The sequence below is a fragment of the Zonotrichia leucophrys genome, chromosome 1A, assembly GCF_028769735.1.
Source record: "Zonotrichia leucophrys gambelii isolate GWCS_2022_RI chromosome 1A, RI_Zleu_2.0, whole genome shotgun sequence".
Classification (NCBI taxonomy): Eukaryota; Metazoa; Chordata; class Aves; order Passeriformes; family Passerellidae; genus Zonotrichia; species Zonotrichia leucophrys.
In genome coordinates this window covers 24,262,099-24,334,187 of record NC_088170.1, presented here as the reverse complement: position 1 = coordinate 24,334,187, position 72,089 = coordinate 24,262,099, and the positions used below count along the sequence as shown (strand labels likewise).

The window sequence follows — 72,089 nt, the reverse complement described above, 5'->3', positions numbered from 1 at the left end:
AACATCTACAATAAAAATAATCACTTCTGGCTGCCTTTGTAGTCAATGGAGGGAAACAAACATTTATAAAGTATGATTCATCTCATTCTGAGGTAGGTGTCTATGCTGGTTTTGGCTGGCGTAGAGTTAATTTTCTTCACAGTGCCTGGTGTGGGGCTGTGTTTTGGATTTGTGCTGAACACAGGGTTGATAATATAGAGAAGTTTTGCTATTGCTGAGCAGGGCTTACACAGAACCAATGGCTTTTCCTTCTCCTTTTGAACTGCTGCACAGGTGAGGAGAGTGGAGGTGTGTGGAAGGATGGGAGGAGACAGAGCCAGGACAGGTGATGGCAGTCAACCAAAGGGATATTCCAGACCATATGACATAAAGTGGATGGAAGAAGAAGGAGGAGATCTTTGGAGTGATGGTGTGGGGCTGGCTTCTGGCTGGGGTTAAACCATGACAGTGTCTAAACTAGTTTGCATGAATCATGTCCTAAAAATGCTCCATTCTCAACATAATAGGAGCTTCTGATGACAGCTTCAGGTGTAGGTTTCTTCGCTTTAGAAATCCTTATCCAAAGGAAGATGAAGTGAATCTCACATAAGGAGATGCTAAAAAGAGGTAAACTACCACATGAGGCCAGACCATCTAGCTTAGTGCCACCAGAGCTTGATGCCTGAGAAAAGATACTTAAAGAATAATGCAAGACCAAGGCAAGTATTATCTTTCTTTATTGTGCTCTCCCAAGTTCTGGTAGTCAGCAGATCACAGCCTCCATGTGCCAGAGGTTTCCCTCTGAATAATTTCTTATTATGATGTCTTCTATGCATTTATTTAGACCAGTGAATTAATGTATCCTACTGGCCTTCCCCATCAAACTGTCCTCTGAGGCTTCAGGATTCTTGTCCAGGATTAAAAATGTTTTACTACTCCTAATCTGCCCACATACGGAAGCTGTTTCAGTCTAATTCCTCTGCACTTTCTCTATTTCTATTATTGTATTCAGTACATATGTGCAGCATGGATCATATTGATGTATTTTATTCTTATTTTTTTCCTGATATTTCCTAAAGTCCTAGCTGTCTTTTTGACCACTACAGTGTATTACAGTATTTTTGTAGGTAATTATTCGCCATTACTACAGAACTGGGTTCCTTAATAGTGGCAATTAATAAATAAATGAACAATAAAGTATTTTTTGCCTGTGTGCATTGTTTTATACTTGTCAAATCAACTCCAAATTCTATTTTGTCCCTTAGCCTTAGATGATTCTTCTTCAATTCTCTGCATTTATCTTGATTATGGCTACTCTGGTCCATTTTATATGGTCTGCAAATACTGCTGCCTTCTTGTTCATCCAGTTCCTGTATAAATATGTTAAACAGGACAGATTCCAGAGCAGTTTGACATAGGACAACAGAGATATACTTCTATGAAAAGTGACCTCTTAGCCTCAATCTTTGCTTTGTGTATTTGAAGCAGTTTTTTATAGTACAACAGCTGAGGTTTTTTAGAAATTCTTTAGTAGAGGACCTCACCATAGTCTGTTAAATTGTATGGTGAGAATTTGCAAGTTAGGGATTGAAAGAAGTTTTACTAAAGAGGGATAAAGTGAATTGTAAAACATACATTGTATTAGAGAACTGGGACTTTAGGTAGTGGAGGAAAAGCACAGAAGATCATCTTCTAATAAGTAACAGAGGAACTGTGTGAAAAGAGAGAAGACTGGGAAAAAAAAGAGAATTGCTTTCATTATAAAATAAATTAGTTTCAATAAGTTACAATACTAGTACTCGGAAGGGCAAGGTTCGAAGGAGGAATCTTTCCTCTCCCTGCTTCAAGCCTGCTTCTTTAGAGCCTGCCTGCCTGCTTCTAATGTGAAGCTGTAGCACACCCTGTGAAGTATAAATATGGATTCCTTTAGAGGTTTGATGACATTTTGTTGGAAGACACAAACATGTTTCTTGCAGATTTGTGATCTGCAAGAATTCAGCATGTGCCAGTACATTGGGGACTGTGCCATAGATCACAGTCCAAAATTGCCAGTTCACTCTATTTATTTACCTGGGTTAATAGAAACAAAAGAATATTGAATTGCAATTAAGCTGAACTTGGAAAAGGATTTATGAAACCTTGTCAGCTGTGTTATCCAACACAATACCATTTGTGGGAGAACAAAGATTGTTCATTTAGAATATGTTGAAACCGTAAGTGAAATCACCTTACAAATATTTTTTCTCCTTGAACGGATAACATCTGACGGAGGGGAAAGCAATGCCTAACCCACTATTAAACATTACCAGGTTACCATTATAGTTAATTAGTAAGGCATTACCCATAATCCTCAGAAGACAATCATTTTCTGGCTGTCACCCAGGCCTGCTGCAGTATAGGCTCGCTGACTCCAGAAAACTGACAAAAGTTGTTTTTCTGCAAGAAGCATGTTGTGAAAGAAGTCTGGTGAAGGTGAAACACGTGTTGTTACTTTGTCTATGAGAGACCAGTTTGATCACAGCATTTCTGATGTTCATTTCAATGTCAGGGAAATTTTTGCATCAATTTTTAAAGTATAACTCTATGTATTAATTGCTTTTTCTCTTTGGCAGATACCTAACTTTAACTAGAAACTTATTTTAAGCTTATGCCATAGTTGATAATTCATGAATAGAATATGAAAATCAGATCACAGTTTGAATAATTGCAAGGTTTTTTCACCCTATGAAGTGAAGAACTTTTCTGGAGGTCTGGGTGTATCCAGAGTGTATCCTCAAGTTCATTCATGGTGTAAAACCAGGAAGAGTGGCTGATAGACCAGGCTTATTGGACTTCTCTACAAGGATGGCCTGAGGGTAATGCTGAACATGTTTGTGTGGGACATGTGTGTTAGCTCTTTGGATTGTGCCATTATGGCCCACTTCCTGACCAGGAAAATGCCACCATGACTGTGGCTACAGCCCGTTCAGCTGCTAAAATTAATGGAATGCCATGCTTTAATCCATAATGAACATCCTGGCATTTAAGTCCCCACATTTTCAAGGTGAATTTTCAATGACCTTTGAAAAGATCTCTTGCCTTTCCATTTCTTTAATACTTTTATTTTAATGTTATTCTAGCTGGTGATGCTAAAAGATGTCAAGATCAGGAAAAACCCCATAAATCATTACTCAGCAATCTTGTTGCTCAGCTGTGGCCTGCGTTCTCCACGAAGTGCATTCAGTACTTTGCTCATTGAAGCACCAGTGTGCTGGTTGCATAGCCCAGAGCACATGTTGCATCATAGCATCTCTGCCAGGGGGATATTGAATAAGACCTCATGTAACAGGCATGGTGGCTTAGCATGTTCCTTTTGTGGAGCACAATTTATAGAAGAGAGGGCATGTAAATAGGCTAATTCACCAAGGCTTCATGGCTTTGTACTGGTGACAAAGGACTCCTGTGTGAATCTTCTTGTTCAGCTGCTGATGGTCATTTGGCACTCCACATTGCTACATGGGTCAGGGGTGGTAAGGGACAGAAATGGAGTATGTATGAGAGAAGTATGAGAGAAGACTACCTCAGTAAAGTAAGTAGCCTTGGCCAGATGTTGTGCAAAAGCTTGCCTGGGGTTCAGAACTTTGCCACCTCCTCACCCAAAGAGCACTGAGACACTTCATCTGGAAAGCAGGATCTACTCAAAATGTATGAACAAAGGCATTCCTCGCAGAATTATTTTGTGAGTGGCACCCTCATCATCAAGCTAGAGCATGAAGTCACCCTTCCCATCCTCCTCTACATAGCAATGCAATAGTGTGAGCCTTCAGCTTTGAGGCATAGGAAATCTGGATTCAGACCCTCTTCATCTTAAAGACATGAAGATTCAGATCTCCCACTTGAGTGCCTTAAACCCTGGCTATGGGGAAGCAAAGGAAAGAGAACTTAGTTCATTTTGTCAAAGTAAATGCAAAAACAGAGAGCTAAGACCTATAGGCAATTTCCTGAAGGAGAGAGTCCTGGACTTTTGATCTGTACTTTCAGATAACTATTCATGTTTATTATATCAAGAAGTCACTGCATAAAAAGAACTGAATTAAAAAAAAACCCAAACCAAATCCTTTTCAGGGGCCTAAGTATTTTTGAATCTAACTATAGGTCCTTTCATTGCTAGCTTTCATGGTGCTGTATGTCTTTGGTGCCACTGCAGTGAATTCCCTTGGTTTTACTGCAGCAAGCACGGTGGCCTATTACTGTAACTTTCTGAGAACACGACTGTAAGCTGTGTGTGTACATACAGAAATGTGGTGCGTGCTTTAGCCGCACTTCCCAGAGCAGAGGTATTATTCTTACTTTGGCTCACTAAGTAATTTCACTAATGGCTGGGAGAAGAATAATGGAAACCTGGAGATTTGGCTCATGAGATACAGCTGCTGTGCCGTAAAGCCCCCTTTGGAGATATCGTTTGGGGCCAATTTCCTTATTCTGTAGTCAGGCAAAACTCCCATTGACGTCAATAGGAATTTTCCTTCCATAAAAAATGGGGGCTCAGGTTTGGCCCTGATTGTTTTGTCAGCTTGGACCACTTTGGATAATGCCATTATTCTAAACACCCATTGATGGGCAGAATGCCTCTGTAATGTATTTAAGATATCCTCAGGTTGCATAAAGAGGTAAAATAAGGAAAAACTAGTCATCAGCAGCCTTTTTTTCAGTCTTCCCTAATACATCTTATATGAATTGTTGGACCTTCTCGTATGCATAAAGATAGCAGGAATTTTGAATTTAATCTTTCAAAATACATTTTAAATCAGACATATGGTAATAGCTTGTAAGTAGAAATGTTAATAAAAATGCATCACATTCAGGGAAATTCATAAATGTGAACTGCTTACTCCACCCCAAGCTGAGGAAAAGTAAATGTTATCCATTTTCACATAGGTTTTTAGCCAAAGTCTTTTAAGCATATAACTTTACAGCTTTCATAAAAAGGGCATAAAAATGAAAAATGTGTTTTGCAATGAATCTGCCACTGATATGAGTGTTCAATTAAATGGACCATGCAAGAAAAGAGGAAAGATTTGCTACTGGGGTATTGCCAGCGATATCCTTTGACACTTCTATGGTCTCATGTGTTCCCGATCAAGCAGTACAGAGCACGGGAAAATCCCAAACCAATTAGCTTGAAACTAGAGCAGTCTGTATACATTTGATATGCAGTCAGAGGACTCTGGCCTGAAATGATTGGCACTGAACTATGGCCTTTCTATTAACTTACCTTAAACCATTTTTGCCCTTTTGTTGACACAGAAATTCACCAACTCTATTTATACCCTGGAAAATTGCATGTTTCTGCTTAGACAACAGATTCAAACTATGTTTTTACTAGTGGCAGCCATTTGGAATTCTTTCCTACCACACTGTATCCCATTTCACTTTAAATCTTCTCTTCTGGACACGCACAAGATTCATACTTCTGTAAAATCTAGTTACTGAATCTGGTAATTTATCATTGACATTACCCAGCGAAATAAGTAGCTGGTTCTAGTCCAGCTCTTAAATTTGTTGTATTTTTTGTTCCCATCACATAAATTTCAGTTTTCCTGGTGCAGTTTGGTACAGTTCCCGGTGTAAGATACAGGCTGCCACACGTGTTGTACTGCGTGTGCAGAGACAAGGTTGTCAGCTGTGCTGACCTGTCCTTTGTCTTCAGCCTCAGCCCTCCCTCCTGTCCGTCTGTGCCGCTGGTTTGAGGACAGATGACTATGAAATAAGGACTGTTAGCTGATCCATTTGGGCCACTGTCTAAACCCTTGGAGCTGGTGGAGGCTGAGATTGCCATGGCTCATAAAGTTGCCTTTCACCTTTGTGGCGCAGGTTCCCAGGAAGAATCAGGAAGGGAAGTTCCAGGGAAGAATAGACAGACTCTCCTGGTGGCAAAAAAGCTGCCTGCAATCCGACCTGGGAACCAATGTTGCATTCCCATGGTTTCTCTACCTGTAATCTTTTGATTTTGGTGCAACCCCCCAAATACCAGATAGCGAGAGAGCTGTTGGTTTGGGGAGACACTCCTCTGCTGTCCAAGCACTCATTCTGACTGAAGAAAGAGAAGGAAACACTAAGGAAAGGATACGTAAATATTTCCATCCTCTACGCTGTCCCATGCTTATACACATAGAAAGGTGAATTTAGAGCATAGTAGAAGCTTTTCATGAAGTGTGAAAAACAGAATGCCCCAGAGACTACTTTTCCTTGTGAAGTGAAAAAGTGGAAATGCATCATGAATATATTTGCATTTTTGCTACCCACTGGCTTACCTTCCATGAAGCTGAAATCTTCCTTTTCCAGTGCTACAAATCTGGAACCACTCATAATTATTATAAATTCCCTTAAAGAAAAATAAGAAAAAAAGAACTATTTATTGTGGCCAAGGAATGCACAAACTACTGGAAGAAGAATTTTATAGCTGTTTAACACAATATAACAGAGACATTATGCCAGTCTTCAGAGTAAAAAATATAGTCCCATGAGGAATTCAACTTCTTGCTGTCTTATGTAATTTCATTCTCCTCTATATAGATGCTCCTTAGTTTTCCGTACAAAAGGATTTTCAGATTTGTTTTTCATATGCAAGAAATTCCATTTCCATCAGTTCAAGTTTAATCTGCTATGACTGAATTTGTGTTCTTGGGCATAAGTAAAGATACTTAGATAATTTTTCAAATAACTGACATGTAAAGGACCTGCCACTGCTCTTCCAGACATGTCCAATTCAGACGCACCTTGGTCTTTGCTGGTAGAGAATGCAGTTCAAATTCTCTTTGTGGCACCTCACTTAAGTTTCCTCTTTGGCTGCACTGACCACTGCATGCTGAGCAGGCACATGGACTCCCTGCCCTGCATATGGACAGCAGACCCCTACAGCAGAGAAAATGTCACAGATGGCAAACTCAGGGACAAGTGCCACGGCAGACTTTGCGATTGCTAAAAATGCTTTTTTCTCAGAACAGGGCGACCTTGTCTATACTCCTCCTGGGGAAAGTTTTTGCCCAGTGCTAACCTCTTTGCACTCTTTGTGAGAGTATTCATTGTCTCATGTCAAAACTGGGAAGTATTCTAACAATTACATTTAACAGACCACCTTGGGAAAATGTTCAAACTGATGTCCCAACTGTAATTGTTTTGCTTGCATAAACGTAGTCCAAAATATCTCCAGTCCACCCGGTTAAACTAGGGAGTACACTTGAACTGGTTTGCATGGCAAGCACAAACCCTAGTGTGGTATGAGTTCTCATTGGTCTTTCTGACTTCAAGTGAAGCCTCACTCAATATTGCCTGTTAGTGGTAATTTGGGAACAGAGGAAAAATGGTGAGGACAAGTAAGAACAGCATTAAGAAATAAACTGAAGCCTTTGAAAATGTTTAATAAATGTATCTATGTAGCTTTTAAAACAACTGATGGACATCTCTCAAGACTGCTGAAATAATATTATCCCTTCATTTTTTCCCATAACTTTATTCCTTTGTCTAACCAGGAATAATTCAGTACAGCTGAAATTTGGGAGCTGAATTGAAATGCAATGGGGACTAATCCCAGTAAAGTTACTTGCCTCATGCCAGCTATTGACTTCAGTACAATGAGTAATTTTAATTACATCATGAGTGTCTGAAACACCTTCTATTCAACAGACCACTTGGAAAAGTGAAGGCTTCTTATTGGGATAAATCCTTTTTATTTCTTTCTTTTTTACAGTGTGTGAGGACTTAAAATGAACTTAATAATCAAACTCCAGACTAAATGGACAGTAATGTTCAGAACAAAGCAAGAGGACTGGAAAATATGCAACTCTCTTTATAATTAATTTTCAGACCCTGTGGGAAAATGAACAAATTCCATTAAAACCTAAAAGAAAAGTAACTATATTTTGCATATCGCAACATAAATGCCTTCAGAAGTGCAAGTTTGGCATTCTCACACTTGTTGAAACAAAGATAAAATCCAAATTTATACTTGCAACTGTATTATTTTTTTCTTATTATTTCAGACCTTTCATCTATTGTATCATGAACTTTTTTACAGAGAAAAACAAACAATCCAAGAATAAAATTGGTGTAATTTCATAGTTTTAACTTCCTTTCTTGTGAAGTGGTCAAAAAGGGCATGTTTATTCTATTTTCACTGCTGAACATTTTGGCAAAAACTTAATTTTGGAATAATTTCCTTGACATTCCACTTATGAGTGTAAAGAAGAATGAAGAGGGGCAAAGAAGAATTCCCACCTGGAAGCATTTTCTTTGATGCTGCCATTATTCTGTGACAACCAGCAGCTATTCAAAATCTTCCTCAGTTACAAGAGAAAATTATATTTGCATGTTAATAATATATGTTATGTTATGTTATGTTATGTTTTATGTTAGGTTATGTTATGTTATGTAATTTTTTACAGTATGGTTTATTTGCATGCTTTGAGGTAACAGCTCACAGTCATCCTAAGATATTTTGTTTGATGAATCATCTAAAACTGCTCCTAATCTGTGTGAGATATAGGCCTTAGAAACTAAAAAGAACTTCAGGAACTCACCAGTTCTGAAGAAGGTCTTTGCAGTATCAGGATCAAAGCAAAAGTATTCCTGGAACTCCTTCTCAGCAGAAGATAGTGTTTCAGGAAATCATCACTGGGTCAAAAACATGTATGGTACATTGATGTACAACATCCCTGAACACTGTGTCTGTATCACATTAAATTCCGCATTAGCCCAGTATAATGTGTGTGATGTATAGGCTTGACTATGCCTCTGCACAGTTAAAATAGATTTATAGATCAGTGTTTTCCTTATGTGTCAGGAGACTTGTTGAAAAAAAGTACCTCATAATATCAGGAAGTGGGAAAAAACTGGGAATGAGGTTGCATGTAAGGAGAGAAACTCCTAGTAAACACTGTACTCTGAAACTGAAAGACCATGGAGCAGTTATTAAGCCCATTAAAGCTGACAGGAGCAGTTCTGACCATGAGAATTAATACAATTCACACACAGACTTGGGTTCTCTGAAGAGGTTTGCATAAAACAAGAGCAAACCTGAAACCTTGTAAAAAAAAGAAAAAAAAACCCAAACCAAACTTGAACTGAACCAAGCCTTTTCCTGAGGGTTGGAAAAAATTTGATTAATTGTTTAATTTTCACATTCCTCATCTTTTCCATTTTCGGCTAGGAGAAAAAGGGGACGAGAGAGCATTTTGTGGTATTTTTACTGGCCTGACTGAAGCTGAAGAGGTATTAGAGGTAATCTCATGAGAAAGTTTGACCTTGCAAGATTTCCGATTGATTTCCAAAGCCAAAGGATTCAGATACATTTGGATAGGCTTTGAACAAACATCCAAACTTCAGCATGCCTGCCTGAAATGAATAACCAAATGTTTTTATAGACCTTCCTTCCCCTCCTTGATGAGCACACATTTATATTGTGTGCACATTTGGATGTGTTATTTGTGATACTTGGGAAAAAACATGTATATTCAAGTTCTTGTCAGAGGGATTTCGGGGTTGAAGTGCTAATTCATTACTTAAAATAAAAGCTGATATGAAACATAAGTGCTAAGTACTCCAGAAAGTACATTATGAAAAAATGGTTGAGCTATATGCAGTCTTCAGTCTCATTAGGAAGTGAGAAAGAGATGGAATGGAAAAAATTAACTTGTCAACATAGCCATATATAATTTTCAAAGAGCTCAATGTGAGCACAAGATGTTGCACTGACCATTGAAATAAATCAAAAAGCTGTGAATTGTTTCAGAGATTTATTGATTTAATTACCAATCGTAACAAAATGTGTTTGTTCTAAAGTAATCTTACAAAAAAAAAAAAAAAGAAAAACGTTTTTATACAGCTCTTGAACTGAGAAGCAGATCCTTTGAAATGGGTGAGTTACAGACAATGTGTAGATCTCTCATTTACTAGGCAAAGCTTTAAAAAGCTTTCTATAGACAAGTGTAGCATCAGCAGAGCATTCTAAATATTAGAGATTCCAAATGAGATCTTTTGGCCTCAGAGTAGCTGAAGATTTCTCTATGATCTTAGTCACCACTGAAACCTGGAAAAGGAAGGGAGCCCACTGACCAAGAAGATGATTTAGCATGGAAAATCACTGGCACTTTTCAGTTTTATATGCAGACAGCACCTAAAAATAACTACCTTGAAACACTTGCACCAAGGGAGCAGGAGCCTGAAGAAAATTACTTGATACTTCTGTCTGGATATTTTCCAGCATTTCAGTGTTTGGATATCCTGATTCATTACAGTTAAGCACAAGCTGAAGTCTGCTGGGGCAGTTCACAGGCTGAAGGTTAGTGTGAAAGCGCTGTCCTGGGACAGGTCTGCATAGATGTGGAAGCCAGTATACCACAGGAGAATGGGAAACAGGAGCAAACAAACTGACATAATTATGGATAGGGAGAAAAATGGACATATATACACAGTGTAATGCAAGAGAAGTCAAAATGATTAATTTCACTGTCTTATGATGGATCCCTTTGTTGAGGTCAGAATTTCCTCATCAGAACATTCTGCTGAAAAACCTTTGTTGGACTGAAGAATCTTGTTGGGATTGTCCCAAGAACCCACAAGGCATGGGACAGACCTTTTTTCCATAACAGCACAACACAGTTTATACATTTATTTGAAAAATATTTGTAATCCAGTAATTTCAAAGGTTTTAATTTTCAGGGACTTAGTTCTTCCAAAATGGGACCAGAGTAAACTTGTGTGTGTTCAAAGTGAGCAATCAGGGCACAAAGCCCTATGAAATGGAAAGTGAAGTAAGTGAATTCAACTTAGTGTTTTAGACTAAAAAGCATCTCATCCTATAAGGAACTGAGAACAACACAAGGATTCCCTTCTATTTCACTTTTGGTCCATTTTTGCATTCAAGGGGATGAAATTAAACATAAATTAATATTATTTCTTTGGGACAAAGTTTTATTTTCCAGGCTATCCTCTGGCAAAATTGACCTCTAAACTTAATATCTGAGTTTTAATTTGGGCCTGATTTTTGTTGGTCATTAAGTAACATCAAAAGTTAGTAGCATCTAAAATAGTATAACCTATATCTCCCTCAGAGCTGGAAAAAACAAAAAATTTAACCATCTATTAAGTTTTATGAGTGGCTGAACTTTAGTCAACAGTGTTTCAGTGGGATTTCTAGAAACATCAAAAGAATAAAATGTCCAAATGTAACACCATTCCACTTTGGTGGCTAAGAGTTAATAAAGTTAAATCCTCTTCCAAAGCCAGTCATGTAACTCCATATCATAATTCTTGTTACACTAAGGTTCATTGCCAAGAATTCATAGTAGTAGAAGCAGCAAATGAAAAATGGCCAGAAAAAGCTCAGTTTTGTTAGGCAACACAGTCCAGGTACAAGATTTTGGCTTCTGTGAAAGAAGGGGAGGTGGCCAAAACTACTTGAGTGTAACAGCCTCCTGATATTATGCAATTATGTAACAATGAGTCTAGTCATTAATATCCATTTTAGCTGTCTCAAAGTCCTGAGCACTCCAATGCCATAACCTCTCCCAAAGTGCATCAAGTCAATAGCCCAAAGAGGTTCCCAAGACCTAAGCATGCAGAATAATAATGATAGCTGAGAATAAACACCTTTGTTCAGTAAAATTAATCGTTGCAATGCTAGAGTCTGTGACCAGGTCACTACCTTAAAGGCAGGTCTCGATGTGGCAGCTGAGCAACCATGATGAAAAAGCTCAGATGCAGAGGGCATGAAACTGTTCTTTCCTAGCTCATAACTAGGCCAAGGGAGGAAGGCCTTATGAGTGAAAATATGAGCTAGATCTGGCCAGCGTGTCAGTGGTGCAGGCAGGAAAACTGGTATGGCTTATAAGATACTGCCATTATCTAGAGCTTGTGTTCACTAACTGGTAGGGGAAGAGATGAGAAGGCAAAGACAATACATGGAGGCAGACAAAATGGATGAAGCAGCAGAGGCTAACTCAGCAGTGACCCAGAAACTGAGCTTCCCTTGCTGGGAAAAAGGGCAGTTATAGGGAACCCCTTGCACTGCAGTTCAGTGTAGGCAGAGCTGACCACCCACACTCTCTGCGGCAGCCATTTGAGGCTTGAGGCCTCAAAGACATATCTGCAGAACTGGAGGGAGGAGACTGTCTAATTTCTATGAAGTTCCTATAAAATTTGTTACTGATTTCCACCGGTTAGGCATCTAAGCATTAGGTTAGGTACCTAATACCTTTCATGGACATGGCCCCTTATCCTTACAAAAATAAGATGACTTGTACTCCTTATTAGCAATTCCAAAGAGAGATTCCTCACAGTCGCTGATAACACTTTAAAAGTAGCAAGGGCTCCCATGTGATGTGCAGGTCAGAGGCAGGTGGCAAAAGCTACAACTCTTCTGAACATCAGTTGTGGTGAATGAGCTCGGTGTGAGTTAGATGAAAGTATACAAGAAGTACAAATTGAACAGGATTTAGCAGGCAGGCTGAAATCCCAGCCTTGCCTCTGCTGGACCAGTGCAGGAAGGGAGTTACAGAGTTTATTTGTCTGTCCCCAGATAAAGAAGCTTGCAGGGGAGGTGAAATTAAGTATTTTCTTTAGTACTTCTGTAAGCATTCCTTTTGCAGGGGATGGGCAGATGAAAGCATATAGGGGACTAAGAAAGAAGCAGAAATGGTGATCAAGGCTGTCATCCTTGCCAGATCACAGGCAGAAGCCGACAGTTTGATAGGCCAATATATTTGACAATTAGGGTGAGGCTAAATGTGAAGGAGCTTAAAGGCAAAGGTAAGTTGCTTGTGTTCAAAAATGCGAAACCACTGCAAGGACAAGGAAAGTGGTGATGCAGCCAAAGCCATGAGACGGGAACAAGGTTCTAATCCTGCTATTTTAGGTTGAAATGAAGGCAGAAATAGTGCTGGAACATGGCTGGAGACCAGATTATTACAGACAAAAGACAAAAAAGATGCAATGCTGCTACAAGCCTTAGCTGGCTGCTGTAAGAAAGGATGAATCTGTGAGCTATTATGTTAGAGGCGGCAAATTGACATGGCTCATACAGTGACTGAAAGAGGGAGGAGAATCTAAGATTTTCCCTGATCACGGGCTAGAGGAAGTACAAGGTTTAGAACAGTGAAAAAATTGGGAAAATTTACCATGGATTTAGTTTTAGACATTAATGATTGTCAGAGATGTGGAAGTGAACTGTTAGAATGAGGATTACATAGAGGAAGGGAGAGAGGTTTGCAGACGTACATTTTTAGGAGACAGGCAGCTACAAATGGGATAGAGCTAAGATCTTTAAAGAATTCTTTCTGCCTCCTCAACTTCTTCTGCTGTCTAGGCAGCTGGAAAAGTCATGGGCATCACCAAGTATTTGCTTACTAAATTTTGTTAAGTTTTTCTCAGTTCTACAACAGGCTGTGCATTGGTTACATGGCAAATTGACTCCAGCTTTTAACTCCACCAAAGAGTTTCAACAACATTCTCACAGATTTTTTCTGAGAAACCTCACAGAAACTATTTGAAGAGATAGTGGTAATTATTTCTTCCCACAAAAAAATTATTGACAATGTCTAAAAATCAGAGGGATGGCTGGAGTGCTGAGACTGACAAACAGAACATCTTACCAACCTTTTTGGCTTGAGAGAAAAGGAAAAGAGGCAAGTCTTTGTATATCTGAAATAATTATTAAGAGTTTTTATTAGGAAGAGACCAAACTTGTTCAGCTTCTTTTATAGCAAACACGACTGGTGGGTTGAGGTAGGGGAGGAAAAATCATGCATACTTTTCATTCAGTCTGGTTGGATAGCTGGCAAGTGCACCTGTAGGGCATATGTGAATGTATAAACCCACACATGTTCACTTAAAAGGACACCGTCAGCTTGCTTCAGAGTTTTTGTTTGCTCTTTAATCTGCATTAATACCCTCTTAGAAGCTTAAAACCTATTATTTATTTCCCTATTGATTTCCTTCTCTTTTCCCTTGTCAAACCCTTTCTGTGGGTGTTTGTTTTGCTTTGATTTGAGTGGAGATAAAATTAACACAGATGGTCTTATTTAACAACCCAAACAACTGCAGTTTGTGCCACACTTTATCAGGGCAGCGAGAGCAAGGACAAGAGCGTCAGCAGGCAGAATGCTGGGTGGGCACACCAGGGGAGTGCTGCTTCGTGGTGCTGTACTTAGGCTGGCCTTGGACAGGGCACCCAGGCAATGCAGCTCCTGTTTTAGTCACCTGGACCTGCGAGGGAGGACAGACACATTAAAGAGGTTTAGTGCCTCTAAAAATATGAGTAGCCTCTTGCTGCTCCTTCTTGAACAAAATGAATTAAAAACCAGCAGTGGCCTTTGTCTTAGTCTGTGCAGTCGGGTTAACACCAATCCCATTGTGTGAGGGGGTGTGGTGTCAGTGCTGCTAAGTTTGAGCACTTCTGTTTTCAATTCTTGGCGCTGTTATGAGCCTGGGTCTGTTTGCAGGGATGCAGCTCCATGAAGAGCCCTGGGGGCAGAGGCTGCCTGTACTTGCCATCACCTCGGGGTGCTGCGGAAGCAGCAGCACACCGTAAGAGGCAGCCAGTAAAAGTCCCGTGCTCCTTGTCCTCTCCATATGTGGGGCAAAAAGGGTGCAAAGAAGAGCTTGCCTGAAAAGCAGTGATGGCAGTGAGTCATTCAGAGTACTGGGCTTTCCAGGTGGATTGAAGTAGGGAGAAAGAAAAGAGCAGAGAAGCAGGTAAAGGAGAGTTTCCTAGTCAATCCACTCTGAAATAGGTCAGTGCTGCGACCTACAGCTACCTTTGCAGATTTATCTGTGGTCATTGCTCACTTGGACATCGCTGTAGGATCTGTTCCAGAACAGATTAGTATAGCTGCTGACTCTCATTGTAAAGTATTTGATCAAGTGACAAGACTGGAGAGAGAGCAGCCGATGGATCAAGGATCAAATAATATTTCTGTCTTCATCTTTGCAGCATTGTCAAAATCCAGTAACTCCCCTTTAAAGTTCCTTGTGGATGAAAGGGTTTTGTGGTTTCAGTAAATTTTCACTCTAAAGGCAGGAGCATTGCCTTTGACAGGTTGCTTAACACTGAATAAAGGCCAGCAGGACTGGCACTAGCCCTGTGCAGGTGCTCTCTCTGATGCTGTGTTTGGACCAGTTCGCCAATGAACCCTTGCAAGCAAAGAGTGCATGAAGATCTATTGAACAAAGTACTTGGCTATAACATATAAAATAAGCCATGCAAGAGATCCAAATCTGGTGTTTCTTCTCTTTTTGAGATTTCAGAGGACTATTGTCCTTTGGAACATGACTCTCCAAAGGTTGCCATAAAAGACCAAATTCGGATCTCAGCAATTGCTACAAAAGCAGAGCAAAATAACCGGTGAAAAGAGAAATTCACACTCAGTCTATTACTGGATTAAGTGTTTTATCTTCCTACTCAGTTGTCAGCTTGTCCTGTGATCAGAAAACCCAAAAATCCCACTGATTGCTCCAGCCCTTAAGCCATTAATTGATAACACGGGTTTTCCTGTTCCTTTCACCTGCTACTGAGGGGTAATACACAAAGGCAAAGAAAACACTCTAAACATGCCAAGATGAAAAGCCATCCTCACAAGGAGGTCAGAAGCGGCTGTTTTGTCCTCTGCTGAGTCGCTCCCGGCAGGGCTTTCCCACCTGGGCTGGTGTGGGATGCCAGTTCAGGGCTTCCTTCTGCCATCTCCTGCCCCTCGGCAGTACTGCGAGCTGGGAACAGATAGCCCAGCCTCATGCTCAGCTCTTTGGTCTGTGGCAGCAGGGCCTGGGCTTTTGCTCAAGGTTAGGTGATCTGATCATAGTCACACATCAGGAAATAGTCAGAAATAACCTGTTTGCAGTAGTAATTATGCTTTATGAGAGTGATACTCTGAAGTGCCTTTAGGCAACCCAGTCTGAACATTTGCATTAAGAGAATAGCCTGCATATATAAGAAAATGTTTTTTTCCCTGAGGTTTTTTCACCTAGACCTTACAGTGCTAGCTGTCCCCACTCCTGTAGAGGAAGGAGGTTCATCCATCCCAATGAGGTTAGATACCCAGCATTTTTGCAAGACAACCAAGAGGGCATTCAAAGAAGAAAACAAGTAACCACCTGCTTTCACATAGTTTGTAAAAGGCTGCAGACTCCTGTAGATGCTCAGATGGTTTACTTCCTCATAAAAAATGAGCTTCTTTTGCCCCACTTTCTTTTAAACTTTCAGACTGAAGGATAACATTCAGAAAGGACTAAGGCTACTAAATAGATACCTCCCAAGACTGCTCCCACCTCAGCACAATTATTCCCTGTGGTAGCTGGGTGGGTTATGAATATTTGAAAATATTTTGCATAAACAAACAAGGCATTATTTAGTTTCTGCTGTATCCACCCACCATACTGCCAGTTGTCTCACAGCATCCAAGTTTTCCATTGACATTCTGCTGCATTTCTTTTCCTACCAATTAGTAAGTAATGTTTTCACCTTTTGAGAAAACCTCAGCTACAATCTATATTTACACATATATTTTGTAAGGCATTTGCTGCTGGCATTTAAACAAAGATAACTGTGACAGCTACCAATTTATGTTCCTGCTATTTGGGTCTAAGGTACAGCACAGCCTGAGAAGGAGTTGTTCAGTTATTTTCTGTTTTTTCCTAAGAAGCCGATTTATATTTTCTCATATGTTTTTCTTCATCCCATTTTGGCCCTGGATGTGTCTCTTCCTAGTCTCTTTACAAATATTTTCTCAGAAGTATAAGGTTAAAACACCATTCGCCTCTGACTTGGAGTTATGGACATGGAAATCCCTTCCCTGCCAATTTCTATGAACAACGCCTTCTAAAAGCTCAAATGACGGCTTTCCTGGCAAAATGCTGCTTCTCATTTCCCTTCTTTTGTTACATTGTCCTTCACAAAATAATTATGCTTTCTTTTCTGCTTTTTCTTACCTTCCACCACTCTTTGTTTAATTTTTGACTTTGTAAATTTGCTTTGGAATAGATAGATCTTTCTCTTAGCTCTTTCTAGCAACCTTGTGTACTGCATTTTATGAATGGTTGTGACTTTTACAGACTACAGCTTATTTGTGTGTGTGCTTTTACAGTGCTAAGGTTTCCAGTAAAATTATTCTCACCACAGATGTTTAGCTAAGTAAAAAGCTGACCTTTTTTTCCAGTTCTGCTTGGGGTTACTTTCATGTGTTGTTAAGCCCAACCAATTAACATGGGCATATTAATTTTGTCGTAAGAGTGGAGACAATAAAAGCTAAGTAAACCTTGATTAAGATCTCAAAATACAGAGAGGTCTTGGTTGGTTTTTTTTGTTGTTGTTGTTTTGAGGTTTTTTGCTTGTTTGTTTGATGATTTTTTTTTTGTCCTCTTAGTGCAGTTTATTTTAACAGAAAATAATTTACTTGACCAAATCTTTTGGGGCATTCTTAAACTGTAAGGTTTATTTCCTTGCTTATGAATTGAATACAAATACTTACTATATCAGTTATTTGCCTTTTTTTTTTTTTTTTTTTTTTGTGGTTCAGGGCATTCTCTGCAGTTCTGAGAAAGATGTAGGGTTTATTGTACCTGACTATCCAAACTGCCCAGGTGTCAATGAACCTTTCCAAGTAAAGATCTGCCTACAGAACTGGGAGTTAAGCAGGGCTCTGACACAGCACAAGTCCAAGACATTTTCAGGGCCAAAATCTGAAGTCATGAAAAAACACAAGTAAAATGATGCTACTTATACACTGAAGAATAAGATGTATTCAACAGACAAAACCCTCCAAGAAACCAATGAAAAGGTGTAAAACATTATTAAAAAATTATGTTTAGTTTACAATTTCTGGAACAATACTATCTTTCCAAAATTTGCTAAAAGATGCAGTATCAATTTCACCTTAGTAAAGAAGCTGAGCGTACCCAGGAAAATAAGAGTTTAGTAAAAGAATTTTTTTGCTGCATTGTACCTTTTCCTTCCTGTTTCTTCAGTTTCTTCAGCAACTGTGTATATTACAATACACACCATATTTTAATTAGCTATATTAGTAATTTAGTAATTAGCAATATTAGTCATTTTAGTAATTAGTAATATGCCAGGCACCAACAGTTACAAGTCTTTACACACAAGTTCTTATCATCCCTTAAGGTGTGTTAGTACATAATGTGCAACGTATATGTGAGCAAAGTCTCCAACAGTACATGAGTGTCACATACCAGTTATTGTTATCTACAAAAATTATTTATTAACAGAATACGGAGGAAAAAGGCTGGGTGCAGTTTTAAGTTAGGGTTTCATTCACTTCACTTCCGGTTACATGATTCACAAACGGAGGGTGTGAATGTGTATCTAAAGCTGTGTTTAATTTGTCTGTCTCTGTTCTCTGCTCATGGTTTACTGTGTAACACAGCCCTTGTATAGCCTCCATCTCTCTTTATTTCCCCTGCCCTAAGTAGCCCACAATATTCTTCCTTCCCCTGATTTCCCCAGTATTTCCCTGTCATTGACTCTGCCCGGTTCTCCCCTTATTCCCGGTGCTGGAGCCGAGCATTTGGTCTGGAGAAGTGTCGGGATTGCAAAGCCTGCTTTGAGTGCAGCACTCAGGGTCGGTGTTGCTTGGCCTTGCCCCAAAAGACTTTCTGTAACCAGAGCTGGAGCCAAAGTAGTTATACCAATTTGGCAAATGTAGAGGATTCCTCTGTGCACCGAGTACACTGGGATTGCTCTTTAACTGCCTTTAAGTTTTCTCATGAAATCTGCAGTGACGCCCAAACAAGCCTAATGTGGTTAAGAACTCAGTCCAATGATCTCACATCCTCCACTGCAGTTGAAGGCTCATAAACACATTTTGTCTGTATTGGTATGTTGTCAAAATTTGGGAGACACATTGCCTGGAAACACAATAGTTGGTTATGAAAGTCTAGTTTGATGCTGAGAGATCACAGCCAGATGTTACATTCCGGTAATCAAAAATGAGTTATTGCAGGAACAAATAAAAAGTAGTGAAATGCTAATTTTATATAGCTCTTTTTTTTTTTTCTTAAAAACATTATTTATTTTTGTCTTTAAAAGGAGGGACTACTCAGAGGAGACAATGGTGACTAGGAAATTACTAGAAGAAGAAATCCGAAGAACTATAGAATAAGTAGAGCTAGTTAGGGGAGACATTTCATATTATTCATTAATTTAGGATGTATCTGATCACAGAAGGTATATCTGATTACATGCATTAAGCATAACAGAGGTCCAAGAAATGACCAATAGACTACAATCAACTGGTGCAGAAATAAAGATGTGTATTTGAAGATACAGTAGATAAAATATTTCACAGAAAATTCAGAATTTGCAGGTACCTGCTGCACAAGGCAATCTCAAGGCCATTCTTTCAGATAAATTGAAGAATAAATGAAGAAATGCAAGAGCTCTTTTCTATCCCATCTCTATAAAGCATGTGATGGGATACTTGGGGAATATCTGTTAAACCGGTGAAAATCGAGATCTACAGAAGTATTTTGTGGTGGGTAAGGAGATGCTTAAAATAGACATGTAATCAGATAGTGCTGAAAGGGAAGATGCTGTCACTAAGGGAAATTAGTTTACAGAGGAACAGAGCAGAAACAGCAAAGGAGCAGACTTGGGAGCTTTATTTTTTAATATTTTTTCTGTAGTGTGGAGAATGGGACAACCCGATTGGAAATGATAGTGACGCAAAGGGTTGAGAGATGATCAAGACATGAACAGTCAAGATATAGAGAAAAAGCTGAATGGCTTGAGGCCTTGAGAATTAGAATGGGATTAATTTCTGAAAAATATAACGTCAAGTATTTATCTTGGACAATGATAAGAAAAAAATCTTGTGTAATAAAACATAAACTAATCTGGTAAAATATGGTTATGGGGACCTTGGACATACTATAAGAGGGATGGCTATTGTAGTTTTTCAGACCTCATCTGGAATTCCATGTCCTTCACGGGGCTCCCTTATTCAGGAAAGATGAACTCAAATGTAAGTGATGCAGAGTGACAGCATAAGGCTCGGCATCTTGTGAGGAGAAACTAGGAGAATGTGGCATTTTTTGGACAAAGCAGTTTTTCAGTTCATAGAGTTGTTACAGAAAGAAAATAACTATTTAGGCTAAAAGACATAGTTGTAAGAAAAGACAGAAATCAAGCGTAAATGTAAACTGGCCACACGCAAGTTTTAGAATGGAAATTAGAAGAACGTTCCTACTGAGAATACGAACAGGAGCAGAGGAAGTGAAAAAAACAAACAGCTAAAATGGAAGATAATAAAAAAGGATTTAATATGATATCTGCACTAACAAGAGAACACAAGAGTACTCCCTGAGCACAAAGACCAATTTCTTAAATTAAAAATTATATTTTTATAGTTCATGAAATCATTGTAGTGGTGGCAGTGAAGTACAGTCTAGCTAAATGAGACTGGATTCTTGTGTTCAGGTGAGGAGAGAGCATTAAGGTCATCCATCCTGAAATTTAATGTAATACAGCCCATAGAAACCTACTCATTCATTTTTTGTTCCAGGCTCAATGCCTCTCTTTGATCTAAAGCACATCTTTTCAGAAAGGTATTCAGATTTAATTTAAGTGCCTCAAGTGAAGTAGAATCCACCACATTTACAGCAACTCCTATTGAAACTGCAATGCAGATGGTTTAAGAGAAGAGCTTTTGACCTTCAAGATTTTTTTGCCATCGTTGACAGGCTTTATGAGGAAATACATCCGACAGATCGTTGTGGAGGACATTAAACTTCCTACATCTATTCTGATCTGATGATCTTCTTTTCAATATTTTCAGGAGTTAATGGCCTGTGGTATGTTTCTTCTGCTACTAAGACCAACTTTAAAATCAGTGAAGTTATTCCCATTTACACCAGGCAAAAATATGATTGTTTAAGTATATAAATGTATATATGATTATGTATATATGATTAACAGACTTCCTGGGATGAGTAAATGTTTTCTAAGTAATCCAACAGAGTGGAAAATAGCTTATCTATAAACCATGTATCTTATATATTTTATATAGCTATTGTTATATAGCTATCCATCTTATCTCTGAGTAAAGCCAGCCAACTTTGGTTTATGGCATGATTTGTGTAATGCACAGCATTTAAATTCTTGCGCAGAAAGAAAGATTTTAGTGTAATACCTATTTCCTTTAATACCACCTTCTCAAATTTGACATATAATCTGAAATACCCCTTTCAAGTCAGTTTAAAGATTTTATCTCTAAAAAAAATATTCTTGCCAACAATAACCATCTCACCTGTTTTATATGCTTAGGATGGATCACCCTTATGTTAGAAAACTAACTTTTAAGATTAATTGAAAGGGATCATATTTAAAAAGTATGGAAAAGAAATATCCTCGTGACAGGGTGTTCTGGGTGGCTGTCACGGAAAAAATTGGAGTAGTGCATGGGTAAGACTGAATCAACCAACACAGCAGTACCTGAATGCAAACAGACATCTGATTTCTGTGTGATTGGGTGAAAGGACAGGGGGAAAAGCCTTTCAGGTCTGTGAATAAATTTGAGTAATGAAGAACTGTGCAACTCAAAACCCAAGAATGGAGCTAAATCCTAGCACAGCTAAACAGTGATTCAAATCGTGGTTTATCTCTTGCAACATTTTTGTTTGGTGGTAGTACTTCCCTGACGCCCATTCTAGAGCTCTCGGGCGCCATGGAGCAGAGTCCTGTGCACCCAGCAGTGCATATCCTGGAGGATTCTTGCACTACGGCTGACATCTGTAGCAGCAAGATTATTATGTGTAACACTGTGGTTAGGCCTTATTTTTAGTAACCAAAGACTCTTTCAAAAGCAAAATATCTTTGATGCCAGGTTTTGAACTAAAGCTAAAAATCAAAATCCCTGTGTAATCAAAATCCTTGTGTAAAAGGCCTTTTTTTTAGGTATCGTTACCACACTGTTAAGCACGTCTTTTGTAAGGGTAGTTTGAATATGATTAATCTGTACTATGGTGCTATGAAAAGAAAGAAAATGTGTCCAAACTCTGCTTTTAGCTACAACAGTCAGCACAGACATCTGGAGGTCAAGTATTTTTAGAGGTCTGACTTGGATTAGAGTCTGACCCCCATGCGCATGAATCATCACAAGGATTAATGAAGTGTATAAAGTGTGTGTGCTTGTTAATCTCATCTATAGACACGACAAAGGAAGAAATTCTTCACTTAGAGGGAGTAAATGCTTTAGCAAAAAGAAGATACAAAGCCTAGCCTTAAGCTGATGTGAAGCCTACATCTTAATGGAAGAGTGTCTTTTATTATCTTAACCGCATCAGCTGTGTTCCAAAGAGGTATAACATGAAAATGATCCTCTTTTCCTTTTAGTTGTGAAGTTTTGTCCCTTTCCTTTTTGTATTCTCACCTCTGTTTTAAATGTTACCTATGAAAAAGATTCTATTTTAAATTTAAACTAGAGTTTCATCATTTTCATTTATTTTAGTTCACACTTTCTATAAGATCCTCTGGCTCATGACATGAATATAGACATGGTTGCTCAAGACTTGGCTTTGGTCAAATACCTTCAAAGGGGCAAGTAGCTCTCATAGCAATTCAGGTAACATAAAATAAGGAGTATATTACCTGAATTTTCTTTTGAGTTTTTCCATCAGCTTTCTAACTGAAAGAGCTCTCTGCCATTCCAGCTCAGGAAAGATACTCTGAGGCAGAGTAGTTCTCTAAAGATTGTCTTGCCTTTGCTTGCAGAGGAGGATTTTAAATGTTCTGAGTCAGCTCTAAGACTGACTCTACGCAGAGCTTTGAAATCCTTCATGGATGGCATCAATAAAAGGTTTGTCTTCAGAGGTTCCTCCCTTGTGGTACTGTAGTGTTTGTCAGAGAATGAGTCAAGGGGGTCAGAGAGCAAGTGAGGAAGCACATCACAACCTACAAAACCCTGAGCTGGTCTCTAAGAACTTGTACAGCCACAAAACCCCCAGGCTTATTCCAGCATGTGTATTTTTGTCTTTCTATCTCTGTAAAGGAAGGTCTTGGACACCTCTTGTAGCACTGAAGAGACTCATCTTTATGCAACAGCCAGGATTATCCCACTTCCACGTGTTTGTCTGATCAGAGAGAGGTAATCCCAGATAATTTGTGAAAGATGAAAAAAAGAGGAACTATTTTTACAGTAGTGGTTAACATTTGAAGCTTAGCACTGGATGGTTCTGAGATTCCTCTGAAAGGAAAGTTCACCACTCTCAGCTCTGATTACAGGCTTGGGAGGCCAGTGGTCCCTCAGCATGGGCTCCTTAGCTTTTCTGAGGAGGAACAGGCCCTTTACTGCATCTTTCTTCAATGGCTTCAGAAGGAAATTAGTTTTTAGTGCAAATGTAAATTGCACATGTGCAAGTTATAATTCTGGATCATTGCCAGTAGGTAAAGTCTCTAACTCTGCTATTTGGTAGTTACTATAAAGTTTTCAGTAATACTCTTCAGTTCTCTTCCTGTCTTTTCAGCTACAGAAAAAACATTTGGAAAGAAAAGAGTCTTTTTATGTATAGAGGGGATAAATGAATTGCACTTGGGGGACAAAGATGAATGGAAATTGAAATAAGAGTTTTTTCAAAAAATGTTTATAGTCTGCAAATGACAGAATTTTTATATTCAAGTCTTGTGAAAAACAGCACTCAGGGGTAGAAATGAGAGTTTTTTTGTGTGAGGGGATTAAAATGAAAAAGCAATACAACTATCTGAAGCAGAAAAGACCCCAGTGCCCACAAAGTGCTGCAGGGAAGCAGAGTTTAATGTCAGTGGGATTGCGAAGGTCAGTGAGCAGATGAGGGTTGATGGAAACTCCTCTCTGGACTGTGAAAAGATCATACACATCTGGTAGAATACTCCCAGAGGATCTCTAAGTTCCAGGGGGTTGTGAAGCCTGTAGCTCACTTGCTGTGCTGTGTTATTTTGATAGCATCACTTTGTCTACAGCAACTATAGAAAAATAAAGAAGCTCCCATTCAATTTTCAGAGCATGGATGTTTTATCTCAAATGAAACTTAAGAAATTAATAATGTTGAAAGCTAAAACTAACTTACATTTGTTTTTAATTTTTTTTTAATGTGTTTAGGTTTTACTTTGCCAAACAGAGGTATGCCTCACTGAAAGAGGGGATTGAGTGTCACATTGTCCTGAAATAGAAGAAATACGCTTGTCAAAATAAATATCAAATCTGCATTTTTGGAGCAAAATTTCATGGCAGATATTATGGACTTCCTGTGTACCAATTCTAAACATAACTAGTGACCACATTGCCTGCTCGCCTGTATTATGCAGAATTTTCATATAAAGCATTAAGTATGCATCTTGATAGGGAACAAAATTATTATAGTTGCATAACTCATGTCTATAAAGCAACAACAGAACGACCTGGTTCTCATTTTCTAACTGGTAAGTATCTGGTTTTGGATCACAAAATGACCGTATACCTCTCTGGGCCTCATATCATTGGGATACTTCCCACCCATGGGTGGAGGGCAGCAGGGAAAATTCAGAAAGTGTCACATTTCTCTAACAGGTTTATTCTTTTTCCTTGGAAAAAAAAATGGCAGCAGAGCAGTTAGATATATTATTTCAAATTTGCACTCACAGTGACTTGCCTTATAAACTTTTTTTGATTTAGATAGTCATAAACAAAATCAGAATTGTTTTCTGGTGTTTAGACCTGAATATTAAATATGTATGTCTCCTCCAGGAAAAACCCTCCTAGATCTGCTCCCCGCTACTTGAAAAAGAAGACAATATTCTAAAAATGCATGTGAAATCTTTTGATTCTTCTTTGACACAGGCTGTTCTCTGCATTTTTAAGGCATCTTTCTTCACAGCAATCTGTACTTTATAACACAGACATTTTCAAGATATGCTGATAATGACAGGGGTCAAAAATTACCATCCCTTATGTAAGTCACAGCTCCCATTCATGGAGCCCTGCCTATACAGTACAAGCCTACAGGAAACCTTTTCAGTACGTGTTCTTTAGCAAGCCTTTTTTTTTTTTTTAAGAAGTTAGACTTAATCATAAACTTACTAATAATAGACTATATCTACAGGCTAGATGTGACGCCCTTACTGACACTGATTATCATTTAATCCGTGATAAATTAAATTTGAAACTACCAAAAGATTTTAAACTTGGAGACATACAGTTTAAATGAATCCTGAACAGGTGCTGGGAAAGAGGAAATCCCTGACAAAGAGGTCTGACATAAAAGAAGAGCTTAGTTGGTCAAGTAGAAAAATGAGCTAAATTACATAAAGCAGCAGTAAACAACAAGATCTGTAGAGGCAGGGAGGGTGTAAAGAAAAATATGTGGATTAGGTATGTGAGTTTATTCATACTTAAGGACTTTAATAACAGCCAAGTATCACTCCAAGTATAAAGATATGTATTTCAGATGAAAGGCTCAGAAGAAAACCAGTGGGGTATGGGAAGAGAAGGCTGTGCCCTTTGGGAGGCAGAGTGCATCACAAGCTGCTTGAGGTTTGTTTTCTGGAAGAGTTGTAGCTTTAGGGGAAGTGAGAGTGTTTAAGACACCAGACCTTGCTAAAACAAGAACATATGGGTGTTGCTGGCACCAGGCCATGGAGAGCCTGAGTAGGAGTTTAGCACAGAGCGGGATGGGGATTTTCTGGTGAAACTTTTGTCAGAATAGGAACTTTTTGTGAAGACATATCCCCATTTAAACTCTCTCACTGCGGACAAGCTGAACATGGCTCATGTGAAAAGTGTGGTCAGAGGGAAGGTGTGACACACCTCTGACCAGCACCCTTAGGGACAACAAACTCACCTGGTTGGTCTGGAGAAATGCCTGTGCCCTCTGAGGGCCTCTTTTGGTATGAGGGATATTACACATCCACACTGCCTTTCTCTCAGCCTCTGAGGAGAGGACAGCATCAGGATAACCCAGATATACATTTTCCAGCCTAGAGCTGAGGCTAACAAGGCAGACAATAGGATCTGCCTGCTCCTGTGTGCATGGACATGTCCTGGAAATCCAGGTTTGTATTGATGATCAGGCCCCTGCCTCCTGTGAGCTGGGCTGTTCAGCAACTTAATTCGTGCTATATCTTTTATATAAACAGTTTGTGTATCTCTTGGCTGGAGTGCAGATGATCGTCCTCAGTCATCATGAAAGAAATGTTTACATTGCTAATGGTTACAAGCACCTTTTATTTAAAAATGAATGTAAAATCCCTAACAGACAAGAAATCCGTTCCCAGTGGCCCACTAACAGGAGCCCATACAGTCTTGTAGCCCACAGGAAATGGAGAGGCTTCAGATCCTGTTCTGAGACACAACTCTGCTCATCATTGTACAGTTCAGGGTGTGGTAGAGGAAAAGAAAGGAGGGAAGGCAGTAGCAGTATCTGGCAGAGGGAGGTCACACCAGACAGCTTTCTGGGTGGATTACAGCTTGTTCTGATCTGTAACTGGGGTGGGGCTGGGGTCAAAGAACTGCTGAACTGTAATCAGTCAGTGCCTCTGAAAGCCCAGGCTTGCAGCTTTGGGCTACACCCCTTGCTGTGGCAGCTACACAGCTTTGGGTCAGGGCACATCCATCTCATGGCAAAGCTTCTGCACACACGCCCACAGTGCAACATAGCTGAGACCAGATCCTCATGTCCGGTGTTTTTTCGCCACAATTTTGGCATCACTTCAACAGAACAAAGAAGTTCTATAACCAAAAGACACATGCTCATCCTTTAGAGCAGTTTAAGAGCAAAAGGTGCCTGCTGTGGAATAGGGATGCTGTTCAAGGGCACAGTTCACCTGTCCTGTTTTCATGCCTATTTTAAGATAAGTTTAATCCTTCCTTAGCAGTGTCCACTCCTTGGAAGAAGCTGTGAAGGCACACTAGACAGCTGATACAGCTGATACCCGTATGCATGTCTAACACTGGTTGAAAACACTTCTACAGCTTTCCATGTGGTCAGTTGCAGTATCAGCCTTTACTATCACTCAACCATTACTACCTAAACCCTGTGAGGTATGGAAGTTTCCAAAAAGTTTACACACTCATAAATTACAAATCAGCTACACAAAATAATGAAAATGGATTAAGGTGCATGATTAAATGCAATAGTGCTGTCTTCTTTCTTCTAGCTTTTTATTCAGCCTTTGGAGTTTTAGGGTATATTTTTGTCATGTTTTCCACTCTCATCCTTCAACTCAAGGCTTAAATCAAAGGATAGTTTAAAATGAGGGCAGGGAATCTTGTAGTTGTTTGACTGCGGGATTTGAGTATAAACTCAAACTCAGCTGTCATGACAGGGCCACATATCAAAAATAAGATCAGTTAGGAAACTGTAGTATTTTGCTAAGAATCAGACATAATAATATTCTTCAGTTTTACAATTTAATTATTACAGGCTTTTACAGTATTGCAATGAGATGTAATTGCTAAGGTTTTAACTCAGCTTGAACTGTAGCAAACTAAGTACAAGCTGAGTCAGACCTTGTGTTGCAAGGGCAAGAAGAGATACTAAAATTTTGCTCTGTTTTAAAGGTGTGTGTCCCACTGTTTGCACTGCAAACATGCCTTTGTTAGGCAGCACACCCCGTTTAGGTGACTGCAGAAATGCTGACAGGGCTAATGCCACTCAACATTTGTTTCACCTGGCATTATGAGTAAACAATTTACTGTGAAAGCATGAGAAAGCGCTCAATTTGCACTTTTGTTTAGACAAGAGTTTAATTAGGAAATACAGACACTTGTATTGAGACCTCAGAGCAACAAGAGTTTGCAAGAGGTCAAGAATCCCTTTGGCTGAAAGACAAATGCAGTGACAGCCTGAAATCCATCTCTGCATGCCTTATATAAGCTGAATCTACTGATTCAGCTGATCCTGAGATCTACTGATCTCTTTGAAGCTTCAGCCTCCACTCTGAATATGGTTCTTACCCATCTTCTCTGTTGTGTATTTATCACTGAAATGGGCAAAATCCCTTTTATTCTCCACTATTCACACCCCACCGTTCAAGGACTTCACTGTTACCCAGGACAAATCAAATTTTCAGGTCTGAACCTGAATGTGTGACTAGTTGTGCAGTGAATCATCTGATATCAGGCTTTGGTCACAGCCTGAGCTTGTGGAGGCACCTCACAAGGGAAAAGAGAGGTTGTAAAACAAGATGAAAAAGACTCAGAGTGAGGAAGGCTCAGAGGTGAAGGAAGATATAAAACTGTAAAATCAACCGTAGCTGCTTGGGATGTTTTAAAAGGGGGATGCTTTACTCCAGGTTCATTACAGAAATACTGGCTTATTCTCTTTTTGGCTAAAATATGTGTCTCCAGTATTTTGTGTGAGTATGTTTGTGAGCATGTTGTCAGAGCTCCCCTGTTGTGGTGGGAGCTGTGTGTGTTGTGTCAGAGGCTCTCACCCGGTGCTGCACTCAGGCTCTGCACTGAAAACCCTTCTCTTCTAATCTGTAGAGGAGCAGTAACTAAATGGGTTTTCACCAATTCTTTGCTGAGAAAAGCTTTTGAGTAGTTTGTGGCTTAGGCTTTGTTATTGGTAGGGTATAGCTGATTATCTAAACAGTTAGTGGAGGGGTAGTGGAACCAATTTCATATGCAGACAAATAGCAGCAATATTTCTCATGCCATTCCTGTGATTTATAAACCTCTGCAATTATCTGCATGACCTTCGTACTTGTAGGTGCAACTAAGAATGTAATCTGTGCCATAATTGCAGCCTTTTCCTTCTCCAAGGCATAAAAAACACTGTGTAGCCAGGAAATAAGAATTAGGCAAACATATGGAAGATTTAAGCTGAAAATCTGTCACTTATTGGAAACTGCTTGCTTGTTTCTAAATTTAGATTGCATATTTTTGCTTTAGATGCAATTAAATATAGATATGAAACGTGTAGGAATTGTAGCAAAGTCAGGTACTGAGTTTCTGTTCAGCAGCTGTAATTTAGCATGCTGTAAGCTGGGATCTTACTAGAACTTGCTTGTGGTTATGTTCAATAGGCTTAGTAAAAAAAACCCCCAAGTCTCCAAAACCCCCTAAAAATCCCAAAAACCCCAACCTGTGCCAAGAGACCTCCCCAAAACTCACCAAAACCAAACCCAAGAAAACAGCAGAAGTTCTGGGCATGTCAAAGGTCCTTGCACACTGTCCTATTTTGAAGAGCCAGTGTGAATGCTCATGCTTGCCTCCTATATTATTATTTCCTCAGCACATTTTCCCTCAGCCATGTCTGACAATGCCTGGGCTAAGCATCTCATAGACAGCAGTGCTACAGCTCAAGCCTTCCCTAATCAGTGTCTACTCTGTGTGAAGATTTACAGCAGGGTCATTTTGGGAACATTGTGCAATTTCCAAACTCCACTATAAAAAACTTTTCTGCAATTGTATGGTCTCATTGCAGACTTATCTGTACAAATCCTGTATCATCTGTAATTCCCTTACTACCCTTCATGGTCCTTTTCATACATTTTTATATGACTGTTTAAACTTTTCTCATGATTCATCTGTGGCTATGGCATCCCTCCATAAAGACACCCACATTTCTCAATTTACTTCTTTGTGGAGCGTGTTAGATGGAAACCGTACCACTCAGTTGTTTCTCCCAATCCTTACAAGATCTGTATTTCATGAGTGCAATTACTTTTAGGAACATTTTCAGATTTAGGGTGAATATTTGAAATAAGGTAGTCAGACGGTTGATCTCCTAGAGCTATAACAAAGAGTATTACCTCACAAAGGAGCACAGCAAGTCAGAGACAGGTATAGATACACTCCTGAAAATGGGAAAGCTAGCTAAGAGAGCAGCTGGAGGGAAATATTTTAGATGTAGAGTACTTGTGGGTTTTTTTTTGTGGATCCTACAAAAGCCACATTCTAATTTACATCTTTTTGTCACCATCTATAAGTGTGTTATATACTACACTTCCCCTTTTTTCAAACACAGAGAGCGGAACTGAGGAACAGGAATTGACATTGAAGACTGAAAGCTGGGTTTGGGCCAAGTGGACTTCATAAATGAGTTCAGATCAGTGTTCCCTTAATCTCTCACACTGTGTTCACCCTCAAAATTAAGCCTTCTTTTTGTTAATGACAAACTGAGAGAAACCTATGTCTGACCCTTGTTTCTACAAGCACTGCTGTATGGGGCTTCTTCAGAAAATAGGCTGATAGAAAAAAACAGCAAAAATACCTCTATTTTTGTCTCAGGATTCTCAGTTGGAGGGACACAGAAGAAAGCAAACAAGACAAAGCCCAAGCCCAATGAAATAGGCTTTCTGCCTTGCTTACTGGAATGAGTCTAGCTCCTGTTGCTGAGAGGGATCCTGCACCTAGTGCCAGAACTAGGGTTGCTGTGCTGGGGTTCAAAATGCTTCTGGAAACCTGCACAGTGGGACTTGTGTGCACCACAATGCTCAGGTTCCTGGGGTCCTGACTTGCTGGGGAAGAGGAAAAGGATCTGAAGCAGATACTCAGAGGGAGAAAATGTTGGCAGATTCCTTATCCTTCCTCTCATGGGATAAAGCAGACTCATCCCTTCACGCCGGTTGAACATCTGAAGTGCAAGTGTGAACACAACTGAACGAGTGCTGGCAGTAAACATTAGTCAGTGAAAGAGTAAACCCTGCAACGTAAAGGATTGAAAAATGCATTCATCTCAACTTCCTCTTAAAAGCAGGTCTGTAAAATATTTTTGTGCTCACCTCTCAAAACTAACTTCTGCTTCATTATTTACTTTTGAGGCGTAGGACGAGTCATAGAATTATTAAAGAGAAGTACCAATCACAAGACACAGTAAGAACCTGGAGACTTGGTGGTAACAACTGGTAGTGTTCCCTAATGCTTGGTTAATATTTACCTGTGATAAAGCAACTATTTAAGCAAACGTGGATGACTTGGTCTTAAGATTTGCTTTCAGGGGCAGAGCACGGTGTATTTGACTTGATTTGAGAAGTTTTCTGAAGACACAAGAACAACTTTTATATCGAGGTCAAACTCTTAGGAAAGCTTCTTTTGCAGCACTTGTTTTTGTCTCAGCTTGTTGAAAATGGCGGGTGTAAGCAAATGCATGAAGTACTCCATGTTCATCTTCAACTTTTTGTTTTGGGTAAGTTAGTGTTTAAACTGTTATTAATGATGTAGGAAATGTGTTCCCCATTATCTGAATGCTGCAGTTAGAGAAATTGTAAAGAAAATAGAGCATAAGTGGAAACAGAGTACGATTCTAAATCAGGGAGGGGAGAATATATTTAACTTTTGCCTTCCCTTTGTCTTTTTCCATCTAAAAACCTTTCCCTCTGCATTTAAAAGTAGACAAGTTCCAAATGTGTCTCCCTGTTCATCTTGTGCCCCTCATGATGAGGAACATCACTCATCTCAGTCAGAAGATAACAAACTCTGCAATAACAATGCACAGTTGTTTTCTTTTTATTGTTGTTTGCATGCAAGATCCTGAAAATGCAGTTGCAATAGAAATTATGGAAAACTTACTTGAATTTTTAGCCTCCTAATTGATAAATGGTTTTCATAGCCTTATTTGTGGTTCTTTGCTTTACATTTAGTGCATAATTCGTTTCTGATGGTGGGCAGTAAATGTTGCTAAGAATGTGTGTGCTGGCAGTACTGCCACAGCTGTATCAAGGCTGATACAGCACAGCACAGCACAGCACAGCAGGCAGGTTTCTAGGTGTTATTTAAACCGCATTCGTCTGCTTACCACATCTCAGCTGGGTTGCAAGAATTTCAGGTCTTGAAAGCTCTGGAAAGGTTTGAGTTGAAGAACACTTCTGTCATGGTTCAGCCTCACAGTCAGTTTTCCTGACAGAGCTTTGTCAGGTTTACCAGGGGTTCACTGAAACCAGAAGTGGAACTCCTAGCCATATTATGGGCTTTGCCTCGAGGGAATTTTTTCAAGTGTAAAGGTGATACCATCATTCAAAAGGGACCACAAACAGTAGCCTTGGAAAATTTGTGGTTAGCCCAAATTCTTTGATTACTTATGGACCTCACAAAGAAATTCCTGACAGACCAGTGATGGTTTGGACTCTCTCCTCCAGTTCCTTCCTTCAGTTTAATGATTTTTGATTGAAGATTTTTGACATTTGTGTTGAAGTTTTTATGCAACAGTATTTACAGGAATCTGTAAGTTTCTGAATTTGACTTCCTGTTCCTCAGGAAGTTTTTTCCTGTTTTTGTGGTTTGACCCCCACCAGCAACCAAGTACCACACAGAAACTCACTCACTCCCCCACCAGCAGGATTGGAGAGAGAATTGAAGGCATAAAAGCTGGAAAATTCTTGAGTTTACATATAGACAGTTTAATAGGAAAAGCAAAAGCCATTCATGGAAACAAAACAAAACAAATAGTTAATTTCTTGCTTCACATGGGCAGGCAGGTATTCAGCTATCTCCATGGGGGCAGGTCCTTATTATGTGAAGTGTTTACTTGTGAACACAAATTCTATGACTCCAAATGTCCTTTCTCCATCTTTCTGTCAGCTTTATCTACTGAGCATGATTTCAAATGGTGTGGAACATCCCTTTGGTCAGCTGGGGTCACCTATCCTGGCTGTGTCTCCTCCCAAACTCCCATGCATCTTCAGTCTCCTCTCCAGAGTAGCAGTATGAAAGGAGAAAGAAAACTTGATATAAGCCCTGCTCAGCAATAGCAGAAACTTCTCTATATTATCAACCCTGTGTTCAGCACAAATCCAAAACACAGCCCTATACCAGCCATTGTGAAGAAAGTTACCCCAGCCAAAACCAGCACACCTGTTCACATTCATCTGTGTTTACTGTGAGCTAAAACATGGAAAAATGTCCTAGACTAGCATTAGGAAAGCTCCAAACTACTTCTAGAATGAACATTGGACTAATGTCCTGTGCCTCCAGTGACAGTACGAATTTCCTAGGGAGAAAAAAGGGGTGGGATCCTGGGGGAGTCTTGAAAAAGGCATGTGTGAAACAAACTTGTCCTTTCTTTACACCGAAGTTGAAAAACCCATAATGTATTCTAAGGAAGGAAATGCTGAGAGCATTCTCTGTGCATGTGCCTGCCTCGATGGAACAGAGAAGGACAGGAATGCAATTGTAGTTAACTGTTTTAGGGAAGGTGTTTAGCACTATTAAGAGAGGGAAAAATGAAACAGAGAAGGACAGGAATGCAGCTATAGTTAATTATTTTTAGGCAGATGTTTAGTTTAGCCTGATCAAGATAGGGAAGAACAGTATGGCCGGACAGAGATATAATGAAACAGAACTTTTTGGTTCACATTCCTGTCTCTAATTCATGGAAATCACTAAACTGCAACAGTAAGGTTGAGGGAACAGAGATGACTTTACAGCCACTCATTCCACAGCTTCTCTCTCTAGTAAGACAATTGAGAAGTGGAAAATTACTGATACTGGGAAATGAAGGTGACTTTAACCTAAATAGATAAGAACGACTTGCGTATTTACCTGGTGTTCTCATTTTACACCCTTTGCAATCTCTCAGGGAGTGTCCTCTCTTAAAGACTCAGGAATGAGCTTTCTAGGCTTCTGATGACATTTTCTAAGCAGCTCATGCAGCATCACACTAAGTGTGTAAGCCCTGGAACTGTCCAAGATAGCTCTGGAAATTGACTATGGATGGCTTCACTACATGATGCGTGTCCCCCGGGCATCTTCAAGTCCATGAGCCCCATGCTGGGTTCCAGCACACAAATAGAGCTTTTCATCTTCCCAGTTAGGTGAAGAACAGCAGACTGGTTTTTGAAGATCTGTGCTTGGGACCTGGGTCCCAAGCCTACATAGACTGTTAGACTAACAGCCTACATAGACTGTTAGAAAATATATGAATTTTCTAACAGTCCTTATATTAATCCTTGTCAGTTTTGTGCATTAAACCTAACACATGTCAGATTTTTCTTCTTTCCCTTCTTTGGAGTTTGTAGGATATCCAGTCTCACCTGTTGTCCTCATTGCGCCAACTTCTGCTCCTCCACATTACGCGAAACTGGAGGATTAGCTATTTTTTTCACTGAATACTGACGTCTGATGCTTGTTTGAAGCAACGTGGTTGGTGACAGAGATCTTTGATCAGCTCTTAATACCAGACTTGCTGGTATTAGCAAGTCCCACCAGACTTGATGGGATTTGCAGTCCCATCTACAAAGTGGCCATTTCCCTGAACCTTAATGTGAACATCTCAGTCCCTGAAGTAGCCAGACAAGCTTAGCAGGTTTGCTGAGCCAGAGGCCACATTCTCTGTAGGGCCTGCCTAGAATTGTCATTTCAGGTGTCTCAAGGAAATGTGCCAGTCAAATATTTTCTTTAACAAAAGCAACCTTCTGTTGTTGCAAAAGTTCCTCCTGATACACTTGAACTTACTGTTTGAAAAGGGCGTGCCAGTGGAGGAAATTCCCCACAAATTTGGTGTTTGTGTGTATGAGAATTGCAGAGTCTTAATATACTGTTGGTTCAGCATGTCAGGCTCATCTGAGGTAGTACTGATTTAACCGAGCTGTATTTCCTTCTCACACCAAATTTGAAAGCTTGAGAAGGACCAACCAAATGTGAGGGACAGCAGTATTCTTGCTGCTCAATTTATGAGACTGAGATAAGATCACTGATTCTTTATCAAGGATTGTGGCAAAAATAAGATAGCCATCTAATTTTGGGAAAATGGGTGAAGACATTTTTAAAGAAGCTAATTTTATTCCATCAGAAAACACTAGCAGTTCATTAAAAATGAAATTTCCTGGAATGAAAGTTTATTTAATTGAAACTTTATTTTAAGAATACTTTAAGATGGAGTATTGCAGCAAACTTGACATGTTCAACTTGGACTCCTTGGGAACAGGCCATTTTTATTTGCTATTTCAAAACTTTTCTTTATGTGTTTTTGTACACTTTGCATATTATGAAAATAACTGGAAACAAACGATTATGATTTTACTGAAATGTAGCATTTTTTATCAACCTAAACCAACTCTATTTTAAAAATTAAAATATGTACACATCTTACTAAAATTTGGATTTATAAATAGTGTTTATATTTTTACATTGAGAAAATATTGTAGCATTCTCATTTGATTGATGTGTTCCTATACATTTAGCTAAATTTTCTTCTACTACTCTCCTGTATTTTAATGGGAGGTCCTATGTAACAAAAAAACTCTCTTTGGATTTGTAGTAATAGATGCTTCAGTGGAAACTTTCACATTAGCAAGCCCATGTTATCTAGTGAACAGCCACATCACTCACACAGTGCTGCTGAACAAGAATGAAATGTACAATCATATGATGTACCATCAGTTTCTAGGCAAATTCAGCAGGATTCAAAAGGTTTCAGTGGGAAGTTCTAGCTAAATTTGATAACATGGTATAGCTGTCATTGATTGTACAACTTTATTTTTCATGTTTAAAATGTACTTATAGGAGCTTTACTTAGAGCAGGAAAATGTGTGGCACCCATGTCTGAGTGCTGGCCCTATTCCATATTCAATGATCTGCTGAGGTCATTAATGTCTTTGATACTGAATATTATATGAAAACTTATGTGGGAAAAGTTTTTTTAAAGAAAAAATATCTAAACCATGTAAAAAAAGAACTATTTTAATTTCAATAGTCCCACTCTTCAAGGGAAATTCAGAGCAACATTTCAGGGCCATTTATGACTTGAATATTAGTGGTACATGGAGATAATTATAGATCTGACTAGTCCCTGGTCCTCAGTGAGGTCTCTCTCTTACCAGTCATCTCAGTAGGCACAATCCTCACACCTGAGTAGCCTCTTGGTTACCTATGTCCTACAGCTAATAAAGAGGAATTCTGTGTGAGATTAATCAACAACAAGGTTAGGAATAGTGACTGGCACACAGGGGAACAGTACGTCAATGTTCGATGAAATAAGAACACCACTAGAAATGAAGGAATGTATCTGGACCTGTGATTCATATTCCCTGGCTTCAACATCTTAAGGAAAGTCATGCTGGTCAAACATTCCCATGTACAAGCTCAAGTTGTACTTGTCTGTTTTCTGTAAAATTATAATGGGAACATATACGCTAGGCCTTTTATGAGACCTGTTCTAAGGATTGGATTGCTGCATTTGAAACAGCAAAAAGAATTTATTTAAAACTTTTCCTGTTAGGGTTACCATGGAGAATGTCTCCAGATATGTGTCCTGAATAAGGCTAGAAACAGCAGATAGGCAAACATCTCTTATCAAATCTCATGTTTCCATTATTCAAGAAACAACATTCTTTACAGACACGCTTTATAGATACAATAGCAATTTATATTTCTCTCTCATCTGGCGGAATTTCTGTGTGCTTCCCAAACACATGTATAAATCATCATGTAAATGCTTAGTCCTCTGGGGTGGAAACATCAGGGATTTGGTGCATACCTGAAGATTTAACTACACTTACAAATTTTCCTGGAAATGAATCAATATTCTCTGCTCCAGGAATTCATGTTTCTTTTGCTTTGCCAAACAAGTGATTTCAGAAGTTTGGACAGCATATGGTGCAATTTGGATACTGAATGTTAGTAAAAAAGTTGCTGACCTTTCTAACTTGTCTTTTTTTCTCCCACAGGTGTGTGGTTGCATTATTTTGGGATTATCTATATGGATACGTGTTAGCAGTGCTCAGCAGGTAAATGCATGCAGCCATAACAGCACCATGTGAAATATGGAAACTACTGCATATACTTTAATTTCCCATCTTCATTTCCACAAATTTTCAATGTTTTTTTGTCGAGGTGGTTTGTGTGGGTGAAGAGGAATGCATTTTACGACGTTAAGACGAAACATCATGGTGCAGGTAGTCAGATAAAGTGATCGATGCAAGCAGAGATATGTGACTATGAGAAGTAGCTGCCAGTGTTATTATGTAGTTTCCTGCAGATGCACACAGATTTCTGTTTGAAAATGTGTCTCTCACCTCTAGTGAAAAATAATTATGCTTTTGTTAATGATTTTGGTGTTAGAATAATGTGGAGATATGCAGCTCATAGTCTTTTCCATGTTTTTCCCTATTAGAATAGCATAGTCATATCTATTCCTAGGGTTACTCCTTGTGTTTATGGGGAATTATTTTATCTTTCTCACTATGTTCAATAACACAATTCTCATTTCCACAGTAACTGAAACTTTGAAAGGGAGAAAGGAGTTTTCTGTTCAATTTTCAATAGCTCTTTAAAAACACCTTATCCTTTTCTTCTCATATTTACATATAAAGAGTTTTAAACACCCAAGAATCTAGGATTACAATGTCCTAAAACTCCTCCTGGAGGGTAGAAAAAAGACCCTGAGTTGCCCTCATGGATTTTTTGTATGGGTTATTAAATTACTTCTGATATTATTACTTTTATTTTCTGCAAAGCTAGGGAAAATAGAGTTTTGAGGAGCTCTCAATCCTGCAGACATGCAGCAGAGTTTGGCCCTGTTCTTTCAAAGATCCCATGGTCCTGTGGACCCTTTTGCCCTGTGAGTACTATTGGCACAGACTGTAAGGTTTAAGCAGTACATTCTTTCAAATACATTTGGGACATAGAAATGCAAATTAATTTGAAAGCTTAATTTGCATTCTTCTATTTCTAAAAAGACTTCTTGGCTAGAGAAGTGAAAAACAACCAGGTGTCACACAGAAGCATATTTTTTTTCAGCTTTCAGATTGAGCCTTTTGTATAGATTACATTGCAATTCTTCAGATGACTCCCCTGTTGCTCTAGCACAGTCTGTCAATTATGAAAACAACTTTAAACCATATTTTTATTTTCCCACCTGGAAATAAAAATATGGTCAAGGTAAGAGATAGCTTTGTACATTCCCTGACATTTGGCTGATGGCACTTTGCCCTTAGCCAGTCTCAGGTGTGTCATGTGTGGCAGAGCATGGATGCAAGAAAACTTGGTTCAAGATGACATCGTGTCATTGGGTAAACAGGTCATAGTGGAGAGCTCTGCCATTCTCTTCTCTGGAAGAGGAAGAATCACAACTTTCACTCCTCAATCAACATTTTACTAAAAGCTAAAGCTGCCATACTTAACACTGAACAGTCTCTGGTATGATGACTCAAATTATACAATGGAGCTTGGAAAACAAAACCACAACCAAATCTTATTTCCTATTAAAAAAAAGAATATTTAAATGTGTGTCAAATTGCTTTTCTGAAGCAACACTTAGTATTCTCCAAAAACCTATGAATTAAGAGCCAGGACCAAAATTGAAAGCATTTTCTCACATTTTACCTCCAGGCATGCAAAGTTCCCATTCAAAACCAATGTATGTTTCGCCTCAGTAATAATTGAGCAGACCATAAGGATTTGGCTGTAGATGAATAGAACTTTCTAAGAATAAATAACAGCAGGTTCAGTCCAACTTGGAAAGGGAAAGAACAACACATTCTTCAAATTATGCTTGTCTATATACCTTTGCAATTTCCATCAGAAGATAAATGTGACAACTTCCAGACATTTTTGCTAATCTTGGCACCAGTATCACTGGAAAATATTCTTTGAACATTTTTCTCTCTTTAGGCCTTTGGCCTTAGTTAGTCCTGTGGGAACTGAATAATTTGATATTTAATAATATTGAGGTATATGAATTGTTTAGTTGAATGCCCCACACATCAAAATAAAGTTCTCATCTCTGAGGATAATATTAGAGATCAAGCCTGGGAGAAAACAAAAAATAAAGGAAAAAAAATCTGCCTTGGAAAATACATCTATTTCTCAAATATATGCAGCATCACTCTGAGAAGTGTTCTCTCAGGAACAGTCATAGAGTATGTTCCTGGTCTCCTAATGACAAACAGAGATTTTTTTTCTTTAGCATTGGGTTAATATAGGAGAGGTTTTGAGGTAATCAAGTCTCCTACTTCCAGTAAAAAGCAAAGATTCATTGAATGAAAACCAACTAAAAAGCCACTTTAAAGACAGAAGATCTATATTTATTGAATTACTCTGTAAAGTTGGTTTTCAACTTCTGCAGAAACAAAGGCTGTGAAAAACCAGATATTATAAAGTTCTCCACCACAACATTTGTGAAGGGAGCATTAGAGCTTTGTTTATTTGTGGATCACAATTTCTCCATAGTTGCTACTCAGTATATTTATCAGTTACAAAATAATTATCTTGGTTTGGGGAATATGATGCTTTTAGGAGGACCTTCTTGCAGCTGAAAGATTGTTTTTCGTCTCTCTTTCCAGGGGTTAGACAGCAGCGTGCATGGAGGAGTTAATCTTCTGATAGCCGTGGGCGCCATCATCATGATCCTGGGGTTCCTCGGGTGCTGTGGCGCTGTCAAGGAGAGCCGGTGCATGCTGATGCTGGTAGGAAGGAAAAGCATCTCTCTGCCTTTAACAGAGCATATGATGGATGGAGTCTTTGCAAGTAGCAGCAAATGAGGATGTGCATCTTTTAATTTAACCAAAAGCATGATTATAATCCTGTGTTTTCTTCGCTCACCTTGACTTTGGGCCCCTTCTAAATTCTGTTGTGGTAAAAATTGTGGTTGGTCTCATCAGCAAAAAGACAGGGTCCAGAGAGGCTTGAGCATGTTACTCACTAGCTTTTTTCCAATCCAGCCATCATCAAAGTTCCCTCCATCAGATTTCACCCATTACCTATTCTACTTAATTTTCTAAATTCCCAGCCCTTTCTTTGCTGATTCACCTGGAATGTCTTCCCTGTCCTCCTGCCCAACTCTCACCTACACACTATGACCATGACACTGCTCTGGTGTGCCCCTTGCTTTGATCCCCCAGCTGTTCTGATCACTGGTACTCTGTCTGGAGCACCAGTTTTTCTTATCATCAAAGAAGAAATAGTTGGAGCAGCTCTGACTGGAAAATAATTCTACCTACATGGTTAGTCAAGCACCTGAAAGATAAATATTAACTTAAAAGAAATTATATCACCTTGGTCAGAAGTAATACAGTTTTCTACTCCTTTTGTTTTTCCCCAGTTTTTTATTGCACTGCTTCTGATACTGATTCTTCAGGTGGCAGCAGGTGTTTTAGGAGCAGTGTACAAACCTCAGGTACAGTATTATTCTATATTTTCATAGATATCTTCATATAGTTTTATTTCTTCTCAAAAAATTAGTAATATATTTTAACTTGCAGGTTGAAGCAATCTTTAACTCTACTCTGAGCGAAGGTGTGAATGCTCTGCAAAGTACTTCAGCAGAATATAAAGAGTATCAGGAAGAGTTCCAGAAGCTGGAGAAAATGGTAATTAAGCAGTAACAAAACGAAGGGGTTGTTGCTATTTGTCTCATCTTTGGTATCTGTCTTTGCCTCATTTTATGACTACTCTGCTGTCGAAGGAAGGGGACCAGGACACCAGTTGGTTCATCACAGGCCCTTCAGGTCCGGTCCGGTCCCGGTCCCGGTCCCTCAGGTCTTTCTGGTCCAGTTTATTGAAGCAAGTATCAAACACTTATACAGCAAATAATAAGCTTATGAATATTCTGTAAGCCAAGCAATCTATTAGTTAAACTATAGCATTAACTCATCCTCATTCCTTAGGGGTTACACTCTCTTTTCTCATGTCCCTTTCACTGTTTGTTATTATACCACAGCTAGGCCCAAGGACACTGTTATCTGTGCAGGTGCAGGACTTGGAATTAGCCATGGTTTTGTACTTTTCCATTTTCTAGCAGCTAAACTCCCAACACTCTGCTGCAGGTTTGAATTTCGTTCCCTGGGGTGGGAAAGGGTCTGACTTAAAGGCAAGATGAAACACCGCAGAAGGGACTTCTGTTCTCTTGATAGCACAGGGTCTTCCTTGATGATTTCTTTGTGCAATAGTGCTGCCTAGAAGAGCAATGAAGCAAGGACACACAACATGCAAGTAAGACCAACAGTTAGGTAAACTCTTTTGGGAGAGGACTGCACGGCCCTTTCTTACAGCTTTCCCTTCTGAAGGAATGTTGATCTTTCACCATATCCCAAATAAGAACTCTCCAGTACTTTTAAGGAAACTTTACCCCGGGGATTAGGAAAACATCAGGAGTGTATTTAATTTGGAATATTTAATGACTGCTATGAAGTCATTAAATGCCACACTTTACTGTGTTAGAAGAGGGAAGGAAATAGGATGAGAAATTTATTTTTATTGTGTTTGCCCTTTTCCTGGTGCCCCCATCCCGCAAGACCCCAGATGGCAGATGCTTAGTGTGAGCTTGCTCCTGGGTATGTCACAGAGAACGCCCTGGAATCTCATTGATGACATTGACATCACACACCCCTCCCCTCCCACAGGCACAGCAGGCCTCCTGCTCTGGTTTTTTAGTCCCTAATGGGTGATTGCTTTTATGGATTGATATAAAGTTAATTTTTATGTTTTTAAAGACTGCTGTATGAAAGAAAACCAAACAAGGGCCAATGTTTAGGTCTCTTATGTTACTTCCACTTCTCCTTCCCCATTCCATCTCCAGCCTTGTCCTCTGCTTCTGAGACAGCTTATTTCTTCTGATATAATAAGCCCTCTGGAGAGATGAGCAAAATGAAAAATCCCCTAATTACTGCATTAATTTTTAAAAGTAACAGGACTGCTGTATTATGTCCTACAGCTTTTGCTTTTATACAAAATTATGTGAACATTTCCAGCTGCTTTTTAATAGAGGGAGGACCTCAAACCCAAGTTTGCACCTCTGAGCTTTAGTGGTTTGAAAATAGAGGAACATGAAGTGAAACTGCACCTGGTTTAGGTTTCACAAACCCCAAATGGAGCCCTGGTCTCCTCAGTCCATTTCCAATTTAAAGAGATAACCATCATTCAAAGAGGTTATTTTTATAGATTTCAGAGTTTTATGTGCCTGAATTTCACATTTCCATCATGGCTTTTCAAGATGTGAAATGTGGATGTTACTGGAGCTGGCAACTTACCTTCTTCAAGTACAACATACAGAAAAAGGCTTGATTTAAAAAAAAATAGTATACCTAGTGTTCTAGTTCCATTGTGGACTAGATAATTACTGATAATTATCAGCTTTATAGTATGTTAATGTTTTTTGAGCATCTTATACTGAAAATCTGGTCTTTTTTTCTCCTATCTCTTTAAAAAAATCAAACAACTGTATGCACTTACATTCATGGTATAGAAATGTAAAGGGTATTTGAGACGTATCAATTTGGGACAACTTCCACATTGAAAAAGGTGAAATAAAATTTGTTTTTTGTTGTTCCTATCAGCTCCCTCACCTACTCTCTTTAAACTGAAAATCACGTATTTTTTAACTCTTCTCCACATTTGCTCCTTTCTTGCAGTACCAATGTTGCGGATTGAGGGATGGACCTAAAGACTGGGGACAAAATTTTGACAAACAAACAGACATCTGTCTATGTGAAGTAGAGAAGCCATCATCATCAGACCTCTGCACCATGTATAGAGGCAGATACATCTATAAAAAAGTGAGAAAAATGTTCACTCCTCTTTCCAAAGAGCCAAGTTTTAACCCAAGGTTATCTCTGGTGACTGGCCTGGTCAGGAGTTCTGTATCTTTCTGAAAAGGCAAAGTTTTGCTTTCTCTTTCTTAGCCAGAATTACCCTCATGCCATCTGTTAAGAAATGACTGTTCATAACTCTGCTCCTTCCTCTTCTTTGAGTTTAGGCCCTTAGCAGTCTGCACGGGCAGTTGATGCAAATTATTGACTTTGGGGCCAGGGTATGACCCTGGGTCAGAGCTGCACACCAGCTGCCCTTTGGCTCTCATTTCTCTCTCTGAAGGCTATGCTCCCATCCAGGTTCATTGAGCTAGTAGACATGTTGACTTTGAGACTTCCAAAATGCTAAGGAATATTGAAAATCAAACACATTAAATGCAATACCTTTGGGGTTTTATAATGCTTTAATTAAAAAATCCACACAGATTCTGCAGGATCCGCTGGAAAGAAACCTTTCATTTTGTGGAATTCATGGCAGAATATTCAAAGAGTGATTTCTTACAACTACAGCCTTTTGAAAATCTTAATTAATGTAATAAGGCAAAATATCTGGTGACAGGCAAACAGGAAGTACACTTAGAAGAGTACCATCTCGTAGGCAGTAGAGATCTCAAATAATAAATTTCATAGTTTGTTTGTCTCATTATAAGGAAATCTGGACTCTATGGATATGCAAAAAATATTTAAAAAGAAATGCACAAAATAATTGAATAGCACAAAGTCATTGAAGTTTTAGAATGCTGGTGGTGCAAATTTTGCCAGTATGCACCTAGCACCAAGCAGATTTTAGCAGATATCCATTCTGGTTGTATAATTCTCTAATTGCACAGCTCCTTAATCAGGTCCTGCCTGAGCAGTAATTTCCTCCCCATGTAGTCCCACAGAAGCAAATACTATTTTAAAGCAATGAAACAATCTGGTTAAATAGAGGATACCAGAACCCAATCTGGAAATAGGATGTATACAAAGAGGGTGTTTTGGCTACACTTTAATGTCTTTTTGGCCTCAGGCAAGCCCTCAAAGGACACATGAGAAGCCATCTGTGAAATGACTGCAGGTGCAAGATATTGCTCATATGAACACACAGATTTCATGGTGATGTGAGATGCTAGTAGAGACATTCAACTCTTCTGATATGGGAAAAAATATTTGAAATACGGTGCAGTTATGAGTCAGCTTAACTGAGAGATTTTTAGAAGAACTAGAAGGCCCATGTGTTTATTGTGAGAGAGGATATATGGTGAAAAAATACAACTATGTCTGGGAGGGAAGACAGTTGTAGTGTTGTTACAGTAATGTAATTTGGATGTATTTAAACTGTACTTGGCTTTCCCTCCTGTTTGCAGAAGGAGGATTGTCAGTGCCTAGAGAAGATGTAGTCACTGTAAGAACAGACATATGCAAATATTCAAAAGGAGTGTGGCTCTGCGCAGAACTTCAGCTGTACAATCATAGAATAGGCTGAGTCGGAAGGGACCCATCAGGATCACTGAGTCCACTTCCTGGCCCTGCACATGACAGCCCCAAGAATCACATCATGTGCATGAGAGCATTGTCCAAATGCTTCTTGAACTCTGTCAGGTTTGGTGCTGTGATCACTGCCCTGGGGAGCCTGTTCCTACACCCAGCCACGCTCTGGGTGAACAACCTTTTCCTGATATCCAAGCTAAGTCTCCCCTGACTCAGCTTCATGATATTTCCTTTAGTCTTTTCACTGTTTGTGAAAGTGGAGAGATCAGTACCTGCCCCTCTTCTTCCCCTCATGAGGATGCTGAAGACCCAAATGAGGTCTCTGCTCAGTCTCCTCTTCTCCAGGTTGAACAGAGCAAGTGTCCTCAGCCACTCCTCACATGGATTCCCCTAAAGGCCCTTCACATGGCCCTACGTTGGACAATCTCTAGTAGCTTTATAGCTTTCATATGTTATGGTGCCCAAACCTGCCCCCAGCGCTCAAGGTGAAGCCATCCCAGAGCAGAGTAGGGCAGGACAATGCCCTCCCTTGCCCGGCTGTGATGCTGTGCCTGATGCACCCCAGGACAGGGTTGGCTCTTCTGGCTGCCGGGGCACTGCTGGCTCACATTCAGCTTGCCATGGACCAGGACCCCCAGGTCCTTTTCTGTGGAGCTTCTCTCTAGCATCTTGTTTCCAAGTCAAACCCCAACATAACCAGGGTTGCAAAATCTGGCACCTGACCTTGTTAAACTTCATATGATTGGTGATTGTCCATCTCTCTGTCTTGCTCTCTCTCTAGGGCCTCTTTTCCCTCAAGGAAGTGAACAGCTCCTCCTAGTTTAGTGTTGCTGACAAACTTCCTTAGTATTCCTTTGAGTCCTGCATTCAAGTTGTTAAGGAACATGTTGAAGAGGATTGTACTGAGGATGGAGCCCTGCAGAATCCCACTACTAACCAGCCTCAGATTGATGTTACCTCACTTACTGTAACTCCTTGTGCCTGACCCACGAGCCAGTTGCTCACCAAAGGCATAACATGGCTGTATGCTGGACATTTTGTCCAGAAGGATACTGTGAGAGACAGCACCAAAATCTTTTGCTGAAGTTCAAAAATTTTACATCTATTGGCTTTCCAAGACCAATTAGGTGGGCTACCCTGTCACAGAAGGAGTCAAGTTCAACAGGCAGGACTTTCCTCTCATGAAGCCATGCTGGTTACTCTCTTCCTTCCAGCTCTAGCCAAAGACCACCAAACACTGGACAAAATTAATTTTGAAGATAGGTTTTATAACCAAATATTTTTTAGTTAATCCCAAGTCTAATAATAAACCTTGAAGTTTCAAATCCAAACATTGGTGGGAAACAACCTTTCTCTCAGACCAGGTCATGGCTGGCTGCATTGATTCTTTCCTAGCAGCAAATTATTATCAAATGGAAGTAAGAACAAACACTTCTTTCCTTGTTGACTGAAAATAAGGCAAACATTAGGCACTACAGCTGTATGTCTTCCTTTAAAACCTTGTTATGGTCAGCTACTAAATCTTCATACTTGGGAAGGCAAAGACTTTTGCAGAGCATAAAGTACACATAGCTATGTGTTTTGTGTTCATTAGCAACAAGCCAGAGTAAATTCAAATAGCCTTTTTTTTAGCCCAGAGCTAAAGAGAAAGAGAGAGAGAGTTTGAGAGTTATTTTAGAAGATGCATTCCTATATTTTCCTATATATTCCTATTATTCCTATATCCTATAGGATAATATTGCTTACCTGCAATTAATAATTTTGCTTTCTTTTTCAGTCCTGCGGAGAAGTGATGATACAACAAATTAAAGACAATCTGGTCATAGTTATGGGGATCGCCTTTGGATTGGCTGTTGTTGAGGTACTAGTGTACACTGTTAAAACACTTAGTAGCTGACAAGCAATATGTTCTACTTGGAAATACATTGGGAATGGGATTAAAACACATGGCTTACTCAATTAATAGACTAGGGAAAACCACCTCTCACCTTAGCTATAACTTTACTGTTATTCATATAAACATATTTCATTAAAGTATGTGGCTGCTGAGCTGCAGACTTCAGGTGAGATCAGACCACCCTGCTGCCTGTATGAGGGTATCACATGGGAGATTTTCTTCCAAAAAATTGCCAGTCCTGAAGCTGGGCTGTGTCTTGACACTGAGCCCTGTGTTCTTCTGGCACAATAAACAGTGCCAGAAGACATGAGGAAGAATAGACAGATTTTTCCTCCTCTTTCTCATCTTTTCTTGAGGAAAAAGTAATGTCCTAATAAAACTGAGCCGCTAGAGTACATATTTATATCATTAAGACATTTTGGTACAAAATTATAATTTGGAGGCATTAAAACTTTAAGCATCAAGATGATGCATGAATGTGCCTGAGTGCAGCCATGTGATGCTCCATATATTCCTGTGTAAAAAAACCACAGAATATGTGAACTGTTTTTCTTAATTTCCTCACCATACACTGAAGAATAACATGCAAGATTTTCTCTGAAGAGAGGAAGAAAAGAAGTAAGGCTATCCAGTCATCTAGTTGATTTTGATTTGAATAGGAGAAACTTATAAAGAAACGGGATTTCATCATGATGCTTTCTTCAGTCATTTTTGTTTCTTTTCACTCTTTCTCCTTGGTTTTCCTCCACCCTTGCTCTCCACTAGTGGATGTTTGAGGGAAAAACAGAAATGACAAATATTGCTGTGGAGTTCAGTTTGTTATTCAAAGCAAATCATTGGCAGAGGATTGCTCCTCATGACAGAAGAGTGGGCAAGAGCCCCAGTTCAAAACTGTGTTTCCAGGAAAATAGTAATAAGTGGGGAGGAATTATGCAGCTGCAGCACTGGAGGTATACAGGCCACCAACTTCTTACTCAGCACAGGCTTTCTGGTATTTAAGGAGCTATATGTAGGCAGTCAGGTCTCTCACACATATTACTTTGAGGGAAAAGTAGGTGAAATACACTGCTATAATAATAGTCTTAAAATATAATTTAAGTGTAAAATTGCATCTGTATCCCTAAACAAATTATAATATCCCTAAACAAATTATATTGCTCTAGTTATTGCAGTTATGTGGGTTGTAGCCCTTAGTTCATTGGCCATCATTCTTTCCTGTTCTCCAGCTGGCATTTTCTGTGCTGGCTGCCTTTCCCAGTCCTAAAAGGACTGGAAAACAACATGAATAAACAATATGAGACTCAGCGCAAATTGTCAGATAGCAATCTACACTTGATAAACATTTAGCCTTTCCATACTAACTCAAGCAATTGCAAATCAAAGGCCACTTGCTTAACCATCTCTCTGCTCTAGGAAATTCCAGATAAAAAGAGTTGCTCTTCTCCCCTCTGCCTGCTTCATTATGCCACTTGTTACTGCTTTCAGCTCACCCTACTAGTGAAAATTATATAGATAAGAAGGGCCCAGTTTCATTTGGGTGCAAGTGCAAATGTGGGCATAGTATGTCAGAGAAGCCTTGTCAGCTTATTCCAGGTGTGAGGCCATCCCTTTGCCTTAGCTGTACCTCTGTCTACATGTGCTCTTCTGTGTCTCTTCCTTAAGTAAATAAAGTATGTCAGTGTTTGTGGCTTCAAAGGTGAAGCCTTTGGAAAGCTGGGTGCTTTCCACTTTTGTGGAACACCTTCACAGACTGGTTAACTTTAAATTCAGAAGGAAGGTTTCTGATCTGAGCTCACCGGCTGTCTGCCACACATCATGGAATTGTACCCAGTAATTCCCAACACAGAAGGTGACTCTATTGAATTTTCTATTTCATGTAACAGTTTCTTCCGGGAACTCACTATTGTTTCTATCCCAAGTGCATTACTGATAAATATAACATACTTGTTGCATGATCATTTGCAACTCAAAACAGTGAGGTAGTTTTATGGATGTATACCTGTATATACACATGTATATGTATACTTGTATACATACACTTCACACATATGGTTACACAGAAGAGAGTGACAGTGGAAGAGAGATTTCAAAGGTGGACAACCCTTAGAATACACAGTGAACATTGCTCTACCTTTATCAGAAAAGAAAATGCTCAATTTTTGTCCAGATTTCTTGAACTTCTCTGTAATTGCTGCTCCATTACAGCTAACAACTGCATTTTTAAATACATAGAGATACAGGGGTCCCCATGCACAGAGGCAATCCATCTTTTAAACAAATGAAACTTCTCCACAATATCTGCAGTCTTACCTGTGGTGTATACTGACTTCATTAAATGTCTCTATTCTGTAAGAGGCACATTGGAGAAAATCTTCTGCATGGCAGATTTAGCCTGCCAAGACAGGCAGGCTTAAATCCAAGACATTTGCAAACAAAATATTCCCATTGTGTATCAGCTGATTTCCAGAATTACCAAGTAATACCAGAAATATCTTTGTTTTCCAGATTCTTGGTTTGGTGTTTTCTATGACCCTCTACTGCCAGATTGGGAGAAAATGAAACTGTGAAAATGTCAGGATGATGTCACCAGTCAAACCAAGATCTTTCTAGAAAGAGGGCTAGAAATTTGGCTGGCCACATTCAGATAAATATATGCATGTCCCAGGCAGCTGTTCTGACGAAAATGGCAGCTCTTGTGCCCGTGGATGCTTAACAACTTACAAAATGACCTCTTTATATTTCATAAGACTTAATGATGTGAATATGATTTTTTATTTGCAATAAACGTCTTTGTTTGTGTTTCTGAGGTGTTTATTTTGTCCGAAGACAGCAATTATGTCATGTTGAGAGTGAGTTCACCATGTGGTGTGCCCTCATGAGTGTTAAACCACCCACAGCAGAGTCACCATAAACAGCTGCAAACCATCATGCAACGGCTGACTGCTCCAGGGAACTCAGGTCCCTGGGAACCTCTGCTTGTGGAGTCGGGTGTCTTCATTAAGAGAGTCGTGAGTTAGGGTTTTGTTACCTGTGGGAAGGGCAACTAACTTGGAACCAAGTAGGAAAGTCGCACTTCCTTTCAGGGATGTTTAAATCAGTATCTTGGTGGCTAAATGGTTGCTCTTGGGCCCAAATGATACTTAGGTTGCATAAATGAGCTGGATTTAGTGGCATGTGTTTTGCAAATAAACATCAATGGTGAAATCCAAGCCCATGTGGAGGCAAGGCATGGACAGAAGTCATGCAGGTAAGGCTTTGCCCAGAGCAGCTAAGGCAAGTGGGTGGACAAACACAGCAGCAGCCATAAAAACTTGCCTGCCTTTGGACTGACCAGTGCATGTGAGTGTTTGGGCCCTGAGGTACTGACAGCCCTGATGGTCCCTGCCCAGCCACCCCAGTTTCCCTGCGCATTGCCCATGGCAAGGACACCACATCAGCCTCCTGCGCCAGTTGGTCCCTGCCCCACCAGTGTCACAGTAGGGCTGGTCTCCAGCTCCCTGCCTGGTCATGGCGTCCCACCAAGCTGGGCCTGCCTCTTCATCCTGGTGTGGCCTCAGCCCATCCCCAGGAAATGTGTGGTGCCAGGGGCTGGGGCTGCCCTGCTGCCCTGCACTGCCCCACTCCTGACCCAGATGGAGGGATGGGCCAGGCTCTGCCTTGCCACCCCAGTGGAACCCCATGTGCTCCCAAGCCCTGGGGACCTGCTGGCCTAGGTTTCCCTCTAATAGAAATGGCATCAAGGACAAGATTTTTAAGGTATGAGGGTGTCTAATGGTGCCTACAGGGACCTGCAGGGGTTTTATAGAGCAGGCTGATGGCTTCCCTGCTGTGTGTTGGGATTAGCTGATTTATCCAGCTCCACTGGACCTTCATCTTCATAAAGGCAACTTTAAATACCTCACACAGTTACTCTTAAGAGATCATGTGTCATGCTCCTCTTCTTAAAGACCCCTTGGTTGCCCTCAGCTGTCTCAAAGCACACCTTGACTGCTCCCATCTTGACAAAGCAATGCAATTTGCTTACAAATGCATTAAAAGCTTCTCTTGAGCAGAGACTTTTGTCCGTGTCTTACTCCAACAGTACTGAGTTCAGGCAAAATTCATCTGCAGCAACGAGTTTTTTTTAAAACTCAACCAGAGGAAATTTCTGTCCCATCCACCATCCTTCTCCAGCACCCAGAGCATCAGGCCAAGCAGTGATGCTGCTTTCAGTAATACATGTGTCTCCCAGGAAAGTCATCTAGCTACCAGACAGTTCTGGCACTTGTCCTTCCCCCTGCTGAACCTCAGAAGCTGTGCCAGAAGAATTCAAATTTTGTTGGACCAGAGAAGAACCATGACTCCATAGCCCAGCTGTGCTAACTGGAAAAAGAAAGGCTGGCTTCTAGTTCCTCCTCCTCCCCAGAGTGTTTTTTTCTGTGCATATCTTATCCATGATCTGAAGTCCTGGGAGCTGAACCTGAATCACCCAGATCATGGCATGGCAGCTGGAGTCCTGGATTATCACTACAGAAAAATATTTGGAATATAAGGACAACATGAAGAAAGAATTACACCTTTCTCTTTTTCCTCCTCCTTCCCATTAGAAGGGTTGTTCTCCTATTTGAATGAAGGACAAGAGGGACTCCCATAGAAAGGGGTCTTGAGGCTAATGGATGGACACGATGGAGAAATTACAGCTCTTCCTTGCTGCCAGGAGGAGTCAACTTCAGGCAGCAGTAAACTTGAGTAATACTGGCATGAATTTGTAATGAGCATTGAGATGAGACTGACAATGTGCGCTGGCTCAGACACCAGTCTGGTTCTGTATGCTGCTCTGGGGATCCAGATGTGTAAAACCAAGCTCAAATACATCTAAATTTTGGTTGTCTACTGCCTGGTATTGGATATAATCTTCAAAATAATCTTTGCTTGCATCAAAATAATGATGTATGATACACTAGACTTTTTGTTAAAACAGTTAAAACTGGTGATATTAAAATCAGCATCAAAATTTTGTCTTCAGGAAGGAACATTGACACAGGAGTTTTATCTAGGGCTAAGGTGAACAGTTACTCTGTTTATTTATGCAATCTGTCTCTATTATGTAAAGCTCTAAGGAATAAAAGTAAAGCACTATGATTATATGCTACCATGACTGTTAAAATGGGATTGAGCCAATGCAGTAAATGGAATATTATCAGCTTGCTGGTGAAGTGGGTTTTGCCACGAAAACATGTCCATTGCCTTTGATGTTGCAAAATATACTTTCTTCTCATGTTCTGTAGCTTCCTGAGTTTTTCTACCTCATTCTTTCAATGGCAGCAGCAAAATGCTAAGCATGAAACAAAAAGAAATCTCTCTGGATAAGATTCATTTGGCCATTTGCCAAACTACAGAGTAGAAATTTATATCTTAGAATTGTGAAATGGTTTGGATTGGAAGGTACCTTTAAAGACCATCAAGTCCACCCCCACTGCCATATCTGAGCTATGAGTTTGAACTCTCCCTATAATCAACAAAGAGAAAAAACACATCTAGGATTTCAGCCATCTGATTCTAAAATAAATGTCCAAAGAGGTAAGGAGAGTGATTTTCATTGCAAATAGGTGTAATTGAAGGGAATGAATCCCACCCCACAATACTGATCAGTCAGGAAAGAGCATTAGTATAAAATTCCATGAACGTGCATTGATTATTCATTGATTCATTGACATTTTGCTCAGTCATAATCCAGCCTGCTAGGAAATGAGCCCTGCCTACTTTCTAGGCTGGTAGGATAAGATTCATCAGGTCTGCACAATGTTGTAACAGAGATCCCAGCACCATTCCTTCATGAAGTCCCCTCTGTATTCTTATCAAAGAGAATTTATGGTTAGCTGTTGACTCAAAATAGCAATGGGAGACTTTTCTGAGCCCAAAAACACTTTTTAATCCTGATGTCTGGAATTGCTGAAATGGAATTTGACAATAAATCCTTGACAGAACAATAAAACCATAAGGGTTTTCTTTTGTGGGGTGTGGGGGTAGGTTGTTTTTGGTTTTTCACAACCATCTCATGCAAGGTTATGTTCATCTCAGTGTTACCCAATAAAATAGAACATACAGAGGAAAGACACATGTTCAAGGCCTTAGTTTTTAAAATATCAAAGAGAGAGAAAGCATATATCATTATAGTCTCAAATGGAATAAAAAAGACTGGTAGGAAGAAAGACAATGTGTCCCTGTCTCTGCCAGTGGAGGTAACTTCCACCTTAAAACCAAGACTATTTATAACACACTGGTGTTAACCAAACATCTATTGAATGGCAGCAGATAAGACATCATACCTGGGCCAAAATTTCTCCAAATAAGAATTTGTTACATCATTTAAGGGATTTGGAGGGGGGAACATGTTTTCCTCAGAAAGGATTTTATTTGTGGGGAAATGCAGCCCAAATAGAAAAAGAAAAATGTCATAATTTATGGCAAAATATGAGTCAGTAAAGCAGTGTCAGAAACAATGAAGGGAACATTATTAAGCCTGTTATTGGAAACAAAAAATAAGGAGGAGAAAGACAGAGGCAGATAGACAAAAAGAGAAATTATTTTTTAAAAATGAAAGAAGAATGAAGCAAAACAGGACAGGTCAACTCGAAAGAAAGAAAAAATTAAATGTTATCAAGATCCAAGAATTTGCTGCACTCTATTCAGCATGAGGAGAATTTGGCCCCAGTCCACCTTTGTGTCCTGGATGCCATGTTGAAAGCCAATTCAATCTGTCTTTAAATCAGTGTCAAATCTGCCCCAAATCTGTCGGGCTATCCAGGCCTCTGAGAAGCTGGGGCTCATCACAGCGTAGCTGGCAGCCAAAGGGCACACCAAGACACAGCTGTGATAGTTGTATGGCCTCTGGGCATGCCTGGAGAATGAAACCAAGGAGGTGAAACAGCTGACTTTCCCTCTGGATAGGACACCAGGAAACTGTGGATCTGGCCAAAATATTTTTGGAGACACGATTAAGTGAGGCAGCAGAGTTTGTTTTTAAATTAAGATGGAGGGTTATCAGTTTAAGTTTTGAAATAGGATTGAAACCACAGAATTAAAAGCCAGTTCTTTGGCTCTGCTGTAAGACCTGTCTTAACTGCTTTGACCAAGGTTTTCTGGCATGGGAGGAACTCAGCTCATTTAGACTGATTCAGCTCTCCTCAGCTGAGGGGATGTTTGACTTTGGGTTGTTTGGGGAGGTCAGTTAGAGAGCAAACACCTAATAACATTCCAGGCCAGAATCAAAACCTACCCCTGCAAAGATTCAGGCTGGAGAATCTGCCTGGACATTTTTCCTCCAGGAGGGAGCTGGGATGTGCTGGTATGGGGGAATGTTACATTAGGATTCCATTCAGGGACCAAAGGGAGGCTTGGATCTCTTTTGGCTTTATCCATGGCAATATGATTATTCTTAATATGAAGTAAACTGGTACATTTTCTCCCCACCCCTGTCAATAGCAATATTCTCATCCTTTCACTGAAAGACTTTTTTTGGTGCCATGGTTTGGATTAAATTCCCTTTTGTTCTTTTCAAGTACTTCTTTTTTGAACTGAAAGCTGACCCCTTGGTGTGTTTTGCAAAATGCTCAACCTGCTTGGGTTTCTATGGGAGATAAAAGGGTGATGTCATTCACCACTTGATAAGGCTGAATCCTTTATCTGTTTGAACTTGGACACTGGGGAGGAATGGGAAAATCATTCCTCTTCCTTTCTGTCTCAAATCCACTTACAATTTTTTTTTTCTTTGTAGAGAAATACAAGTCTCCACTCACTCCTAGACTTTATAACATTTGCTTCAGCAGTCCAGAATTCTTTAAAGGACAGGAAACAGAGACATAGAAATGGCATGGAGGAATAAGAGGCAAACGAGGTCCTTGTGCATTAAGAGGGATAAGAGACAGACATATAATACTCTTTTTTTCTAATCTGTGAGAAGCTCAAATTCAGCTAATACAAGTCATTAGAAAGACTCCAGTTTCTTAATCTGCATTAACCTGTGAAAGACTGGAAAAGACTGCCCTATTTTTTCATGAAAATTAGAGTAAACTGTGCTAATGGACTTGCACACTCAAGGCTATGGAAGAAACTGGTTAAAACAACCATACAAAAACTATGGACAAACACAAGGGCATTCTCAGACAACTTAATAAAACAATTTCAAGGCATTTCAGTGCACCAGCCCTTTACACTGAAAGTCTGTGACCTTGCTAACATAAGATTAATTAGTGGTTTACAGGGGTTGCAGTAAAAGGTCCGAAGTGTCAGTATACTGTTTCGCATCTGCTATTAAGTGAACATAATGTGTTTCTAAACTATTTCAAACTGTGTTTTTTTGTTGTTTGTTATCTAAAAGATTTGTCAGATCAGCTAGACCCAGGCTGATATATGAATATTGACTATTTCACTGCTGTATTGCATTTTCTTGCCAAAGTGTCAGCTGAATATATTACTTTGCTTTAATACAAATGTTTCCTAAACCCTATTTCATTCTGCTAATGAGTTAAAGCAGCAGCAACTCTCTGAAATATTGAGTCTATCATTATTCAACCTGGCATTAAGTTGTTTACTATTACAGTTAATTCAGACCAGGGAGGATCTTTTGTAGTTGATTTGTTGGGCAAGAGAAATAATTTGAATGTACTTTCTACTGTCTCTGTTAAAAAAATATCTTTTAGAATGTACTTAATTTTGTTGAAAAAGTGTTTTCATCAATGGTTTTCTGTCAAAACCACTGATAACATATCTTCATAGCTCTGTCAAAGTTTATTACCTCTATCATTGATTAGAAGTGTATTAAGAGTAACAAATATTAGGAAGTGGAGCCATGGAAATGAATGTGTCATGTTCATTGGGACCTCCAGTATTTACTTCTGTTTTCGCTTGGGTGAGTGTCTGCTGTAAACACTGTTGGGATCCTTTGGAACAGGATTAAAATGGACACTTTCAAGAAAAGCCAGTGACTGAAGCTGATGTTTACTAGAAGGTGTATAGTAATGGTGTGAACAGGAATAGAGATGCATATACCAAAGCAATGTACAGCACTGCATTGATGTGTAGGAAGGGAATTACAATCACTTCTCCCATTGCTGTAGGAATGGAGTTGGGAGCACGCTGCCTTGGTGTCCTGGCCATTGCATTTCTGTACATGTTTATACACAGTTTAACAGATGGGGCAGAGTAAGGATCATGTGGAAACAAGGCTCAGAACATCAGAAACAAAAGTGAATGAAAACAACAGCAGCTGAAAGGGACAGGTGAGACACAAACTGAGACAGTTTGGGAGAAGAGGGAATGGCCTCAGGTTGTGCCAGGGGCCATTTAGATTGGATATTAGGAAACATACATGGAAAGGGTTGTCAAGCAACAAGAATCTTTCCACGGAAATGGCTGAGTCATCATCCCTGGAGATATTTAAAAGATGAGTAGGCTCAAGGACAATGCTTAGTGGTGGATTGGCAGTATGGGTTTATCACTGCTCTCAATGATCTTGAATATATTTTCCAACCAAAATGATTTTATTATTTTATTTATTCCATGATTTTAAAACATACTTAATTGCAACTGGGAGAGGAATTCAGGGAGCCAGAATGTGTATTACATGAGCTGGAGTGCAATAGGAGTGACAAGTTTGCCACCCAACCTGATTGAAGTGCGATGGATCCCTGCAGCCTCACGCCAGCTGATCGGGAATGGGATGTTTGTCAGCACAGATGAGAAATTACAGACTACTGAACACAACAGAGTGTGCTGAAAGATGAAGGAAAGAAACAAAGACTTGTTTTATCATGGTTGGATTACAAAATGGTCTTCTGCTCTAACAGACATTCCAGATTTTATAAGGGGTTCATCACATTAGATACAGGAAATTGTCTGTCAGACATGGGTTTGGGTACTGTGGTCAAGGTATAAAATATCCAGATGCACTATCTCTGATATGCTTAATACCCTGAGCACAATTATGGTGAATTACCTTCTGCCTGTGATTTAAGATTCTACTCTCATTCTACACATGGACTGTTACAGTGATGCAGGGTATTTCCTGCTATTACCTTTCTTATATTCCTCATATTCTCATTCCTCAGTCTTTCAGCCAGGGGAAAAAGGATTTGTAGCAACAGAATAAGGAGGCCATTCTAGAGTACATTGTGATGAACTTGTTTAAATATAATTTTTAAAATATATACACAAGGAAATACACAAACCATCTGAGAAAAAGAATTTTCTGTGGCTTTAACATAAGAGATGTGCTACAGATGAGAAAAGCTGTGGACAAAAGACTTCAAGAGCAGTTTCTTCAAGATGAAATTGGCTCTGCTTCAAATATGCTTGAAATACTAATTTTCTTTGGATAGTAGTGACCATAAGTTGATGTTAATAATGCAAGTCAATTCTAATAATAAGTGGCTTTAACTGCAATAACCACAACAATATTATGTAAAAGGAGCAACTGCCATGAACATCTTACTGGTGTGGAGAATTTTGTTTGCAGGTGGAGTGGATTTTATATTTTCCATGAGGGACACTTGAGGTATTTCTGGTCATATGGCAGCCATTCTTGAGGCTTGAAATGATAGGTGAGAAAGTTAGTAAAAACCTTCTGTTCTTGTAGATTCATGATATGAATTTATGCCTGTTGTCTGATGGCTATCACTTTGAGTTATATTGGAATATAAATGTATTAGAAAGCCTGGAACTATGTAGGCAGAAATTAAAAATGTGCACAAAGAGATGAAAACAGAAATTAATATTGCCATTTTCCTCAAGAAATGTAAGACACCAGACTGAATATTTAGGGAGTATTTCAAAGGGTAGCAAACTTCATATACTGGATATTGCAGATCCTGACTATCACATCACAAACATGTTAGTCTCCACAAAAAATAAATATAGACGTTATCTGTTCTGAATTTCAGTGGATTTGTTTATTGAATTAAGATTGGAAAATTAAGGGAGATTCAATCGCTTAGCAATGCATTTTGTGTCTTCTAGACTTGTGCTTGGGCATCCACTGCCGCTTGATTATGAGACCATGTATATTCTCTGTCCTGTGTTACATCTGGAAGCCCTCTATGGGCTTCTTCCCCACCTTAGCAGAACTGAAATGAGACAATTTACTTTAACATTCTTTATTTGATCTCTTTCTCCCTAGAAAATATTCTCTATCACTTGACTACTAGTTATGAGGGTTGTTACAACAGGCTGCCTACAAGGAAAAAGCAGAACTCCAGAATTTATGCTGGAAGGAAAACTATTGTGTCAAAATGTTGCTGTGGGTCAGATATCCAGGTGGCCAACTGTTGTGAATGCTAATGGAGCTACAGTGACTTCACAGTGTGCTGGAAATAAGACACAGGATAATGCCTGCATTCTGAAGTAGCTGATCCAACTGCGAGAAGGAAAAGTCACAAAAAAGTCCTTGTGAACCTTGTGGACTTTGTGTTTTGTTCACATGAAGGAGTGACACAGAATCAGCAAAGCCACAGGCATTATGATTAAATTAATTTCATAGGTGGCAAAAAGGAAAGGAAAGCTGCAAGGAAGGGAATAACTAAAATGTTTTAAGGCTGCAAAATGCAGTTCAGTTAAATTCCTCTTCTGAGACTTCATCATGCACCTGGGAGCAAAGTGATATTGGTATGGAAAATGTTGGGCACTCTGAAACAGGGGTGATAGGAGAAAGCAAGGCAGCAACCACCACCTTAATTATGGTTCATGGGTTGTCCTGAGGCTTGTCCACATGCTAGGGACAGTTTTCTCAGGCATTAGATCTGCAGAACACACAAAAATCATGGCCCCAGGATACTACTTTCAGTTGCCTCTCCAGGGAGTATGCTTAGTGCTTATTTTGTATGTCACATGTGTCTTATTGCTCTGGCCAATGTGTGGCTACACATTTTGCAGAGCTTGGGGGTCACACATGGCCCAGCACGTGACAGATTCTAGCAGGAATTTGTACAGTTATGAAGGCCCAGATGCCTGAAAAGCGTGCAAGGCATGACTGGGACATGGGTTACAGCAGCCTCCGTGTCAGCACCTGCTGGCAAGCACAAGACACAGCTCAGCACCTGAGCCACACTTTGAAGTTTAGCATTTGCCTGCAGCCAAGAAATATCCACCCCGCTGGAGTATGGATTAGCACAGTGCATGGAAAATAAGCTTTCACAGTCGGTTTATAACTTATCATTTTTACTTTTCTGTAAGATTTTGTAAATGTTAGAGAGCAGAACTAAGGGACTCTGGGGGAGGCAGGTGAGGTGGTAGCAGATGATGTAGATTTGTAGAACAACAGTGAACTAATAAGATAACAGCATGTTTTCACAGATTTTTAAACCATGTTGTTATTTTAAACCACCTGGTTATTCTATGCTGAAAGTGAAGAATTCTGTAGAGGGTGGTACTTGCTAGCTATAAACACTAAATTGCTAAACCACCAAGCTTCTGAAAAATATATCTATTTTTTCTAACAAAAATTGAAGAGTATCAGGCTGGTGACCAGACAACATTCACAAACAGGAGTCAGTGTTCAAGCAGATAGAGTGAATTTGTGCAAGCTCAGAGTAGCAAGAAAGAGTACCACATCAAAACCTTAGAAAACAGAAAACTGTTTTCTTCTATTTACCCTGATTTAAACTAAGGAATCTTTGGGAATCAACAGATTACAAAAGCAAGTTAGTGTTTAGGGCAACAGTGCTGTGTCATTTGTGGAGTAATAATGTTCTCTTTAACACCAAAAATCTTATTTACCCAGGAGACAAAACAAGGCCAAATCCTCATCTGATGTCAATCAGCATGATTCCTTTGCTATTAGCATGGATTCAATGTGTTTGGTGGAGCAATAGCAATTTACTTGTGCTGAGGGCTTTGCCCTTGTGTCTCATAGCTCAAAGAAATTAAGCTGCCCTCCAAGTTTTCTCACTGAAGTTGTGTAGAGTTTAAAACTTGTTGCAAAAAGCCTGCTCAGATGTGTTTTTTTCCTTTCTGTTTCAAATGATTTTGCATATTCTTCAAATGAATTTAATGTAATATGTCTAATTTTCATCAAACCATGGCAAACTGAAAAATGTTCACAGGTTATGCCAATGACCCATTTTGCTGAGAAAATAAAAATGCACTTAGGCTAAATTTATGCTGTTAAAATGGTTTCTTTTTTTTCCTTGTTTTAAAATTTGCAATGAAATGTGAAGACAGTTAGCATATAAGACATTTTGCATCTCATTAATAACATTTTGACAGTTCTGCTTTGAAAGCCTACTCAAAATAATGCAAAAATCCAAGAAAGTTATGTCAATATTATTTTAAGTTAGAAAAGCTCCCTTTCTCATTTTTCTTTTTCTTTGGCCATGTTTAAAGTGGCCTTTCTTAAATTTGCAAAACACCATAAAGTCAGAGTTAGAGATATGCTTTTGTCCTTACTGAAATTAACAGGAAAATCATTACAATTTTCCATGTTTCATAGGAGGAACATCCTACACAGACTCTAATGGTAGCTGCTATCAGGAGTGCTGCAAACTTCCTCCTGCTATAAGTTTTGCAGCTATTTTTCATACCTAGAGTCAACTTTTTTATTAAGTGAGGTATTGGGTAGGTTTATGCATTCATTTCATTCCAAATCTCACAGTCTTTCACATGTGTGCTTCACCTGCGACAGGCTGCTTCCTCAGTGGTGAATTCACTCAGGAGGTGAATGTTGCTGAAGACCAACAAGCAACATTTGTGTGGAGCTTGTGAGAGAAGGAAAGGACCTGAGAGTGGTTGGTCAACCCCTGTGGTGAGGAAGACCTGCCCATGAAGGGCTTAAGTTCCAATGGAAGGAGGCTTTGAGGGACTCAGGTCCCTGTTGGTGATACTGAACTGGGGGTCTGAATGCCAAAGTTCTTCCATGAGAGAAAGGAAACAAAAAATAGTGACAGTAGTTTGGAGATATTCACATACCTGTCCATGAAGTGGTGTGCTGAATTCTTTGAGAGAGAGGGACATGAGAGAGGATCAAACTGCTTAGAGCAGATCTACTTAAAGAGGAAGCTCCTGGTTTCAAATGGTTTCAAATTTCCCTGCACCTTTGTCTTCTTTTCTTATCGCCCCTGTGGCCATGGCAGGAAGCCTCCTTATAGCCTGAGCTGTGCGACCCTGCAATCAGAAGACATGACTCCATGCACCCACTCATGTCACTTGGGATTGCCACCATGACTGTGAGGGGGAGAAAGGTCAGAGTGGGTGAGGGCATGGTGAGTCCTGGTGCTGCCTGGGCCTAGAAGGATCTGATGGCACATCTAAAGAAAGTAGAAAAATAGAGAGCGTTCCTCAAAAGAACTACACAAGATGACCAAAACAAGCTGTTTCCATGCAGATCCTTGGAAACAGCTAGGGCATTGCTGGCATGACTTTGTCAGCAAGTCTGGAAACTCCTAACTGAAGCACAGGTCCGGCATCCAGGCTTTAGTGCAGATCAGGATTCCAAAAGGGCCAGGATGCTCTGATGCATAATTTCCAATGCAGGTCCCGCTAGATTAGGATGTGTTTTTCATTTGAAGTTGAGCTACTCTAACCCAGTTCTCTCCAAACAAACAAACAACTGAACGAGCAAGCAAACAACCCCGTGGGAGGGATGGCTTATTCGAGCACAGCGGGGAGCAAAGTGGGGTGGGAACCAACTGGCTCCAAGTGCCGGCGCTGGCCTTGTTTTCCCCTATGACTTTCATCCTGTTTGTCACTGTTACCAGGGGCTTACAAACTCAGAGCAAACATCTGGTATGGTTTAATACCAACAAGAAAGAAAACTGGATATTAATTTTGATATGATAGTAAAGCAGTTTGATAGTGCTCACGCTGACAGAGCCACCACATCATTTACAATCTCTAAAACTAAATGGGTTTTCATAAAACCCTCGCAAGATCATATTAAGATTGACAATTAAAATTATAATGCAGCCTAGCCTGCTGAGGAGCAGTAAATTTTCTGGGAATTTGGTCAGTTGGTTACATTGATTTTATATTAAGTTAGAGAAAATTTTGTTCATGAAAAGGCAAAAGCAGTTCAAATCTGTTTCATACATTGCAGCAGGGTCTCACTGATTAAAAATACCTGGGCCTGTTCCAAACCTGTCGTCATATTGGCTACATGACTGTTATAAGCAAACCCCCGCAAACAGAAAGTTCTGAAAGTTCAAAGCTTATTTAACTCAAGAGTGCTTGTAAAAGGGAAAAAATGCCATTTCTGTATGGAATAATGGCTCGTAACTTTTCCAACATTATTTTTTTCATTAATATCACCTGAATCTGATATGCATGTTTCACAGCAGACTCTAAATAAGAAATCTGGTACCTTTTGGCATGTTATTCCTGTACCATCTGGCTAACAGGTACTGTACTGTTCCTGCAGTGTGACGCACCAAATAAAAAAGTCAGATCTTTTTAAAGTCACAATAAATTTCCCAAATGAGTTTGTGTGAAATGTTAAAAAGCAGAAGATAGAGGTTTTGGGTTACATTGCCTCTAATTTGAAAGGGGGATAAGTGGAGCCAGGTGGGCTACTTAGCCAATACCTGCCTGTTCCAGCTTTTTGAATCTGTGAACATTACACCTGGATACAGATGGAAATTGGAAACAATAAATGATTATTACAGAGACTTTATCATCCTGTAGCTCATGAAAAAAAGATGAACCACTCTTAAGGACACTTTGAAAGTGTGCTGCTTAGGCATGTATCCGGACAGATGTGGAGGAGTAGGAACGTGCCATATATCAAGTGAGAGGAATAAGATTTCTTAATTCCACTGTGACAAGCACAAGCATCTTCTAAAAAATAAACCTCCCCTTCTCAGTATTAATCCATTTTCTTTCTGATGTCTCTTTTTTTGTTTAGGACGAGCATCTCCCACTTCCAGAAATCTGTTAGTCCACAGATGGAAATGGGAGATGATAGAAGCAGACAAATAGAAAAAGGGAGTCACAATCAGAGTTACAGCTACAAGTCATAAAGGCAAGCTCAGACAGTTAAGTTCTTCACTCCCACTGGCCACATCAGACTTATAGGTCTGTATTCCCATTAATTTTCAAAAAAAGTTGCATTTCAGGACAACAGCTGCAAATAAAAACAGATCAGAACATACTCAATTACATATTTCTTCATTGACTGCTCACAGACAAAACTTTCCACATGGATAGCCTGAATTTTTTTGGGAATGGCTGGGAAGCAGAAAAATTTCCATCACAAAATCTCTCACTTTCTTCCAACTCATTTGGCAGAGGCCAATTACCCTGTGGCCTGTGGTCCCTGCTGCCGGCTCCCTGCCAGTTGTTGGGAGCAAAGGCCGAAGGAAATCATGGCTCTAGGAGCTTTGGCAACAGCTCAGCTCAGATCCATCCCAACCTCAGGTAAGCCAAATCTCTCTGCAGAAGTGTCTGTCTTTTCCCATTAATGACGAAGGCAGGAGCTCAGGGCTTTCTTTCCTTTGGAAGTCTTGAGATGGTGACAAAATGAATGCTGAGAGATGAAAAACCTCAGCAGGGGAGGATGAGCCTCTCTGCACATCTCTATATAATCAGCTGGCAGGCTCTTCCTTCGGGATGGAGATCACCACAGACAGCACAAGTCCTGATAAAGCTTGTAAGTACTGGGCAGGTCTTCCTACATCTGCCTCTGAATCTCACCCCTGTGAAAATGTTCTCTAATTCTTTTTGGGACAAGTGCCCCAAGGGGCTGAGCATCACCATGCTGTGCCAGGGTCTGGGGTGAAGAGCACTGCAGAAACCCAAGGCAGGGGTCCCAGTGAGCTGTACCCTGAGTGGAGCAGGAGGGCTGTAAGGGCATGGATGGCCGCAGCCCATGCGGTATCCTAGTGGGACAGCAGGGAACACCATGGGATCCTGCTTGCACAGGTGGCATTCAGAGCTTCTTTTTAAGGGACAGGTTTTGTTCTTTCACAGTATTGCAAGGCTTTCTTAAAGGTCACTGAGCAAAGTGCATGCACTTTGGGTTGGAAAGGAGAGAGCAGAGGACTCACTGCGCTGGACTTTGGTGATTAAGTTTGCTCATGGCTTTTTTCTGTCTCTCACCCTCATGCATTACCATTTTTCATATTGTCTACTGTTGTCAGCCTTTTTTCCTTTATGATAGTCAGCTCACTTCAGCTCCTTGTCAAGCATCACCAGGCTGTGCAACACAGTAATTAGTTAAAGGGCAGATAGGGAAAATAAAACATGAGCTGGAACAGCAGGACTGCATTTAAAAGAAAAACAAAAACCTCTTTCAAAATACCTCCATGCACAAGAATAGCAAATTATTCCTTGGAATTGGATCAAATCAAGGTATTCCACAAGATATAAGGCATCAATAAGGAGGAACCACTGGGTTGAAACACAGTGCTGAGTCTAACATCATCTCAATTTAAAATTAAAAAAACCTCTATTGTACAAGAAATAAAACAATATTTTCAACATTTATATTCATTCTGAATTATTGGAAATGCCACAAAGACAGTAATTCTTTGGCCTAGCATGGAATATGCCAGTTTCATAACAGCAGTATATGTTAACATACTTGTTCCCTTTGGGGTATTTGTATGTTTTACCAGCTTAAATAGCACCACTACTTATAAACTAATACACAAACGCCTAACAGATGTACAAGTTCACACAAGAAGAAATGAAAAATGCACAGAACCCCTCACTCTTTCACAACTAATCTGCTTTAATGTAGCAAACACAGCCCACTTGCACTTCCTTCACTTTGAATGCTTTCTTACTCTGTGAGATCCCTGAACCCCAGCCTACCCTTTGTTCTTTCATATTTGAAATAGTTGTTGGACTTTTAGAAGCACTCTGTAAGACTTTTTTAATTGTCTCATGAGACTCAACGCTCTGAACAAGCATAAATAAGTGTCTTTCAAAACTCTGAGAAGGATTTACTGGGAGGGTTGAGGTGGGTACATTGCCCCTTACATAACAGCAGATGAGCTGTAACTCTCAGGGTTTCTTTTCTCCCCTTATCCACAATTGCGAGGCATTCATCTCTGAACAGTTTGATTGTCATTTAATTGGCCCATTAGCCTTTATCTAAACAGTTTTGAACTCCTAGTTATTCTTCTTTCTAGTTCCTCTCCTGTTGTGATTTTGGGCCAGAGCTGTCTGGCACTCATGCTTCTTCCTCCATTCTTCTTTTTTCTAACCTCCTGTTTGCTGTGTCCTTTCTCCAGGAGAGCATGTACATTTAGGATATTTCTGTGATGTCCCACAGTGTGTTCCCACAAAGAGACGGCCTGAGAAAGCTTTGTGTTACCAAGAACAGGCAACACAGCACAGAGGTCTTTGTAAAATAAATCAGCCTGTAGTGTTTCCCTGAAGATAAATTTATCTTTCGAAGTACAATAAAATAGTCTCCCTGAACTGCAGTATTAATTGGACTTCACTACGCTACTGTCCAAGCTAGCTTGCTTATGTTTGGGGCAGATTGTTCATATGGCAGTGATTTGTGTGACACCAGCTACATGACTCAAATTCGGCTCAGCAGTGGAGGATGTTTGGACTCATCAGTCACTCAAGTGAGTTTCTCCAAATGCTGCACAGAGCATATGATCTTGTGTGCTGTATGACACCAAAATACTTGTTATGCTATTAAGCAATGTAGTTTCTGAAAGAAATGAGAGAAGAATGTTTCTAGACCAATTATTAATCCGTGCTTGCAGAAGCATAAACGAGGAATACATTCCTACCTCTTTGGAAGCACTCAGTGCTCTGCTGAGCAACCATTACCTTTATGGTCATCAAGCTTAACTGGGTGACAGTTAAAAGATTGCAAATGCTGTATCCTGAGCTGTGCTGTGAATCTTTCTGGTTTACTGTCACCAGTGAGACCTAGATCATCTGGCATTTCCCCCACGTTCTTTGCTGTAGATCCTGCCTATGGCTTTTGGGTTAGCTCTTCTCCTTTGTCAAGAGAAGCAGTAAATAAGCTGGTAAATCTGTCCTCTGCATTGTCAAACTGTAAAGTTACACCGCATCTGTACTTTCTTCTTCGTTTTGTTTTTTAATAATCTATTGGGTTTGTTTGTTCAAGTTAATGAAAATAGTATGTTATTGTTATGTAGTTATGCCAAAACACTTCACCAGAAATTTCATAAATGTTTTCTGGTGCATTGCCCGGTTTCATGTGGTTTCATTTTTTCCCTTCATATAGAAGAAAAGCACATGGAAGATAAAGATCTTATGGTTACTAAAGCTAGAAAAAGCCCTGGGAAGATTCCCTTAAACAGCAAAAAAGGAGTTAAAGAAAAATCAAGTACAAATGAATTATTGTCTGGCTGGCTAACAGTAAAGCTTTAAGGCCTCAATCACAGCTTTTATTTGCAACGGTAGGCATTTATTCTTAGCAGGAGTCCAGCCAACTTTTGGGGGGACCATTTGTGTGAGAAAGCACACATCACCACAGGGAGAGGTTTTGCCACCTAACTCTTGCAGCTTCACAAAATTTCCATATTGTCCCTTGCTCATAGTAGCATTTCTTTTGGGCTAATGAGTTTCCATACAGTTAAAAGGAGACAGCCTTTGCCTCCAGGGATTTCACAGCTGAAGGTCAAAAAATCCAAAGGGAATCAGACAAAGTTTGGGGTTTTATTTTTTGTGCAAATCAGCAGAATTCTACAAAACAGCATTTGTCTAGCATGTCTCTTAGGATGTCTCTGACTTGTTGTGTTAGTACAGAGAGGCAATTTTCCCAGAACACATCCATTATCTGTGCATGCTTGTTTTGGAGATGGCACCTGAGAAGTTCTAGAACCATGAGAAGGAAATTATAAAAAGACAAAACCTAACAAACTGTAGTTCGTTCTGATACACAGTGCAAAATTTGGGTGCAATAGACTTCCAAGCAGGAATATGTGTTAAAGTATAGAATTATTTATATTTGCCCCACTGATGGTAACATATCTACTAATTTAATTTAGAAGTCTGGATTCTTATAAATCAGCTTTGTATCCCATCTTTGCGTCCTGTCTGTGTACATCTACTGAAGTTTTGAGCTGTGGAACTTCCTGGATATTTTTAAGAAGCAAAATATTCCTCATTTCTGATTTCTCTGTTGTTCATGTTAAATTTAATGGAAAGCACTCTATGATTTTATTCAAGTGGGATCAAACTCTCAAACATAATTTAAGACCTCAGCCAGTTCCAATTGCAGCAACCAGGTCCAAAAGCTAACAGCTAGACTTGAATATGCAGATTGCCAAATGGAAGGAAAACAGGCTGAAAGAAGCATAAATACAAAGGGCACTGAAAATAAATTTATTGGAAATGAACACCGAGTCTGAATTAAAACCTGAATTGCTTTCAAATCTGTTTCAAAGTACTGATACAGAATGGAAAGGCCTTCTTAGCCAGCATTATGTCCCTTACCTCAGATAAACTAACCTACTAATGATGTATGGTGGAGTCACATATTTTTCTTTGATGCATCTGCCAAATATCTATATGTGCAAGTGAATTCACAGATCCTGGATTGCTTTCAGAGGCAGGAATGTAGACATATAAGTTCCCAAGTCAAAGTAATGTGACCTTCTTTGTAGCTAGATACCTTTTCCCCTCAAGTTTCACGTATACTAGTACAAATTTCCCCAAGACCAGTCACATCTGTGTGGAGTTATGTGAGGAGGCACATGTACTTCGATGAACTACATGATAAGGGCACAGATTCTGAATATGGGGTCCAGGTTACAGCATTGGGCCACAGCCTTTCCCCTGCACTAGGACACCTCAGGCCTGAGTAGCAAATTGGGCAGATTTAAGATCAAGCCAACCAGCTGGATTTGACATTTAATTACCAGAAAGTTAAACACAGAAGGAATGAAACAAAGAAAAAAGAGCAGAGAGTCTTACATGGTGACATGGTACATGGCGGTAAACTGCCCCATGTTATTTCTCAGTCCTGCCCACCACCAGTTCCCACCTCTTCTCACCCAGTGCTCTTCTGCTCACATTTTCAACCCCACCCCTCCAGCACTTTTCCATATGCAGGTTTCTGTCCCCTTTCACTCCTTCCCATCTGCAAACCATCCTGGACTCTGGTATTTCCAGACCTCCTTGTGCCTGGTCTCCTCCTGCCCATATATGTCCCAGCGTAAAGCCAGCTTGTTTTTGGGATGAAATCCCATCCATCCGCTTAGACTTGTTACATCCCCACCCCTGTCCACATCCACTACTCCTCTTCCATCCTGGCGATGTCAAATCTATACCCTGGCTGTCCCAGGAGAAACAGTGGAACTTTACGAACCTGGTCAGAGTCTGCAGCCATGAAGAGCCCTCCAGAGCTGCACCACGAGGGTGCAAGGTGTCATAGAAAGACATTATTTCTCCTTGGATCAAAAACTGGGAAGATGTCATGGCTCTCCCAACATGACAGGTACCAGTTTCATGGGGGAGGAACATGAAGCAGGAACCAGTTACAAGGGTGTGCATTATTTGTGACTTGAGTCCACCATCAAAGAACTAATAGTTGTCCATCAAACTTACAATAAATTGTTAATAGTAAGTTGTTACCAAACTTACAATAAATATAACAATGTCTAGGACAGCTGGGGTTAGGAGAACAAAATATGGAGCTATTAGCCTTTTGTGGAGCCACAGAATAAATTCAGCAAATTTCCTCTCACACACATAGACAAATTTTTTCCATGAATATGAGTCTGTCTTGTCCTCTTCCTCCACATTTCTCCCCCTCTTCCTCCACCAGTAGAGATACAACAATAAAGCAGATTTTCTTTTTCTGTCCTTGGAAAAACCCACAGCACATTAGTAACTTCCTATTTGAAATCTAAACTGAAAAATTATGTGCACTAGCATACCATATTGTGTTATTACTCTTGAAGCCAAGCTCCCCTTGGGTATCTATATAGCTTAAAAAAGCAGTGACAGGATATATAGCTGGACAGAGGATTTCCAGTGGAGTCAGTGTCCAAAGGACAGTGACATTTGGTGGACTGTGTTGATTCTGTCAGAATTTGTCCTGGGAGCCAGTCTGGTAAGCAGGTGGGTGGCCAGAACCACAATATGTATTCCATTGTATATTTCTTTTGTCCTTCTGACTTTTCCTTCCAAATTAAAATAAAAAAATAAATCAAATCTGGAAATGGTAATTTTTCTGTGGAGCAGGAATTCCTAAGCCTTAACCAAAGAATAAACTATTTGCTTATTTTTCCATTTGGCTCTTCCTCTCTGTTTCTCTGGCTTCTCTCACTCAGCTACCCTTCCCATTTGCCTGTTTTGTTCCTTCTGCTCATTTTTCCCCTTTCACTGTTCCATTTCTCAACTGAACTGTTCTCTCTCTCCTGGCTTTGTAATCTATTTCACAGCTGGTCCTTGGCTGAGCATGAACTCAGTAACACTGGAGGTGAACTTTCACACTTGTGTCGTTTCAGAGGATTAAGGTAGACAGGCTTGCCCCTCTTTATGAAGTAAGTAAGGTTAATGTATAAACTTCCTCTCTCTCTGCTTTATAGTCTCCTCAGTTTTATTATCTTAACTTGCCATTTTGTTTTAAACCCCTGATCCATATCTAAACATAACCTCATGTGAACTACCTGGCCACCACCACCACCACTTCACTGTAGCCTGGCTCCCCTCTTTGAGTATTAGAGTTGCCACTTGAAACAGGACTTTAAATTAGAAATGACTTCAGCATTCAGTGCAGTCCCTCCAGTAATGGAGTTCGCTAATGGAGTTCCTGCTATAGGCACCTTTTTCCTCTAAGCCTGAGAAAAGTTTTACCTCCCTTATTAGTTTCACTAGCAGTAGCACAGGTTGTTTTAATATTCTATGCTGCCTGTAACATGTTGCAGATGTACCTGTGTAAAATGGTCTCTTGTTATTGGAACGCAATAAAAAGAAAACAAGCTTCTCAAGAGGAAAGAAGGCAAAAGAAAAAAGTTAACCCAGTTTGAGCCTGAAATTCCCCAGATTTTTATACTAACATTAATGTTTATAATACAGCTATTAAATTACACATAGAAGTGCATTTAAAATGGCTCTGGGCTAAATTCCATATTCCTTCTTTTACTCAGTCCCTATGTCTGTTGCTGAAACAGTAATAGAGCTTGCCTGATTAAGGCAGAAAAGTAACATTTGCAAAATCATGGTAGTGATTCTAGGACCTCTTCCCTGAAATTCAGAAGCCTATGGTTACACTTGTGTCATGCCACACAGAGTGATGAGCAGACACCGGACACAAAGGAAAACACATAATTTCAGCAGCAGCAGGAGCCTGAGCATCTCATCTGTGCTGTACCCCAGCTCAGGGCAGAGCATTTCAGCATTTCAACTCAGCTGCACCTTGCTGACCTGGTTGCTGTATGCTGGAGTCTGGGGCTGGTATTCACACGTTTCTGCTCTGCAGCTTGAGTACTGGCTTTGTTCTCTGTGTACTGTGTGTTCTTGAATGGTGTAGATCTACTGTGAGTCAGCTTTTAAATGAGACCTAGTCTCCTGAGTGAGTGGGAAATTTGCAAAATGTCCATGGAAAACGAGGGCCAAACGTTTTCCCTTGAAGGAAAGCCCTCATCTGGTATGGTTCTGACACACTGTGCCTTTTCTCATTATGTATGCAATGTGTTAGGATACTTCAAATGAGGCGAGCTATATCATATATATGTATATGAAACAAGCTGTATTAAGCATATATTTGTCATCCCTAAAGGGAAACTGCCAAGAAATCTTCTTCCAGCAGCAAAGCATCCATGCTGATCTGAAGTATGTTTAATGTAGCACAAAACTGGTAACAGGATCAAATTATGTGCCTGTGCACTTGTTCTCTGCACCCATGGCACTCTAAAGGGTTTTTGGATCATCTGAGCTGGCAGATGAACTCATTCTCTAATTCTAAATGCACCTTCAAATTGCTTGCATGAGTGCGTAGATATCTCCAACAAGTAACTTTAAGCCAGTACAACCATTTTCATTTGTTTTAATTCATTGCCTCTGTGAAATGAGACCAAGGCAGAATGTCCCCCTCTTCCTCAGAAGAGCAGAGAATTGTGTCAGTGCATTTCTCAAGGCAAGCTGCGCTTTTTCACACCAATTTACTCCAAGTTCAGAAAGAGATCCTTGCAAACACTGGTTTTCACCCAGGGTTTGTTTTTTCAAGTATAGTGTTCATAATGGATCCCTAATAGTTTGAGTGCTTTATTACCCATTGATGGCAGAGCTAGAAATAGGAATGTTTTTTGGCATGAGAACATCATCTGTGATTTCAATGGATTCTGTGTAGTAAAAGGTGAGGATTGATTGCAAATGCGCGGTTGTTGGTCTCATGCCAAAAGAGATCTCACTAAAAATGAGCCCAAGTCAGTATAGCTGGGGATTCTGACTTAGGTTTGGGTAAATCTACGAGTTTGGTGATCTAAAACTAGGGGATAAAACTGTAACTGGCCCTCTGTATGTTGAGGGATGAACAGTGAGAAAGAAACAGTATTATTGCAGTGGAAAGGAAAGAAAACATTGTGCAGCAGTTGTTTGCAATGTGCTAGTTCATCAGGATGATTGGTTTGACAAAACTCTCCTGCCTTCAGTGAAGCTGCCCCATTTTATACCACTGGAAGACCTGTGTTGGTGTAATTTATCATTACTGTCAGGAGTCCCTGTAATTTTAATCTTATAGCACCTATGAAGACCAATGTGTCATGCACACCTAAGGGAATCCTAAGGGAATCATAAGCCTTTTAGTAATCGTGGATAATCCCTGAAGATATGAGTCACTAGAAGCAGAGGCCCTTCATGCATCGTTTGAACCCCTAATTACCCAACACGTGTGGGTGAAAAGTGAGAGGCAACAGCAGGGCCAGAAGCAGCCAGAAAACACTGGATGAGCAATTTTGAAGGGGACTTCCTTCCCATTAATATAAACAACCTTCTTTCCTTCCTAATGGTGCACCTGTTAGCAAATATATTCCTGTAGAGCTGCTCTCATGCATCTGCTTACAACTTTGCAGAGGAAGTAGCTAATTGACATTAGGGGACTTTGAGGTGTTTCCTGACTATAAATGTGCAGCATTTAACACTGCTTTATAGAGCACAATGCTCAAAACACTGCCAAAAACTCCAGAGCCCTGCTGAAAACATGCAAGAAGCAAAAGGTTTCCATATCCAGAACAGTGACCTAGGATTTAATCTGTTTCCAGGTAGAATTAATAGCAGTCTGGCACGCAGCCCAGTCTCTTTCTCTGCACAGAATGAGTCCTGATGAGAGTTTTTTCCTCTCTGAATGACTAATCGCATCTCTTTTCAAAGAAACATGATTCCCTTGATCATTCTCTGTTCCTTGGGGTGGAAAAAAATCGGATCTATTGAAGAGAAATCTGAGAATCTGCAAGAACATTTTAGAAGCAGGGCGCAGGCAGTGGCGGCAGCAGGTCTCACGTTGTGCCAGGCTCAGCACATGCTGCGCAGCAGGAAGGGAGCTTTCAGCCCCTTGGATGCCTGCAGCTTGAAATCACTTGTGGGGGACACTGCCCAGGTGGGGTAATGCTCTAACCTGCAGCCTATGGATGTACAAATGAACAAAGTGTTGCAATCAGAATGAAATCCTTTGAATGTAGTTTTCAATTCATTCAAAGGGAAACATTTTCAGCCAATTTTTGGAAGGAACAAAGTTAATAATCTTGCTCATTGGGCATTGCTTGTTCCCTATCTTTTGAATGTTTTGGTTGATTTCAGCATTATTGAGGGCTTAAAAATCTTTGAGAATTCACAAGGAGACAGACTTATGACTGCCCCAAGTGTGTAAAAAGCTGCAGCAGAACGCACATCTTCATAAACACAGGAGCCAACCAATCGTGTGGTGCAAGCAAAAGGAGGCTCCATTAGCTCAGATGCTCCTTTAATTTAAATACTCCTTCTGCTGCATTTAGAGTCAACTGCATGACAGAACTGGAGGAATTTCTCACGAGATGTGGGAGGCCTTACACAGTAGTAATAGACAGGACCATCAATCAGTGGTGTTACTTCTGGTAACTGCTCAAGGCAAAAGTGGGCATTTCTACTTCAAGTGCGAAACTTCAGAGGGGAACAGGCTACTGAAAGTTCAACCAGCAGGAAGGTAGAGAGAATTGAGACTCTGTATTTGCTACAAAGCTGTTGCTGCCTTTAGGACATTTATAAATCAGGTCTGTCTATTTGGTGCCTCAGATTTGGTAGAATTATTTGGGCCATTGCCAAAGAACCGCCTCTTTAAATCTCCGTCAGTCCAATACTGGTTAAAGTGGTGGAATGTCAGAGGTACTACTCTGTCCCTCA

General features: G+C 39.9%; 1 protein-coding gene across 1 annotated transcript; it reads left to right on the top strand.

Annotated features, from left to right (window-relative positions):
• Positions 1-30,903: 30,903 nt before the first annotated feature.
• Positions 30,904-48,613, top strand: TSPAN8 (tetraspanin 8). The gene is made up of 8 exons (XM_064731277.1): positions 30,904-31,107; positions 36,584-36,643; positions 39,200-39,322; positions 39,958-40,032; positions 40,118-40,225; positions 42,266-42,409; positions 45,690-45,773; positions 48,315-48,613. Exons 1-8 carry the CDS (start codon positions 31,048-31,050, stop codon positions 48,366-48,368), a joined length of 708 nt encoding a protein of 235 aa, XP_064587347.1. The 5' UTR covers positions 30,904-31,047; the 3' UTR covers positions 48,369-48,613.
• Positions 48,614-72,089: the final 23,476 nt, after the last annotated feature.

Bases quoted from the DNA above. Each gene is read 5' to 3' on its own strand.
- TSPAN8 (XM_064731277.1), top strand. From the start codon at position 31,048: ATGGCGGGTGTAAGCAAATGCATGAAGTACTCCATGTTCATCTTCAAC. The intron at 40,033-40,117 runs GTACAGTATTAT...TTTAACTTGCAG, and splicing joins GAGCAGTGTACAAACCTCAG to GTTGAAGCAATCTTTAACTC. The intron at 42,410-45,689 runs GTGAGAAAAATG...TTTCTTTTTCAG, and splicing joins GCAGATACATCTATAAAAAA to TCCTGCGGAGAAGTGATGAT.